The sequence below is a fragment of the Salarias fasciatus genome, chromosome 15 (genome assembly GCF_902148845.1).
Source record: "Salarias fasciatus chromosome 15, fSalaFa1.1, whole genome shotgun sequence".
NCBI lineage: Eukaryota > Metazoa > Chordata > Actinopteri > Blenniiformes > Blenniidae > Salarias > Salarias fasciatus.
Window position 1 is genome coordinate 8,159,969 of NC_043759.1, and position 72,089 is coordinate 8,232,057.

The 72,089-nt window shown below is 45.0% G+C and overlaps 2 protein-coding genes across 3 annotated transcripts in view; one reads left to right on the top strand and one right to left on the bottom strand.

The window, feature by feature from the left end:
* Positions 1 to 1,351: 1,351 nt before the first annotated feature.
* On the bottom strand, positions 1,352 to 31,261 carry LOC115401377 (steroid hormone receptor ERR2-like). Of its 2 annotated transcripts, none has more exons than XM_030109518.1 (7): positions 31,042 to 31,261; positions 22,631 to 23,055; positions 18,942 to 19,058; positions 10,906 to 11,016; positions 10,520 to 10,681; positions 5,591 to 5,860; positions 1,352 to 1,984 (listed from the first exon to the last, which is right to left on the bottom strand). In XM_030109518.1, exons 1-7 carry the CDS (start codon positions 31,089 to 31,091, stop codon positions 1,740 to 1,742), a joined length of 1,380 nt encoding a protein of 459 aa, XP_029965378.1. In that variant the 5' UTR covers positions 31,092 to 31,261; the 3' UTR covers positions 1,352 to 1,739. The 2 variants fall into 2 exon arrangements, with proteins under 2 accessions (XP_029965378.1, XP_029965380.1); XM_030109520.1 differs by having other exon boundaries at positions 31,038 to 31,261.
* Positions 31,262 to 69,598: 38,337 nt separating this feature from the next.
* Positions 69,599 to 72,089, top strand: part of LOC115401740 (transforming growth factor beta-3 proprotein-like) — an 8,116-nt gene continuing 5,625 nt past the window's right edge. Inside the window, exon 1 of the mRNA XM_030110041.1 lies at positions 69,599 to 70,307. Within this exon, the coding sequence (XP_029965901.1) occupies positions 69,962 to 70,307 (346 nt within the window). The 5' untranslated portion in view covers positions 69,599 to 69,961. The remainder of the gene's footprint in view (positions 70,308 to 72,089) is intronic.

Genomic DNA, 72,089 nt, shown 5'->3' on the forward strand with positions numbered 1-72,089 from the left:
GGGATTACGAGTCAGGAATACACCGTTTACTGTATCGTGTTACTCCGGTTGCTTTCCTAAGATCATTTGGCAACTGGTTTACCGCCGATAGATAATTCTGCCCTAAAAAGTTTACTATCACTTCTGGATTATACAGATTCGTTAACTTAGCTGGTCACAACATCCGTCCTCACGATTAGCACCTTTGATAAAGATGAGCTCCAAACCAGCAGTGAGCTGCTTCGTAAATTCTGTGAGTTTCAGTTTGGGGTGACTCAACTGATTCTCAGGAACACAAGTGTCAGCATAGTGTTGAATTTAAGGCCCAAATTGTAGCCCGTTGACACAAACGTCATTAAAAATAACACAACGTTTTCACCTTTCTCTGAATTTTCATATTTTACCCTGTTCGTCCACAAATCGAAGTGTTAAAAAATATGAAAGAAGAGATGCGAGCACACAGACTTTGGTATCACATTCGTGCCCTGGGTATCGTGACACTTGTTTTTCCAGAAGTTCAGCTGAAAGGAGGAGTGGAGGACACAGGAAAAAGCAACAACCTGCACAATGCAATCTAATACAAAGTCTTCTTGAAGCGCTGGAGATCTGGATCAGCCCCTCGCTCAACATTACAACCATCACCACGGTGCAGGTTTGTATTAGATTACACGGGATTTTACAGATTGAGCTGTTATTGTGCCCTTAATTAAATAAAAAACAACTTTTTGACCCACAGTCTGACATCTCGGGTCAAAAATGCCGAAATATAGCTTATTATTATCGAGTGCATGTTTCACAGTATGTGTGGATGTGTGTATGAAACCAGTGAGGAGGGTTGTTTTAGTCTCTTCCAGCAAAAAAAAAAAAAAAAAAAAATCCAAAAAAACCAAAACCCAAACACACCCAGCGAGACAGAGCGAGTCCGTTCGACACCCATTATTGCCGCGTTATTCATGGACGCTTAGTGCAAACTCTTTCGTTGAGCCGTGCTCGCCGGCCGACCGCCGTCCTTCCGTGAAGCACCAGGCTGACCGAGCCGCCGAGTCAGTGAAGCTGCTACGAGGTAAATACATCACCAGGAAGATGGAGGTTCCTACGCACCCGAGGCGGGCCGGGCGCCGCCGTATCTGATGATAGATAGAAGAATATGTCCGACATTCCCCACCCCCCACCCCCACCCCCCCCCCTCCCCCTGCGCCCAGTGCAATTTCACACAATATACAGTACACATATTATATGCAGACCAGTTAGAGACTATTGCTTCGACAACCGAGATTGGAAAATAATGGAGGGAACGAACGGAAACACGGAACGTGGCTACGTAGCTGTACACTTCTTTAGGACATTTATATTAACACACTTCAGTTTTTTTGAGATGAAAATTAGATAAGAAACAAATTCACAGAAGCTTCAGGTGATATAGAGCAATTGATCTCTGGTTATAACAAGACCCCGGCTGCCTGATTTCTGTACACAACATCTTTATTTACAATCGTCGTGATCCCACATCGAGTCGAGTCGGTCGTCGCCCCCTGTTAAAACTATTTGAAGTCCCTTTTCTCTTTTACATTTATTACCGTTTAAAAGTGTTAAAACGACTCTGTAGTCCGAGCTTCATCCTTTTTACCGTCAATTGGCACACCAGCGTTATTATTTTCTTTCTTTATTGTTGTTTTTTTTTCCCCCCCCCCTCCCGACCGGCCGTCCTTCGCCCGGGATCGGGGGTGATGCGGCTTCCTGGGCGACACCTGACGCAGGTGTCAAGCCTTGGCCTCCAGCATCTCCAGGAACAGTTTGTGCATGGGGACCTTGCCCTGCATTTTAATGCTGTAGAAGTGCTGCACGGCCTTGGTGGCGGTCTGACGCAGCAGCGGCAGGGTCATGAGCAGCTTGCCCGCCCGCCGCGGGTCCTCCGGGTGCTGGGAGCCCTCGAAGTCCTGCAGGGCCTCGTGTAGAGAATCCTGGAGCCTCTGGACGGCCTCGATGTTCTCTATGTGCATGGAGTCTGCAGGGGCGAAACGGACGTCACATCTTCAGTATGCATACTGAAAAACGAAACATTTGATCGTGAATATACAACTTTGCAAGCCTTGCTTTACACCCTCAAACGCGGCTTTGCAAACACAGACATTTGGAGTGTGGCTTTTCCTCTTGTTAGTGTCTAATGACGCTCCTTAAATAAATGCCTACGCGTGGCCAGGGCTCTGGGGAGGACAGCGGAGAGGCATACAGTGGGTCTGTATAAATATACAGTGGGACAGGAAGGGAAAAAAAAAAAAAGATTCATTTCTTTTGGTATCATGGACCACGTACATTCCCCTTGCTAATGAATTCAGATGGCTGCATTACTAGGATATCGTTGGGCTGAATGATGGTGGCAGATGGCCTTCATTTCCATAAGAAAGAGCAGTTGGCCCCCTTATGTATAGGCTCTAAAATAAAACCAGTTGAGACTTATTAAAAACTGCTCTCTATGTATGAGTCGAGATGTTGGGGGGGGGGGGGGGGGGGAGGAATACAGGCTCGTCCTCCAAAGGACAAGTTGACAGAGAGCGTTTTAATGGACAAGCAGTGGTTTGCTTTTCAAGCCAATTTCGCCGCCGCGCACACTCGCAGTGTCAAATCGCATCACATCCACAATTCATCGACGTGCAGACGAAATTGCGCAAAACAAAAAAAATAAAAAAATATGCGCCCGATACAGTGTGATAATCGAATCTAACAGAATAAGGCAGACCCGTCTCATCCGCGGCGCGCGGCGTTGCGGCGCGCGGCGCCAGCGAGGGCTGCTGATTGAAGTGTGAGTGAATTAGATCGGCTCGGCTGTGTGTCGGGGAGAAAAGTTGCGGAGTGAAGTAAGACCGTGTATGAACATGTAAATGAGGCAGAAAAAAAAGGAAAAGTACAAGGCTAATTATGTTCCTAACTGACTGATTAAGTCTCTTTTACCAGTTGCCTTCTGTGTAAATTGCATTTCTATCTTGGGAAATTAACTAGGCTATGTGGACCGCACATGTGTTCCAGCGCTCTTCATTTGAAACCTTCATGTTAATGCTGATCTGATCCTCGTTTGGCTGCACGTATAAGAGCCTGTGTGTGTGTGTGAGAGTGTATGTGTGAGAGAGAGAGCGGGTGAGTGTCTGCGTGTGAGAAAGGAAAAGAGAGTGTGTTTTAATATTATGTGTCCGTTGATGTGTTTTAATGCAAAAAATAAGTGTGGTGTGTTTGTGAGAGAGGGTCGGAGAGAGATGTTTTGAAATGTGTGTTAATGTGTGTTTTAGTACAAAAAAATAAATGTCTGTGTGTGTGTGAGAGACAGAGAAAGAGTGCAAGAGAGATATATGTTTGAATATATGTGTGTAAATATGTTTCCATGCATAAAATGAGTGTGTGAGTGAGTGTGAGAGGGAGAAAGGTTTTAATGTGTTTTAATGCATACAAGTATGTGTGTGAGTGAGAAGTGTGTGTGTGTGTATGTGTGTGTGTGTGAGAGAGAGAAGAATGTTTTAATATGTGTGTTAATGTGTGTTTTAATGCAGAAAATAAATGTGTGTGTGTGTGTGTGTGTGTGTGTGTGTGTGTGTGTGTGTGTGTGTGATTGAGTAATAGAGAGAGAGAGAGAGAGAGAGAGAGAGAGATGTTTTCATAAATGTGTTTGTATGTGTTTTAATATAATATACATAGAAATGTGTGTGTGTGTGTGTGTGTGTGTGTGTGTGTGTGTGTGTGTGTGTGTGATTGAGTAATAGAGAGAGAGAGAGAGAGAGAGAGATAGAGAGAGAGAGAGATGTTTTCATAAATGTGTTTGTATGTGTTTTAATATAATATACATAGAATTGTGTGTGTGTGTGTGTGTGTGTGTGTGTGTGTGTGTGTGTGTGTGTGTGTGTGTGTGTGTGTGCGTGGACGTGCGTGTGTGTGGGTTAGGGGCGGAATGCAAAACCAACTTTGAAGAAACAATTTCCATGTAATCCGTCAGCAGCCTGGCGTCAATCCCGTCGATACTTTGCTAATTACAAAATCAATGGCCATGAATTTCCACAGCTGTCACACCCACAGGACCACTGGAGCCGCCGCTCCCCGAGCCGGCGTTCAAACGAGCCGGCGGTGCCCCCGCGCCCTCCCTGAGCCTCCCTCTCAGCCCCTGCCTTCCTCTCTCACACTTCTCCCTTACCTTTGCAGCCCTCCCCCCCCCCCCTCCTCCCCCCTCCTCCCTCTCTCCCATGGAGTGTTTGTCATCAGAAGACTAAAGCTCTGGGCTCAGCATTTTTCATTTTTTTTCAGTCAGGCAGGAGAAAAGACTCCTAACAGACATTGATTAGTGGGGGGACAGGCCCGGCCTCATGAAAAGCAAACTGTCAATACGGGCGCAGCATCTTCACATTGGAACAAACGAGGCCCGTCGCTCCCCGACGCTCATTCCACTCCACTTAACACATTTTATTGACAGCCCCTGTTTTTCTAATGAAATGCTAAATATATCTCCCTCGGCTGCGGCGCGCTGGCAGCTACTGTTATGGAGATGGAGAGAATGAGAGCGCAATGTGACAGTCGCGCACACGCACGCACGCATCTGTGCACAAATTAAAATATAGCTGTGCACGCACACACATGCATGCAGTGGAGGAGGATGGCGCTGGGTGTTAAAATAAACAGGCAGTGCTGGTGACCTTAGCGTCCCCTCTTATCAGGGATCCTTCATTGTGGAATTGATGGTTCCTCCAGATCTAGATAACCACTTGACTGTGTGTTGTTTTTTTTTTTTTTTTTAATTTTATATTCTTTGTTTGTTTAATTAAATTCCAACTATCTTGATTTATTTCAGATTTATTGTAGAGATGAACCTTCCTGTCAAGCCTATTGCACCTTTGCTCTTGTGAAGGGAAAAAAAAAAGATATCAGACCGAATGGCTGCGATTACACACGATTACAGACGAAAACACAATCAAATGTGATCGACACCACCTCTGTAAGTAACAGTCTCAGAGGTCATACTGTATGGTATAGCTTGAAAAGTTAAATCAAAACTTCCTAAATGTGTCCGTCAATAATTGTTGAAGCTCAGTTTGAACATTTTAGCTGTACAAAGCCTCAATAACATTTATTTCATGTGGGTTTTCTGCTTAAATTCACATTCGCCATCAATATTGATCAGCTTGTTCTTGATAATCTCTGACGCTTACACTAAGAAGAAACATTTCTGGATAATTTATCCTTCAATACTTTTAAAAGTTTTCATTTTGGATTCGGTTTATATAAATTGTCACAAAGTGGCAACAAGTTATGAGCAACTGGAGGAGACCACACCGCAGGTTTATATAACTTGAATTAAAGAAACTGTTGATCCACAGGCGGGAAAAGGACAGTTTCAGAAAACTTCATATTCAAACCAACCAAATTGTAAAGTCTTGCTGGATTTTATTGCGAATCTTTCACCAAACTTCATCCTGGGCTGGTCCCGGCCTGTGGTCGGTGAAGCATGTGGTTCCATTCACACGCGTCAGACGACGCAGGCTTATCCGTTCACACACTCAATCAATGAGGGCGACGCCCCGGTCAGACCTCTGATCTAGGAGGGAGAAGGACTCGGGGCCGAAGAGAGAGAAGTTACCGGAGTTGGCGAGCGCGATGGCCTTGAGCGTGACGAACTCCTCCTTCTCCATGCGCAGCTTCTTGTAGCGCCGCACCAGCGGCAGGATGGCCACGTGGAGGTCCAGCAGGCCCGAGATCCTGGCCTGCTCCTCGTCCACCACGTAGTCCTCGGCGTACACGATCTCGTCCTCGCAGGGCAGCGAGCGGAACACGATGCTCAGCACCAGGATCTCCATCCAGGCGCTCTGGAGGAGGCTCATCTGGTCCGCCAGCGACAGCGTGGAGAATCCTGCGGGGAAGACGTTACGGTTTGAGTCGTTTTGGGGGGGGAATTTACCAACGCGACGCAGGCAGAGACCCCAGCTCATTAACCTCCCTCCTGCCTAATTGGCCACGCCGAGTCCCGAGTTTTATGGGCTATATGTAACAATTGCCGCAAAAAAAAAAAAAAAAAAAATCCCCAGAGAAGTCCGACTTGAAACGGAGACCGGCCGCCGCATGTGGCAGCTTAGGGGAGGAATATAAATCAGTCATGTGCGGAGGCCTTTGAAACATGAGCCCGAGCTGCTTCAGCCGTCGATCGTCAGTCCCTCTGCTGTGTGAAGCTCGTGAGACGCCGCCGACAGAGGACGGATACACGCCGAGCCCGGCACATCATGGAAAAACCACACGCCTGAAAACCGACTCTCCAACTCAGGCGCTGAAAGTGAAACTCAGATGTATTTTAGTTTTCTTTGAAAAGTGATTTTTTTTGTTTTTTTGTTTCAGTCATTATTATTTTAGCTTAAAAGTCACGTAAAATCAGAAAGAGTCTTTTAATCTTTTTTAACCTTGGGCCATTTTAACCACAATTAACAGTTAGCGTCTCGCTTTTTGCGGTTTTCACCACAGAAAGTTTGGCTGTAGTTTTTTTGTTTTTGTTTTTCATCGGTCGCCCTTCCTGCTGCGACGGGGATTTGAAACTGGGATTTAATGCAACGCAACATTATTTATTACAACTGAAAATTTAAGAAATTCCAGAAACCTGAAACCTTTTAGATGTCAGGAAAATAGAAATGAAGACTTTTCTCTTAGGTGGCTTCATTCCTCAGATCACAGAGGATTTTTATCACACAAAAACACATTTGGCCACATCTTCATATTACTGAATGGATGAATTAATACACTGCGATGCTGGAAAACAAAACCGTTCCCCTCCAGGATGAACCAGGAACTCAAGCAGTTTCAGGGCGGCGGTTCGTCCGGATCTCGAGGTCGACCCGCCAACTTTCTCCTCCACCGTTCAAACACTCCACATCAAACGGACGGACGCCTGAAAGGACCTCCTCTGCCGCCGCCGCCGCCATGCCTTTCACCGGTCGGCGGTGAATAGGAAGGTGACTGTGGGTATTGAGCAGGGCCTTGAACCCGCAGCGCCGCTTACTTAATTTTGAACTTGTATGGATCCGAGCCGGTCAGGTTGACTTAAAAAGAGGTTCTTATCAAGCAAACAGAGAAACGACGGAAAGAGAGAGAGAGAGAGAGAGAGAATGAGGCAGAGAGAAAAGAGTGCTGGGGGTGTCATTGATTAGTAGATTGTAATCAGTCCACCAAATGCGAAAGGGGGATCGATCCAAGCCTCAGATCTGACAAACAGACAGTTGATGGAGGACATCCGGTACATGTTTAGAGGGGGGAAGGGAGAGCTAATTCCAGATATCCCAGCTGTATCGGGATCTCGTGAGGTTACTCTTGAATCCTAAAAGGCGCCTCAGCAAGGAAATAAATGGCTTTCAGATTGTGAAGTTTAATCAGGATGGTAAGAGCATGAATGTAAAAAAAAAAAAAAAGTTGCATCAAAACTTTCCTGAAATAATCGCAAAAGAAACATTCAGACTAAAATAATGTTTCAGCTATTATGGAGTGTTTTCAGTGTCTCACACTCTTCCTCTTCCTCCATCGTTCCTCCCCTCTCCCCGCCCTCCGTTTCTCTTTTTCCGCTCAATTTGCCGAGGCGACGCTGCGACTTCCCGACTCCCCGGAGGTCAGCCCGGAGCGCCAGGTGCGTCGCCCGGAGGTGGCCGAGTTAAGTGTCACCGCCGAGGGTGAATCCCCCTGATGAAACGTCAATATTTCACCCTACTGATTTACTGCCGTTTGACCAAACATGACACAAATATTGAACAAAGCGGGGGGGGAGTCGATGTCTGTGGCCACACAAAGCGCCAGCGTGCCGGAGGTTTCCACACCGCTGTCATGTTTAAAGAGGCATAAAACGCAGCCTGTTAATGCAACATACATGTAAAACAAACGGTTTCCGAAAATGAAATGCTGGAATCTAAAATCTAACTTATTTAAATATAAGAAAAGGAAGTTAATGACACAAATGAATCTGTTTCCTGACACCTGTCATGTGATAAACTAATGAAAATTCCTGCTCAACTTCCACCAAGTTCTACATTTTGATTTAATTCTGCATTTCCTGTATTTCTAAAACAAAAGATACTGATGTCAGCAGCAGATCTCTGGATGGAGGAGGCGATTTTATATTCAAAAAATTATATCGGTACTCTAAATCCAAGCACCCAACCCTCCACACACCAGAGGATGTTAGTCAATGTTTGCTGAGAGGAAAAGTGCTCTGGCCGTGCAACAGTACAGTACAGCCGCAGATCAGATAACTAATTGAATCCCCGTTCGGCGCGGTGGAGAGACTGAGTGGTTCGCAGTGGAGCTTGAAGCTGTCACTGAGAGCCGAGGTCTAAAACAGACAGCAGTTCACTCTCTATTCATTTAGTATCATTACAGGCCTCCTATGAGCCCTAATGGGCCTAATAAAAAGACAGAGGTAATAATGAGACTAGAGGGCCCTATATGAGCAGGAGGAGGGGGAGGGGTGGGGGTGGGGGTGGGGGGGAGGCAGAGGAACGGGAAGAGAAGGAAGCCGGAGAGATAGCATGTGAAAGATACGGCAGAGGAAAAAAAGAGAGGAGGAGGAAAACACAGAAGGAGAAAGTCATGCTTTTGTGTGTTTAACATGGGCTTAAATGGGGTGAAAACTAGTGACTGGGTTATAGCGGCGCTGCAGTTCACTTTCCATTTCCACGACGCTGCAGTGAATTATCGTTATTACCGCGTCTTTTTAACTGATTTTAAATCACGAGTTTTCCAGGCACCCGGGTCCTGGTGGGGCGGGAACCAGACCTTTCATCTCCCCATCAATCTGTCCATCTTTTATCCCGCTTTATCCAACTCAGGGCTGCTGGAGCGGATTCTGACCGACTCACATGTACATAACAGATAAAACACACAGGAGAGCGACCACACCACTACCGCAGTGCTCCTGTGCTGAAAAGCAAACACTGAAATCTTGAAAATGAGGATGCGAGACAGTAAACGTCCTCGGTGCCGCGTGTTTTCCTCTCAACTCTCCACATCTGGCCGTGCAAGGACTTTTCCATCACTGGAGCGATCCGTGCTAATGACTCTTATTAGCTGGTGGTCAGGGCCATTTGTGCAGCGGGCGATGAGTGTAATGGTGGGAGTGGACGGTTAAACTGTAGGGACCCCTTTTGTCTTAATCGCTGCTCGGCGACACTCTGACCCGGTGGCCCCGGGTAAAGTGTCCCCGGGGTGTCACATGCCCCTTTAATAGCTCCGTCAGGTCCGGATTTAGAACGTCGCAGCACGCAAGATCAATAGTTATTCATGGAAAATGTGCAAAAAATATCACGGTAAAATTCATTTGTGGCTGATTTTAAACTGAAGACTAGAGGATGGACTCCAGTTGGAATGTTTCACCTTTTTTATTTTTTTTTTTAACACCTGAAATAGATTTTAAAAAAAAGACAAGTTGCTCTTGAGATGAGGAAAAGAGAAAAGTGTGCCTTTAGGTCAGGGATGCTGCTTTTGCTTTCCTTCAGATGAGACAGCGTCTTCACCTCCATCCCTCCACAGTCTGACCACTCAGCCGCAACACAGCTCAGACACAACACTCCTACGTCCAACTGCTGCGGGCTGCCGTTCGCCTGCAGGCCATAGTTTGGGCACCTCTTCTGCCATGTGAACTCTGACAAACGACAGTTTATTCCAGCACACCTGTGTCTTCATGTCTGGGGTAGCCGGTGTGTGTGTGTGTGTGTGTGTGTGTGTGTGTGCCAGCATGTGTGAAGATGATGAATTTGTGTTTGCAGCCTGAGCAGCGGCGTCCTGCTTCCAGCATAAATCTGATGATGAGTCAGTGATGAGGGGAAACCCTGCACAGAGGAGGCTAAGGACTGTGTCAGGAATAATTGATCCACCCGGAAATTTATGCATCTACTTACAGACATTCAGCACCAAGGAATGTACATTCTCCTTCTTTCAGGTAAACCTGAAAGATGTTTTATTTCGCTAAATTTTCATAATGGTGTCACCTCTGTATCAGCTGCTAAACAAGAGGAGAATTAAAAAAAAAAAGACTGGCAGGACAAGTCTTATTTAAGAATTCATCAGTGAGTAGAAGGGAAATCCGCCAGCATTTCCCTAAATAAATCAATTTCTCCACACGCTTGGTGTAGTCCCCTTAAGTAAGTAAGAGGATTGCTTTCTTTAAGTCTGGGATTGAAATGGAATACATTGACATGGGGGCGGATCCCAGCCCTCTGCCTCTCCCTCCCCACCCAGGCAAATCAAAGGTTTCAGCTGCTCTTTATTGATTAGATTTTAGAATATGGGACTGGCTTCTCCCTTAGGTGCAGATGAGTAGCAGATGTTAATTATCCTGTGTGCGTGTGTGTGTGTGTCTGTGTGTGTGTATGTGTGTGTGTGTGTGGGGGGGGTGTTATGTATAACAGTCAGTGAACTACTTAAGTAATCTTAATATTGCAACATGACAGCGAATCGAAGTGGGGTTTTTTTTGTTTTTTTTGTTTTGCATGATTTGCTTTGAAGTAGCACAAACAGTTTGAAACGCAAACGGCGGCCCTACCTGGGATGTGTTTGGCCCAGCCGATGATGACCACCAGCTCGCGGTCGGCCAGGTCGCACAGCGTGGTCAGGGCCTTGATGTCCCCGTCGGGCATGGTGGGGTCGGGCATGGCGTAGATCTTCTCCGGCTCCACCACCAGCAGGTGGGAGACGATCTTCGTCACTGACGGCGGAGAGCGTCGGAAACGAGGACGAGGACATTTAGAGGGGTGGGGGGAGGAATGTGAGGTTAACGTTTTATATATAACTGTCAATATTTCACAGTTTTTCTCAACATTACTTTGTGATTTTGACTGTTATTGTTCAAAATGTTTGACTTGATGCTTGACCCGCTGCCTAAACATTTCAACAGATTGAACTTAAAAGATAAAAGGAGGAGGAGCTCACGTGGTTTTTTGGCAGGAGGGGGGATGGTGAGGCCGAGATAAGAGCTGTTCTCCGCATCCAACCTCCGCTTGTACTTCTGCCGGCCCCCTCTGACCCGGTCCAGACGCACACCTGCGGAAAACCAAAACAGCCATTCTGGATGAATGTGCCTTAAAAATAAAGATCACCTCAATCTGAGCCCTGCTCTACAGTCATTAACGTCAATTTATTGTCTGTTCGAATGTTTCTGTTCTGTGCAATCATCAAATTTTCCATGGAAATACATTTGTTGCTGTGCAGGACTCACAATGTTGCGATGCACACCCTCCAGCCAGAACGAGTGTTTGTGATACCACACACAGCAGCGTCAGGATTTTTATTTGATCCAAGTATATTTATGATTCTCAATGTTCTGCTAAATAAACAAATAAAGCGTTTAGTTTCCCACTGCATTCCCATTCCGTGCATTTAAGTGCTCCATTGATTTATTCGCCACGATTTGACTATAAAGCAGGCCGGTCCGGTGTATGTAAGCATAGAAACGTGACACATGCGGGATTATCTTCAAAGCCACGGCAGAGGACACGGGCGAGGGTGCGTTGAATTTGCGCGCCTGCATTAAGAGCTGTTTGAGCACCGGGGTGGGGGGGGGGGAGAGAGCAAACAGATTTTACATGGTCAAGTGGAATTGAGTCGTGTGAGATTTTTCTAGTGACTCGTATAAATTCCTTTGATTCCCCTGGAAACAAAAGAATCCGATTAGGATGGTCTTTCAATTTCCTGACACCGACTATCCACTAACCTAATTACCCGGCGTGCCCAGAGGGAGCTCATTCTTCCCAGCAAACACAGTGAGATCATTTTATGCCTGGCAGATTGAAGCTAAATCGAGAGCCCCTCTCCTAACACAGCTTTCCATTTGTACGCCTTAAAGTAATCAATAAGGCTTGCAAATAGACTTCTTGTTCTTTGAACACATGTGGATGCGGTTTTAATTAGTCAGCCGGGCGGCCAGGAACCCGGGTTTGCGATAGATGGAGCTTGAGGAGCTGCTCCAACCATTACTCTTATTTAAGTTAAATTTAAAATTATAAATGGTGCTTGAGGAAAGTGTGTGAGCGCGGCGCAGACATTAAATCAGTTCAGGAGCCTCTCTCTGCTTAATGACACACACCGGCCCGACAAAGGGAGGCGTGTGAGGCTGAAACACATTGAGACGAATTCTTGTATGTGTGTGTCGGGCTAAAGTGACGCACACACACACACACTCACACACACTCTGCTGGGTCATGTGGCTGCAGCGAGCGACAAGTGACCAAACAGCCGGAGTCAGGATTCCAGGACCTGCGGGGGCCGTTTGAACTGGAACATCCAACTGGCCCATAATTAATAGACGCTGACAAGAATTAAGAGCTCAGTGCTAACCAGTTTCAGTTTACAGCTTAGCGGCGCCGCAAACAGCGCAGGCCCGAGGCGGGGGGGCAGGGAGCGCCGGACAAAACGGGGAGGAGAAAAAATGAAAAAAAGAAAAAGAAAGGAAGAGTAAGACGATGTGGAGGAACGGGAGAGAACAAGCCCGTTTCTCCCCCTCCCCCCTTCGCTTCTCCGTCCGCCTGTCTGTTCTTCACTTGGGGTGGGGGTCTCCTGCCCGTCCCGGCCAGCGCCTGATCTCACCAGACCGGGATTATCCGCCCCCCATGTGATACGGAACAGTACCGAGAATCTGACCACAACAAGACAGCTGGATGAGGCCCGGAGTGGAGCGGTGGTGGTGGTGGTGGGGGGGGTATTGAGTGAAAGCGGGGCTGTGTGTGTGTGTGTGTGTGTGTGTGTCATCCTTAGCACGTCATTCTACACCTCAGAAGCAAAACTGCGGTTGAAGATGAGGTGCGCCCGGCGAGGAGCGCACATGGAAATGGACGATCCACAAATCCACTCAGAAATATTCATATACGTTTATTTTATGGTTACAGGGTGAATATTAATGTGGACGAACAGGGGAAGGCTGGGTGTTAGATAAGAGTGTGAGACGGAGATAAAGAATAACTTTCCTGTGGTTTCATAAAGTATTTCTATTCTTTTCGATTAGGGGAATTTAATGGCATAACGGTATCAAAATGTTACAAAACCCCAAAAGTAAATTATGAAAAACCTTTTAACACCCGAAGTTAAAAATATTCAACTTAAAGATATTTCTGATAAAAAGGGTTAAATCAGGAGAGTCTGTGACTCCTGCTGTTGTCTGGGAGTGAGGATTTAGTTTAATAATTTATGAGTTTATATCTACACAGCGTAAAAAATGCATTTTAAACAGTCAAGTTACTAGTTTAAATAAAATACAAATACCTACATAAGAAAATACAGAAAAATCTAAATATATGAAGTGAAAAAGAAATTCTATATTACATTTGACATTATTATTGAAGAGAAAAATTGCATAAGATTTTTTTTTATAAAAAATTATTTAAACGTACTTAAAATATGTTCAATAATGATAATAAAAAAGATTTCAACTTATACTTGACTGAAAATTTAAAAGTCAACTTTATTAAACCAAACAAGTCTTTGTGTTTGTTAAAACCATCAACTTATCTGATGAAGCACCTGGAAAAAAAAATCCTCCTACAGCCCAAAACTAAAACTTCATAAATCAAAAATGAAAAAAAAAAGGAGAAATATAATTAGCCAAAACAAAAAAAAAAAGAAAAAAATCTGGACAATGTTAAACACTTCAGAGACGATAAACTCTCCGTACTTCATGCAGCAGAAGCTCTGCATTAAACAGATTCCGATAACGTGCACGAGGCTCGGACAGTGTATACTGAGCATGTGTGCAACTATAAGGACACGTGCGCGTGTGTGTGTGTGCGTGTGAATGTATCTCATGCAACTATTTTCGGCCGCTCACCTGTCAGAGGCGCTTCTTTCTAGAGAATGTGTCAGAATTGGCTGGCGGGCTCGCGCTGCCAGAGGGAGATTAGGCGCTACCTATTTTAGCTGGGAAAAATCACAGGGATGCAGTGTGTGTGTGTGTGTGTTTGTTTATGTTGTGTGTGCGCGTCTGTGTCTGTTGGTCTCCTACATGACTGTTCAACCCTCTAACAGAGCTGAAGGCCCGGTTTGGAGCCTGCGGAGCGGAGTGGAAAAGAAAAGGAGGGTTTATGGGAAAAGTTTCTCCACCGACGAGCCGAACAGACGAAGACAGGCGGGTCGGCACATGGAAACGTCCACCTCAAGGTCTGATTCAGTGTCACTTGTCAGTGGGGTGATATACATTTGACATGAATGTGTGAGTGTGTGTGTGTGTGTGTGTCGGAGGGTTGTAAAGAGGTCAGCGCGTCGCTAAATCCCCCCCCCGTCTTCAGAGGAACATGTGTTGGCCTCCGTGTCTGATCTATCACCTGCCAGACGGCGAAGACAGGCCGGCGAAGAGCCGCCGGGTGGGCTGCCCGCCCTCAGCTGCGGCCCGCCTGCCTCTCCGACACCCGAAAAAGCAAACAAGGCCTCCCGCGCATGTGGCGAAACATCGACAAGTTCGTGGCGGGGGGGGGGGGAGGTCAAGTGAGTCGTAGCTGAGACGGACGTACGAGAGCCACATGTGCCAGAGAAACCCAGGCGGCAGAGGCTTGGCGTATATCTTTATTTTGATGATGTAATCTCAGCGTATAGATTGGTTTCTGATCTAAGCCTATCGATCGGAAAGGGACCTGACGGTCTGTGATATTGGATACGGCTTTACTAATCTTTTGTGTATGTGGCCGGAGGAAAATAAGGCTGTAACATTACCCCGGTAGCCACGTTCGCTCAGGAAAGACTGCTGATCCCTATCTGCGGTCGGGCGCGGGCGAGACAGCGGCGCACGCTGCCAAAATAGTCTGGCAGCTTGTATTCGTCCACCGCGTTACGGCGGTGTCAGAAAATCCCCACGAGCGGAGAACAACGCCGCAGGACCACTGAACGGACAGCAGAACGCCAGGCGGGAGGGAACTCAAACTGCCGCGCCCTTCCGCTTTTCTAAACACGCTAAGCTGTTAACATGACGATGTGATACTTCTTCAAAGGCTTCAGAGCACAGAGTTTAACAAAAAAAATAAGCATTTCCTTAAGAAGAAATGAACAAAACCAACTCAAAACACACATTTCGAAAATGTTCAGATTCAGAACGACAACAATAAAAACTATCCCGCCTCGCTGAACGGCGTACAGTAATGCTAGCGGGGGTATTAGCGCCGCTATTAGCCGCGGGCTCTGACTCCTGGCAGGAGGGACTGACACCATACCTTCCGCGAGTTGTAATTACGTGAGACTTTTTCCACTGGACCTGTGACCTTTTATCAGCCTCAGCTGGACGTTTGAGGGGTCAGCGAGCCCGGCCGGTTCCCTGGAAGTGAGCGCCTGCTGCGAGCCGCTGCCGCTCACCCAACTCATCCAGGTGCTCAGCGGTGACAGAAGCCCCTTATCTACACTACTATCGATATCATTATAAATATTTACATTAATCTGTGACTTTTACTAATTTTCCTTTCCAGAAAATGAAAAAAATATTTTTATTTTACAAAATTTTACCATTAATTGTACAGGTGAATAAAAAAACAACCCTAAAATATAAATAACCTGAAGTTACATGGGCTGAAAAAAGAATATCATGAGAACTAAACTGAACAATATGTATGTATTGACTCTCGTTGGTTCCTGTACTTCACGTTTCAGTTCAAGGGGTCACAAACAGTCCAAACCCATTTTGAGAAGGCCCGACCGGTAAAATAAAGAAATAATACCCTTTAAATTTAAACGGCGGAGAGCATGCATGTTGAAAATGTCTCATGAAAATGACAATAACTCAAAGAAATTATCTCAAGTCTCAACAGAAAGCCAATTTTAATGAAACCTCCTGGTGCAAAATGCAGTGAAATATCCAAAAAACAACGAGGAGGCTAGTTTTCATGCCGATATCTCAGCTCGGGTCTCATTGTTGTTAAAATGTCCACGACTGTTAAGATATTTGTCAGAAAAATCAATGTTTTCTTTGAAATTTTCACATCCTGCTTGGTGGGCCGAATTGGAGCCTCTTGCTGGCCAGTTTTGGTCCACGTGCCTTACGTTTGACACTGATCAACTCTTGGTGTGAAAACACACCTGAAGCCACCAAAAGAGCAGCTTGAAAACCCAGACGTCCAGTGAGTGGCAGGTGGTCCGCCGGAGCGGGAGGAGCCGCTCTCCACACCCGGCGGCGGCGGTGAAAAACGCCGGCAGCTGGCACCATATAACTCAGGACGGCACGCCTGGCATGAGGCGCAGAAATATCCGTCACTTTTAGAACGACTCATCACGACGTCGGCGAGGCGTTTCTCGTGACGGCGCGGCACTGCCGCACCGCCGAGACCACGAGGAGGTTTGTGAAGTGAGCGGCAGAACAAATGAGGGAATGAAAAATAAAATGTTAACAGTTAAGGTAAAGATTCACACGCCGATATCTGGGGAACGGCATTTTCTGAACGTGGTGGTTCTGGATTACAGATACTGTATTATGAAACAAAACTTGGTCTAGAAGCTGGATTTTTTTTTTTTTTTTAACTCCTCGGAGTCCCTCAGGTGCTGTGTGGGATTTAGGTCAGCGCTTTAGGAAGGTAACTCTCCAAATTATTGCACACACTTTCAGCGCATGTTTCCCGCAAAGCCAGCGGAGCTCCTTTATTCTTCATTCTTAATCTTAATAAGCACAGAAGTGACACAGATGACACCTGACCTTTGACATTTTACAATATTTGCAGTTTTCCGACTCAGTGTCAAGATTGGAATGATGAGGATATTTTGAGGAATCTGTAAATTTCTTTTTCTTTGTTTACAAAAAGTCTTTTTCTGCATTCACATTGCACTGAAGGGGTTCGGTTTGTCTTTGACAAGCGGTTGGCCACTTGTGATACGCTGATCTCATTGCATGATGTAGGGCGAGCCACGGTCCCCCCACTGATCCAATGATCAAAGTCCCCCCTAAGTCTGCGCGAGGCCTCGCCGCGGCACTATGCCATGATTAAATGTCCTTTTTCCTTTTAATTGAATGCCATCACTTTGAGAGAATCACCTACTGTGCCACATACTGCGGAGGCTGTGACGCTGCATTTCACACACACACACACGCGCGCACACACACACACCGTCCTCATCGATGGCTTAAGGCCGGCTCTCCACACACAATACCCCGCTGTTTTTCCTTTAAGCATGCGCTAATAGCCGCAGCTTTGTTTCTGAAGCAGCCCTGCTTTCTCTGGACGGGAGTCAAACGGCCCGGTGCGACAAAAATTCGGGGCTCGGATGAAGACATCAAGAGCGGGGGCGCGCGTATAAATAGTGCCGCAGCACTCGCACGACGGATGACCCTTTGGAGCGAGACGAACAAACACGGCCACGTCAGTGTGTTCTGTGAAGCTGCATCAGTGGAAGTGGACCAAGAGCCCCACACACACGCACACACACACACGCACACACACACACTGGCTGCTATTATGAGACGTGTTCAGAGCAGAGCATGACAAAAGTGTGTGATCACGGTTTTACTTTAGCGCATCTTTAACTGCTTTGTTTCTAAGCGGAACTAATAAACAAAGTCTTTAAAGGCTCTTTTTTAATGTTAGGTTACATATCATGCAATCAAAGTGGACAGCAGCGGGAGGAACTCCAGAATTTTCCTCCATACAATTAGTTTGTTGCATTGGGGAGGGATGTCAGTGGTGTCTCTCACACACACAAGCGCACACACACACACACACACACACACACACACACACACACACACACACACACACACACACACACACACACCTGAAACCTCAATATTACATTACATCATTATCTATTTTACATGTGGTTTTAAACAGGGAATATCTTAATTCTAATCTAAAATGCTGTTCACATCTATTGAAAAAAAAAATCTTGTTATTCTGGTTTTACCTTCATTAAGGCGGCTCTGAATTTCACAGATTAAGATACTGTGAAGTCTTGAATGCAGTACAAGACGTTTAAAAAGATTTTCCACACCGTTCATATGAAGCACTTTTTCAAGTTACACCAGATAAATCAGTGTTTGAAAAAAGAAAAAAAAGAAAAAACTTCCTGGGAAAAACGAAAAAGAAAATCTATGGGCTAGATTTTCCCTCTGTGCTCCCAGAGGTCTCGCACCGGAGGAAAAACAACACGTGCAGGAAGTGGGGCGGGATGTTCGGAAAGCATTTAGCGGATCAATACGGCAGGCGAGGGGGAGAGGGGAAGGTAGGCAGACAGACACGGAGCGCAGGAGAGGGAGAGGCACCCCGGGCCCAGGGGAGGGAGGGCCGAGTCTTCAGGGAACAGCCTGTGCTTTTCAGGAGTACTGTTACACATCTCAGTCGGTCTCGGTAGGAACATCCAGCTCAGCAGCTTTTTGCAGCCATCCCAGTTAAACGCTCGCCGGCCGGCCGGCGCGGTGAACTGATGTCGTCACCGGTGTCTCCCCAAGGCCACGGCCGGCCATCCCGCCGCTGGCCGGACGTGCAGCTCTCAGTCCTCAACCCATCATGCGACTTTTTTGTTGTTGTTGTTTTAAATGTACAGATCTGCACAGCTTTCCAAACATGATGCAAAATGCAAACTTTTTTTTTGCATTTGGCGGTTTAACTTTTCTCAGATGGCAGAAAAAGAGTGAGGTAAGGCAGGGGAGCGTGGGAGCTTGAACCCCCACAGAGCTCGAAGCTGGAAATTTCACACCCTCAACTCCCCACACATTTTTTTTCTCTCATGATAAGATTTTTTGGAACAGCTGTAGCAAACAGAAAGCTTTTTTTAAAAAAAATTTTAATGTTATTTTAGAGTATTTCTCTAATATATTTTAATGCTTTAATGCTTTTAATTTCAAATGAAATAAAAAATGTCATGTGTGTAATCGTGTGTGTTACATTAAAGGTTTCTCTTTAATAATTCCTCTACATTACAGCTACGCTCAAGGTTTACTCTGCACTTGTTTTCTTCCTGTATTCCTATCGTCTCTTTTCTCACTACATTCGTCCAAACAGGCCGGGACTCACCTTCTTTCAACATGCCGACTTTAAGACACTTCATGAAGCGACAGGCCTGGCAGGACTTTCGTCTCCTCTTAGTGATCTCACATTCGTTGGTGGCTGGACAGCTGTACTCAATATTTCCTGTAGGGGATCAGAAACAGCGGAATCATTACAGCTGCAAGATACGGATCAAAAATCAGGAATAATTCGTTTTGAAATTATTGTGGAGGAAAAAGGAGATAAAACAGAAACAGTAAACAACGGTTTCAGTGTTACATTAAGCGACATGGCACGTGTGCGCGAGGCATGCACACACACACGCGCGCGCGCACGTTTGAACGCTCGCACACCTGTCCCAAGGTGACCCGGCGTGACTCTCCTGAAGGAGAGGAGGGTTTAGTGGCATTTTGATGGGACGTGTAAAAGCACCTCCCCGCCCCGGAGTCCTACTCCCATTTTGATTCACAGATAAATTAGCTTCATTAATGCAGAGCGTCCTCTCCGCAACGCTCGCCGCGACCCCTTCCAGCCCATCCTTCTTCACCTAAAGGATGATGGGAGAGCTGCCCTCCCTCAACAACACAAGGGCTCGGAGATGGACGCGCGGGCGAGCACTCTGCATAATGTTCCCCAGTAAAGACCAGGAGCTGCCGTGAGCCCGGATGATCTAAGGCTCCCATATCATGTAGCAAAGCTCGATGTATTATTCAAGTCCGTCTTGACGGTTGTTGGCTCGCTATGGAAATATTTCCCATGCAATTTAATCACTCAGCTCCAAAAAACAAGACAGGACGGCAGACACGCCGAGTCCGCCGCCCGTCTTCCCCGCCGGCGTCCCGTTAACAGTTTTCCTTTTTGGAATCGCTGCACGGTCGGGTCGCCTCGCCCCCCCTCCCCTGCAAAAAGTTGACACGACCCCGAGAATCCAATGACAAATCCTCTTTCCTCAGTATCCGTGTCCCATGATCGAGCGTTCAAACAATGTCCCGTAAGTCCAGAGGCTGTATTAATGGCACCTAAAAACAGCAAACCAGGTGTTGTGTGCAGCAGATCTAAGAGCGACCCCCCCCCATCCTCCACCACCCCCTTCACACACATAACCCCCCGCTGGTCAAGGAGAAGGTGCCAACATTTGTCAGGATCCCTGGCACGGACGGTGCCAGAAGGGTCACATGCACAGCGAGGGGCCCGCGGCGCCACGCCAGCACGCTGGCAGGAGCCGCGGCCGGATTCGGGGTAGGTAGAGTCCGTTAAACTGAGAGGCATTAGCGGAGGGAGGGGGGGGGGGGGGAGTGCACTGCAGAGCTCCAGTGTGTGTGTGTGTATATTAGATACAAACAGGCTGAACGGTAGAGGAATGCAGAGGAATGTGTGTGTACGAGACAAAAGATTTTAATTCAAAAAATAATATTCCGGTTAAATGACTTTTATGTTTATTTGCCTTTTCATGAACATACAGTACATTTTATATACTAAATATAATCGTGCATTATAACCTTTGTTGGATATTAACGAATTAGGCTAAAAACAAACCGACGACCCGCTTTTATATTACAGCACAGCGTGAACTATTAGCAGGCTCTGATGTTCCCTCAAATATTCCAACAGCGGGACACAAACAGCTATTTTACCCCCATAATGCATAAATCAGAACCGCGCGGCACCACCGTCCGTCCGGAAATCGATGATGTTGTACAGGCCCTGAAATATCAATTTGCGGATCACTACTAAATAAACCAGCGGGCGTGGGGATCATACGGTGAGTCACAGTGACTTCCGTACAGCTGGGAAATTTAAAAAAAATTGAAAAAAGACGGTTATAAATGTAATTTGAAATTATTGCTTTTGTTATTTAAATGGATGTAATACAGAAAGATACGGCGGCGAGGTCAACGGTAATCTGCTGCTGCGTCTTCTCTGTTTGTGTGTGTGGTTGTGGGGTTGCCGTGAGAGCGCATGTGTGTGTGTGTGTGTGTGTGTGAGAGTGTGTGTGGGTGGGGGTCCACAATAGGCCGAAATTGCCCGCCTCTAAAAGCTCACTGTCGGCGTCCCCTCTTAGTTAATCAGGTCTTGCGTCCACCTTTATTCCTCAAAGGACATTTCAACCACTCTAATATCCTTCCTTAACCTCTCTTATTTTCCCTCTAAATTTTGATATATTATTATGCCATGCTATTATCCACGCGCTCGTCTCCACTCAGGCCGGACCTCTCCTTGTCCTCCTCCTCTGCCGGGGCCGGGACCCCCCCCCACTCCCTGATTACCATTCCATTAAAGCGGCTTCTCCTTTCTGTGAATGACCACATCCCTCGTCCCACTGCCTTTATTTAGAGGACTCGTCAGTGCGTCTCTCTCTCTCTCTCTCTCTCTCTCTCTCCTTCCTCTGTTATTGCCCTGACAACACGTGCCTGAGCTTCTAATTGCCACCACACACACACACACACACACACACACACACACACACGCTGTCGTCGTCGTCTCTCTCTTGGGCTGGAGGGGCCCGGGGGCAACGTACAGATCCACACCTCCCACCCTCCTTCCTTGACTCTTTCCCAATGAAACGCCTGGCTCTTAATTACAGTCACCCAACACTGATTGTTATTGACTGAAACTCCCGTGGCTCAGGACGAATGACGGACAGATTAGGCTTATTACAGGCCTGTCCTCCAAAGCGGAGAGCGAAAGCAGGAAGAAGAAGAAGAAGAAGAAGAAGAAGAAGAAGAAGGAGAGGAGAAAGGATACAAGCAAGGCAACACAAAGTCACACATTCAGACCATGACTGACAGGGTTCCTTTAGTTTTCTATTAATTGTCAAAACTGATTAGTAACTTTTTCCATCGGACTCTTTTTCAGGATAACTTTCAACATCTGGCAGTTCTTTAAGTTGACTGTGTGTTTTTGAAACTCAGTGTCTCACTGAATCTTGTTTGCGTTTGACAGTCGTACTGCAAAAGAGCCATGATGACGAGAATATGAATACAAGGCGCTTTTTTTCCACTTTCTTTCTGAAATTATAGTTAAGATTAAAAAAAAATAAAAATGCCAAAGTCCTCTTAACACAGCAGCAACAGGAACAAGAATCAAAAAGATTATCTTTAAACTCACTAGATGCTCTTTTTTTCTATCAGTGGCATCACTCAGCAGACTACATGTATCCAGACCAAAAAAAAATATATAAATAAATAAAAAAGCAGCATCTAAAAGTTAAAAACCTTCATCTCCGTTTGGTGCACATTATCTCTGCCCTAGTGATTATTCTGGAGCAGATCCCACACATGGCAGAGCCTGAGCCAGATGTATGATTCACATGCAGAGACATCAAAAAATCACAACCCCGAGCAGATTTACAGTCTGGGCCTAATGCCTGCCGCAGACACTCGTAATCACTACATCGTATTAGTCCCATAAGAGCAGAGGGTTGGATTACAGCTCTGATAAACACATTGTGCACATAACAATGAATCCCTCATCTGGTCAATGTGCCTCACAGGCAGTTACAACTGTCATAATGAAGCTAATAAAGAAGGATTAACGAAATCACAGCGTGGAGATCGCTGGAAAAATGCAACGCGTGCGAAAAAAAAAAACGTGAAGAAAAATTAAAAACAGGAGTTTCCAAACTGGTTAAAAGGTGTGTTTTATCTGTGTGAGTGTTCAATTCTACACAAAAAAACCGTAGTTCTTCAGCCGTCATCGATCACAGATCCTCCTACCTTGTATCGTTCTTTTGAAGAAGGCCTTGCAGGCCTCGCAGGAGGCCACGCCGTAGTGGTACCCCGAGGCGATGTCGCCGCACACCAGGCACAGCCTCTTGGGGATGGCGTTGAGCATGTACTCGCACTTGATGGGCGAGTCGTCCACCAGGCCGCCGGAGCACTCCTCGTAGCGGCGCAGGCAGGCGCTGCCGCCGCCCAGCATTCCCGGGTTGAACATGGGCGGGGAGTCCAGGGCGTGCGAGCGCCCGCCGCCGCCGCCGCCGCCGTTGATGTAGCCGCCGCTGGCGTCGGAGTTGCCGCTGGGGCTGTGGTGGCTGCCGGTGTCCACGAGGGAGGAGGACGGACTGGAGGGCTCAGTTTTGACGTAGGAACCACAGCTGGAGGACAGGTGCCGGTCCTCAGAGGGCATTCTGGTCAGCAACCTGCACGGAACAGGGGGTTCGGGTTCGGTCAGTACAAACGTATACGCAAATCAGATGTAGGAAGAAAACACATCAGCAGACTCCAACATCCCTGAACCTCTAATGCACCAAATGTTGCTTTCCGCCACCGTCTCCTGATCGTCCTGTGAGAAATTCATCAGCCGGCTCATCTGAGTTTGATAGATTATGTTACAGACACAACCATTAATGTGCCGGAATGCCAAGTGATATACTGCGCCGGCTTATTCCTCTCAGGCAAAATGGTAACTAACGACCATGTCAACAGATGCACCATACATCTTGCAAACAATGCCTACAGTTGGTCGGCTGCCAGAAGTAAATGAATGAATGAAACTTCAGAAGGCTGTTAATGGACAAAGAGAGGTGTTACACTCAGCATATGGAGGATCATGGGTAATACATGACCCAATCAATAGTCCCGGTTATTTTGCCAGTGGTCGGTGCCGGGTTACAGTTGGCTGACTGAAGAGGCACCGGTCTGGGATTAAATTCCTTCTTCCAAAAAGATTCGGAGGGGAGGAAATTACAGAAAAGGACTCAAAGTACAAAATAAACCCTGCATTCTCCCAGGTTTTAAAGACAAAAATATCCAAGGTGAAGATTTTAATACATTTTGCTTCAACTCGGTGGAATATCCGAGCAAAACTGGCACCAGTGGTGAACACTCGTTCCTCCTTGAGACAGTAGAGTCCGTGTTTGTTGCTGCACTGGCAGAACGTCCCAGAACATTGTCTGAAACAAGGCGTGAAATGAGGTCTGGGTCTGCCTGAAACCCGCTGCCTCTGTCTGTCACAGTCGGCGTCGGTCTTGCACAACTTCAGCTCGGCGCCCGTACGACACGGTGGAAGTGCTGGGGAAAAACTGTCTGGCATTTCAGAAACTCTAGTAGAATTAACGCTGGTTTTGTTTTTCTATTCTTTTTGTAATTCATTAGCTTTGTTTTTCATAACTTTTCAAGAAGCATTTGGATGAAGTCAGGAAGTCATCTGGCCCCGATGACATGAAACCTCTCTTTTAACTGCTAACGGGAGGAAGGAGGGAGGCGGAGGAGGAGGAGGAGGAGGAGGAGGAGGAGGAGATAGCCTCTACCCCTGGGCCCAGATCAGATCTATTGATCCTCTGCTTCCTTCCTGTTCCAGATGAGGCATGAAAAAATAAACCCTCTTCTTACGGGTCCCAGACATTCCTTATGCATTTTTAATCAGTCAGGACTGTTAACATAGTGCAAGATGGAGAGATACAACATCATGTTAGTCTTCATTCTGAGGCCATTGTGGTTTATAAAAGATTCACGGGGCTCGCGGTAAATCTTGTTAGCAATCAGCATGCAGCTATAGTCAATTGGTAGGTATATTTCCTCCCATCTGAGGGAATTGGAGAGAGCGGCGTGGTAACAGTTAATACATCATCGCAGCTAGATAGGGGGATTCCCTGTGGGATAGTACATTGTGGCATATGTAAAAAGTAGTTCATTCCACACTTAGCACACAGCAACGCTGGGGAGATGTTTTTTGTTAGGTTTAATGGAAATTTCTAATGGGTCCTTTCAAATCTGTCGAAATGAAATAATGGCACGAGCCGCCAATTCGCGCAGACAGAAATAGCCTCATAGTTTCATAATTTGGTTTTCCCCTCTTATTATAGAGAGACGGGGTTTTCTGAGCACCACCTGACTCTCCTCAACCTGTCCCGCTCCCTTGGCAACACACACACACACACATACACACAAACGCACTGCGCCGAACATCTAAAGGGGTAGTGTTTGCTTCGCCGCGCAGAAAAATGGTACAAACCGAGCAGACAAGCAAGACTCATCAGACAAGACGTGAAGGTCACCTGCCTTCCGTGTCTCTTGCGCTGCTCCGAGAGGCCCAGACGGTCCCACGATGGACGCCTCGGAGCGGCAGGCGGACAGGCTTCAGCGCCTGGGCCGAACGCTCCACACGGCGGCAACGCGGCCGGCGAGGCCCGAGAAAAAAAACGCTCCAGCCGAGCAGCTTAAAATCTCAAATGTTTGCGTGTGCGTGTGTGTTCTGGCACGCCCTCCTCATTGCTGGCAGTGCCGCAGATCCCCAGCTTCCTCAAGCAAATCCCGAATCCATCCACCTCTTCCCCATGAAGGATGTTTTCCAGCCCCTGTGTGTGTCTATCAGCAAATAAATAAATAATGAAATAAATGAAACAGAATATATATTCACAGCAATTCTGCACAATGACCTTGATTCCCTATATTTTACTATGTATTTTCCCACAGAGGGGAAATATTATTGTTAAGCTTGAGGTTAAGCTTGTAGCGGGGAACCCGGCGTAAATCATGGCGCTGAACACACAGCGGCGAACACGGAAGCACAGAAGGACAGAGGCAAGGAGCCATGCATGAAATTAGTTCATTAATCTTTCTATGATAGGCTGTCCTTGTTTGGGGCAAACTCTATCAGCTTTAAACTGAGTGGCCCTTCCCGCCTGACACATAGATTACACTGTTAGTCCGCCGCCACGCCGCCTGAGAAATGAACGGTCACGCCAGCGCGGAAATGGGCGAGCGCGTGTCGTCCAAGTGTTAAGTAGTAACAACAACATGTGCCGGCGCAAACGAAGGTCATCAAAAAAAAAACGTGTGCGCGTGCTTAAAATCAAATGCATATTATTAATACGCTTTGGCAAATAAAGTGTTTTTTTTTCTTTATTTACAAGTAGACGGTTAAAATACAGTTAAATTGTTCATGTATGTGGCAGCAAAATGGTTGTGTGTTTTAAATTTGTTAGAAAACACACACATATTTAAATAGTACATCTAAAATCTAGGTAAGTGAGTTATTTAATAGCAAATAAATGTTATTTTATTGGTTTTCTCTGTGGACCGCAGAGAAAGAATCATGTTTTTCTAAGAGGCATACGACAATAAATCTGAATTGAAAACATAATTTTGCTCTTTGCATGTTTAAGATGGAAACGTCTTTGTTGGGCAAATTTGGATGTGACTGAACTGAACATTTCCAGCGAGGATTCACATGTTTTGAGGTTATCACGTTATTTTACGCATCTTTTTTTTGTGTGTGTGTGATTTCTTTGTTTCGCCTAGATCTAAAACCACTTTTCCAAAACACACCATTTTAAGGTGCCTAAAACCTTCAGGAGTTTTCTGACTTATTCAGTCGCCCAATTATTTACAAAACCACAGATCTGTCATGTTAAGGTTTCTTTTCACTCTAAAATCTAAGTTTCTTTTCCTGAAAAAGTCAGTCCAAATGATAGATTTACACCCCGCTGATGCACTTCTACAGCCTCTATATGCACACACGCGCACGCGCGCACACACACGCGCAGTAACGCAGAACTTCCAGCATATGGCCTCTTCAATGTCACTGCCACGAGGAGAGATTGCATAGATTTCCCACATGGATGATGTCTCCTTACCTGGAGTATCAACCCCCATCTACATACACATCCACCGCCACCTCTAGGAAATTGCTCTCTGCAAAGTCAAACACACCCCTAACTGCCTTTTAAAAAGAGACAGAAGAAGGAGGTTATGGGGGAGAAGGAGAATAAACGAGCGGAGACTTTAAGCCGTCATTGGGAATCAGAGGAGGACTCATGAGGGACAGTTACGATATTGATTTCATAAATAAACAGAGATGGCCATCGATCCTAATGTTATTTTGCATTTCAATTACTGCCCAGAAACATAACCTTCAAACGTCTGCTTCTCCACAGTAATAACATCCACTGATAATCACAAGCGAGACTTGTTCGGCACAAATTGGCTTTTCTCTCTCTCTCACCCCCCCTCACTCCACCCCATCCACTTTTTTTTTCCTCTCTCTCTCTCTCTCTCTCTCTCTCTCTCCCAAATGTGTAAATGACACAACTTTGCATTTGCCTAATGGTATTAGGGCATGGGCTGAATTTCAAGCGAGACTCAGGCTGATACAGTATAAGCGCTCCGGTCAATTGACACAATGCAAATTAACGCGGTGAAGAGGAATTAAGTTCACAATGTGAGACCTGGTGAAGCCGCGATGAGGGCCATTAAATTAAACATGCCGGGCTGACCCACACTCCCTGATTAGACCCGCTGCTTCTTCTCCTCCTCGCGGGTGTGTGTGTGTGTGTGTGTGTGTTAATTTTATTTGATCAATAAAACAAACTCCTTGTAAGAAGTCCCCTCTGCCGCACATGAAAGGCACATTCACGTTCTGATTGAACAGCGGCTGGAAGAAGGCGTCCATCTACATCCTGATGTATTCAGAGTCCTTGACAGGCCGGCCAAAGGATATATCTATATCAAGGAAGAAGGAGGGGGGGGGGGGGGGGTCACGACATGTAATGAAGTTATTCCTCCACTGCTGCCGTCGCGCGCCAGCGACAGAGCCAGGTCGGACCATCGGCCATTAATAATGACGGTCAGGAGAAAACGCGGCAGTGAGTTTTAAAGATGTTGACAATTGTTTTTGATCTGCAGCCATTTCTTTTTCTGTTTTGTTTTTTTTTTTTCCCCCCAAACTTCATGAAAGCTGAAAGCTGCCGGTGGTGAAAGGAAAGTCACACAGCACCAGCGAATCGCAGGAGTTTCCCACCACCTGCCGCCTCCATCCGTCAGTGGACCCTGCGCTCTGGCTCCCTCATCACTGCCTCTGCTTCCAAACAGGCCAACAACCAACAGAGCTGGGAAAGATTTTACAGTCGTGATGGGAACTTTTCATCGTTTCCATGTGTGGAAAAGTGGCCGGAAGCTGCAGTTTTGCTGATTTAATTATTATTTAATGCTTATTAACTAATCACGCTTCACTTTCCACTGATGTTATCGACACACAAACATCCGAATTCAATTTATTATTAATGAGATAAATGAAAACGCTTTGGCAGAGCAGCGAGGAGGTGGAGAGATCCCCGTTTATGATCAGGAATAACTTTAATATGATTCTACAGAGCCAGATTCAACACTGCTGCGTGTTGCTTTTACCAGTGTTATCATTTTGTTTTTTTTCCACATGTATTTACCTCACCGACGCCCAATCAACATGAAAAAACAATATTTTTTTTTTGTTCAAGCTCAAACAACTTTGTTTCCTGGTGTATTTGGGCTAGCTGCTAAATAAAGAATAGCACGGGTTTCTCTTCGTTTTCTCATATCACAAATGAAAACACATCAAAGACAGTTGATACTGACCGTGCACGTGCGCGTGCACGTGGCGAATGCAGATGCATCCTATGATAACAGACACAGCCAGGTGTTTCCATGTATGGCGCGGCCAAAATTAGATCTCAGGTCAGTGTGTGATTCTTTGGTCTAATCTGTACGTGGGCGCACATGCGTGCACGTGCGCATGCATGTACACATTTGCGCGCTTATGCATTCCCGATTGCTTGTTTGTGAAGGACACGTATGGAAACAGCAGGTGGGAGGAGGAAAAAAAATGTAGATATGATTTAACTGAAAATTCAAACTTTTAAATGACAGTTTGAAAAAGTGTCTTTTTAAAAGCGGAGAGGAACGAGGGATTTAAAAGCAGATAATTCAGTTTACTGAACTCACATTAAACAGTGTGCATTTTGATAAAACTCTGCAGTGTTTTCATATCAATTACAATAATGTTCAAGAGAAACGGAAACGCTCTTGCGGTGGGGTTTTTTTTTTTTTTTAAACGATCATATGTGACGCATTCTACAGCTGTTTCTGTCACGGGAATTAGCTTTTACACGACAACTGTCAACCTCACCCCAATCAAGCAGGTCAGACGTCGACGAAGGGTTAATAGCATTCCCCAAAGCCAAACCTAACTAACTTACAGGATAGGAACGTTCCAGTTTAACAGATGGCAAATGTAGAAGAAACTCCTAAAGCGTTTTACTTCCAGGAGGTAAAACATGAGACATCCAGCAGATATATGACATGTGGTGTGTGATCTGCTGTTTTTCTAAACAGAGGTCACACTTTAGCTTCAGTTCATGGAGATGAAATGTGACGAAAACATTATCAGAAGCTGAAGCAGTAACCGCAGGCGGACCTTCGTTACCGACCTTTGCGAATATGCATGAGTGCAGCATGTGTGTGTGTGTGTGTGTGTGTGTGTGTGAAGATTTGTGGTTTTCTCCAGTAATGCTGGGTAATGATGGCGTGCCATAAAAAGTGCTGCCTCAATCAGACCTGACCTCAGAGACGATTCCAGAGATTTATATCAACACACACACACACACACACACACACACACACACACACACACACACACACACACACACACACCGTGGCATCTGTGTGTACAGGTGTGTGTAGCCAGCGGCTGATATAATATACAGAAAGGTGCAGTCACATTAACATACCATCACACACACAGACACACAGACACACACACAGACACACACACAGACACACACACAGACACACACACACACACACACACACACACACACACACACACACACACACACACACACAGTGTACGTATGAAGATCTGATCTGGGGTCAGGACAGGTTAATTGCATTGTACAGCTGGATTTACCTTTTTAATATTCCAGATTGGCTCAAGACATTTTCTTCATTTTATTTTATTTCACAATTCAGGTAATTCGTTAAATGTTTTTAATCAATTGGTGTGTGCAGACAGAAACACCTATTGCTGTTTTTTTTAATTACCTACATAAGAATATGTACAGCAACAATGATATTAACGTCAAAGATTCAAAAGACAATTTTTGATTTACCAATATTTTCTTTCAAAACATTTTTTTAAAAAATCTGCTCCAGTTCCAGCAGCACGTGCAAAACTACTCCTGTTATTTTCTGCAGAATTCCCTAAAAAATATGCAGTTTACATCAGAGGTTGACTGCATGACCAAAACATTTAGAGATATCTTTCTTGTTGTCAATCACGTGAGTGAAATCTAACATATATGACATTACACTGCATAATAAGATTACTACTGTGACTCCGAGTAAATGAGGGTTTCTTTAAGAAGTAAATGATTTAATCTTTTCTGAGGCTAAACAAAGACAGGCTGATGGGATTCCACACTTTCAGGCCATTCCCAGGTTCCTGCAGTGGCGGTTTTGACGCCGTTCCAGTATAAACGCGATCCGGCGTGATCACACGATTACACGACTGGCAGACGAGTCTTTTACTTTTAGTCTTGTAAAGTTTGAAACATATCTGCTTGCAGTCCTGTAAAAAGTGCTAAGCAGGTTAAACCATTCCAATCCCATCTACAGCTTAACAATAAGAGGATCCCTGCTCCAGTCATATTTGGTTAGAAGAAGAGCGTGTTTCTAGACATGCAAGGAGTGGAGCCGGCTGCTCCTCACATCTCACACTGTCCTTCAGTTCTCATTTTGTGACTTACTTTCATTTATTTGCTTTAAATCTTCAAAGATCTGTGAAAAGTTTAACCATTTCAACCTTTTTTTAAATGGAATAAACACAATTTTCTTCACATTTAATAACATTTTGAAGATTATTGAGCCTGTTTTAACCAAAACAATTTCACCAAGATGTCAAGAGTGCAGAGAAATAAGAGAAATTCGATGCTGCTGCCCTCAGATTCAGTCCTCCTGCCGCTGGGCAGCCTCGGCCGCCGTCACACTTTACTTTCTGTGGGACAGCGGCTGCAGCGGGGGCAGCGGCCGTCTGGATATCGTCCGCACAAATCTGCCCCTGGCTCTTATTGTGGGTGAGGTTAATCCCTGGATCCTGATGTGGGACCAGACAGCTGGAAGGCGAGCGTCTGCCCTGCTCTGGTCTCCCACTGCTCAGCCCCACCGTCCCGAACGCCGGGCAGGACAGAGAGCCCCCCCCCCCCCCCACCCACCCCGTCTCCTCAAACTTCATGCACGTCAGTGTTTTACACTTCAAACGTGGATGAAATACTTTTTTTTCTCTTTTTTTCTAATAATAACTACATAAATAAATCAGATATTCCGACGCCTAAAACAGAATTTCGGGTTACGAGGAGGAGAGAAGCACCTACTGGTTGTGGTAGCAGAGCGGGTCGGGGATGCACAGTTCGGAAACATCCATCAGTCCACGTTAAGCATTCCAGATGTTGCAGCAATTAAAAAAAATAAAAAAACAAAAAACAAAAAACAAAAAACAAAACTGAGTGACAAACAGCTGGGGTAGGAGATCAGTTCCTGAGTCTCCACATATCTTCACAAAACGTTGCTCAGGTGTTCCCGGGTGTCGTCTCCCCTCCCTCCTCTGCTCAAGCACACACACAAAATATATCTACACATATATGTTTTAGGAAAAGAAAAGAAGAAGAAGAAAAAAAACAATCTTCTCCCCCCCCCCCCCCGGCCCAACAAACTCCAGTCTGCACAGGTGCTGCACGCTCAGACTCGGGATGGGGAGAAACAAGAGAAAGAACAGGAGCAGAAAGACAGAAAAAGAGGGGAGAAAAGGAAGCCCGAGGAGGAGAAGACAAGAGGAAGTGAGTGTGGCGTGAGAGCGGAGAGGAAAGAAGGGGATGGAGGTGACGGACGCACGGAAAGAGAGAATAAAAGATGAAGAGACAGATAGATGGAGAGAGGCAGCGGTGGGAGCGCGCTCAGGCTGAGGCGGTCAGAGAGGGGATGGAGTCTCCATTGAGGACGAGGGGCTCTTTAAGAGGAAGTGGGAGTGTCTGGCTGCGCTTTCCAGCCGCGCCACTGGCTCCGGGCTTCCGGAGGGCCGTCCTGGGAGTGGCCAATGGGGAGGAGGGATTATGGGAGAGGAGCTGGAGGGGGAGTCGGGGGGGGGGGGGGGGGGGGGGGGGGGGGGGGGGGCGGCTTGTGTCCATTCACAAGGGAGACTCCTCAGACCCCACAAAAAGACAGAGGTGAAGACAGAAAGAGTGACAAATGGATCCAACACGCAGATCAGCCCAAGCGAACACAACAAAACACAAAGAAGACGAAGCAATAGACGGATATCTGGAGTCACAGCTGTGTTCACAAACTGCTGAAGCAAAGAAAAAGTCAAGAGCAGCAACTGATAAGCAGCAGAAGCCCAGCTGAGGGCGACTGCAGCCGGTTTGTTTACGGTGCTTTAAAGGGCTCAGTGCCAGGCTTACCGAGCTAAACTGTTCCCTTTAGTCTTTTATCCTCTCCGCCGCGGATCTGGCTTTCCACCGCCTGCCCTCCTTTAAAGTAATGACAGCTGCTTCCCACAGCATTTCACCAATCACACGGCGCGGAGAGGGGATCTGCCAATGGCGGCGGGAGAGTCGGAGGGCGATAATGACCACGGCGGGAACGATAACGACCACGGCAGCCACCGGGTCGGAGTGGCTCTTCACCGAGTGGCATCAGGCCCACGGCCCCCGCCGCCCGCCCTCCAACCCACTTCATCAACCCACATTTTCCTGATCGATGCAAAACCCATCACACGCGCTTATTGATTACAGCGCTGCCGTGTCGCCAGAAGCCTCGGGACAGACTCTGTTTTCCCCACCGTCTTTTAAATAAAAAGGAATTAGAAATTTGAACGTTTTTCTTTTCATGTCAGTCCGTATCAGAGTCACGGGAGCAAAGGCCGACGGCTTTAATAAAGGAGCTGTGCATTCTCAATTACATTTTTGATCAATATTTTGGCATTTGACGTACTTTCCTGTGGAGGAAAAACCAGGGTTTTCCAGCTGATCTGATTAAGACATCCAGACATAATCAATAGAGGAGATATGTTTATGTTTTTAATGAGGCGCAGAGGAAAGTCAGGAAAAGAACCGACGCTCGGACGACATGTATGATTCCACATTAATGCCGAGCAGACGGTAATCCAATAAATAAGCATGTCTCCTTTTTTCAAGATTAAATTATATGCAAACTTAGGCCTGGTTTTAAACAGAAACATTTCTTAATGGAGTTCACTTGGCTAATTAAACATATTTTTAAACTAATAAAGTTAGATACATTTAATTTTTCGGTATATGTGAGGATTCGCTTGAGCTCTTTGATTTTGTTTGTATTCCTGAGGTTGTTGGTACGAAGCCGAGTCTTGTCTGCCTCCCTCCTTCCGAGCAAGCCAGCTCACACATGGTGGGGACGCCGGGCTTCGTGGCGTCTGACAGGAAATCTATTGAGCGCCCAGTCTGTAATCCCACCATCACGCTATCGCCAAACCAAGAAACAGTAATCCAATCATTAAGTCTGCATTTAAGGAAAAGCAGATTTTCAGTTCCATGACCAACACTCTGGCCTCTGTAAGGAGATCACAGCGGCCCGGGACTGGACTGCTCTTCATCTGGAAGGAGTGTATCACACTAATGTATTTCCTGTTATCAGCGTCTCTGATTTGATTTAACAGAAAACACCTGATCTGTAAAAAGGTTTGTTTAGATCTCAATAAAGCAAAAAAATGTGCACAGAAACATTGATAACCTATAATATCGAACTGTGTGTGACTTGTTACTTGTTAAACTCTGCACTTATAAAACTCATCATTTAAATCTGACCCTACAACCTCTGAAACTGTTTTTTTCTCCTAAATGTGTGTTGGAAAACTCAACCTCTCCATGGAAGTTTCCAGCGACAAACGGCTTTCTGCTCTGAGGGACAGTGGGAACAACGGCACTCATCCAAATGAAGGATAAATGCAGGTTTTAGATGAAACCAAGGGCTGTAAATATGCACAATAACTGTTTCTTCATAACAATAAGGGGTAATTCCCTTCTGTTCACGACTGCTAAATCAATGACAGCTTATTGACCGCAGATTGAACTTAACATTATCACTCCCGCTTGATTGAACAATATAATGTTATAACCACTTTGAAGTCATACAGCAACTGAAAATACCAATTATCAGCTCCGATTTTCTTTATTGGCAACACTTTTTTAAATTTACCTTTAATAAACAGATTATTTACTTGAAATGATTGTGCATCTGTAGTTGGAAAGATTTATTCCACTCATTTTATCAAACACCACTGAAAGAGCTTTGATCGACTAACATAAACTTCAGTCAACATCTGTTTTAATCCAATTACTAACAGTTGATGAAAATCATAATCAAAATGCATTTCATAGGGAGTGAAATCAACAATCTGTGAATTTAAAGGAGGAACTGTGATTGTTTTGATCGCATTAAGAAGAAGCTAAAGCTGTGTGGCGTCCTTTAGCTTAAACATGCTACTTTTAAAGTGATGCCATTGGAACTGATAATTTCGGAGTTAATTTTGAAATCAGATGTAAAATCAAATTTGTTTTGATTTATCCAAACAGGGGTGGACTTCAAACATTATACCAAACGTTCTGCAAGAGAACAAAACGCTAAGAGTGTCAGCCAAAAGTCTCCAGTTTTTCAACAGTCAACAACAAACCAGTGTCTTCCTCTATCCTGACCGAACACGACTCCATCGTCTGCGCACGTTTTCACTCTCGCCGCCACACTACTTGTTTGGCCGCTCCGCTGGAGGAGTGTGGAGAGGGATAATTACTATAGCCACGGGGCTGCATTAATCAGCTGGGTGCATTTGTTGGGTTTTATTATGTTCCACCGGCCTCTCCGGGCCGCGCTGCCTGAGACGCCGGGACCAGACAGCACCGGCCGAGCGCCGCCGCCGCCGCCCCGCCGCCCGCTCACGCTGGGTTAATAAACGCTATTAGCCTCTATCTCTTGCCTCTTAATTTCTCATTTGGCCGCGGACAGTTAAAATCAAAACTGCACGAGCTGCGGCGTTAATCAGAGACTTATAGCAGGACTCCGATGTCTTGATTGGAAGCGGCGGGCTGGAGCACTTTGTGAAATGTCCATGTGATTAGTTCACAATAAACAGGAAACAACAGGCTGCGTTCATATGTTGCTGTTTGAGAGCAACTATATTTTTGATTTTCCTCATATTTGGTGCAAAGTTGCCTCAATTAATAATAATCTCATGGACTCACAAGTGTTTGCCACATAGCACCAACACTAGCAGAGTTGTTTTTGCTGCCGTGTCCATTATTAAAATGTTTTCCCTCACGAGGAGTCACTTTGGCTAAAGGCAATCACCAAATGGCATATATTATCCTGAGGACATTTCTCTAACCTGCACTGCATCTCTGCTGAAGCAGGAGTCACGATTGTGATTCCAGCAACAAGCCGAGGGTCCCCACCACGTTTAATCACATCAAATATACCCAAAATCAATTGTACCCCTCATGCTCCAATTTTAAATAGCTCCTTGACACCTCTCGAACCCTCGGCGGCTGGAGTACGTCAGCTGCATAACGCAGGAGGGTCTGGACGGAGTCACCTTTAAAACAAAGCCGGGTTGTGTCATTGCCGTCCAGGATCAATACATTCATCTCAAGTTCATTCCAATATGGCAGCTGGCAAAAAAAAAAAAAAAAAAATAGCCCTCGTGGCGTCAGCTCTTTACAGCTTGGTGACGCCGGCGCGTACGTAGCGGGCCTGCTGCGTCGACAGCCCGGGGAGGAAGCAGCTCCCCGAGACGAGAGGGGAAACTTTAGACAGTCGGAAAGTGGTTTGGAAAAGCTACAGACAGCATCTCAGAAACACAATGCAAACAAACATCAGCCAGATAAACATCCATCCATCCATCCGTCACGGTTTAAAAACTTTTAACTGTTTGCAGTGTGGAGCGGGAGAAAAAATGGCGGCCGAGCGTGTATCAGCAGCATTACATCCTGGAGCATCCAGACATCCAGTAACACACATTCAAACCCAAAGCAACGTTAAGACACGCCAAAAAACTGACTCACACACACACACACAAGGAGAGAAAACTGGGAATATTTTCACTACTGTGCAGCCCCAATAAAGAAAAAAAAAGAAAAGAAAACATGCTCTTCGAAAACCTGAGGAAGGATTCCCGTCACGCAGGAGCCGGCCGGGTTTGTACCGACTTCAACATCTCATTACACCCACAGGGCACTAGTAACTCTTCAATAACCAGCCTCACTCTGAGGAACGGTTAACTCCGCTACAAAACTCTTTCAGATGATTCAGAGCGGCTTTGATGGGGAATTATCCTCTCGGTTTGTCCTGAATCCACATTAAAAGAGGCGGTGCGGGTGCGGATCGCTCCGCGGGCGGGCGGGGGATCCGGACGCCTGCCGCCCCCGAACAGTGTTTTACAGGCTGGGAACTCATCGAATTAAAAAATAATTGTTTATGCAAAAGCGGCGGAATCTCATTGTGACGAGAGGCTCGGTGTTCCACCCTAAGATCCAGGGATGACTTTCATTTAGTCTCACCTCTCCATCCAACCGGGGTCACCCCTGTTGGTATAGCAAGCACAGCAGTCACATTGCTCCACCATGCGCACAGATTGCTTACTAGACCCGCCTGGAACCTTTCATATTTCCCAGTCAGCATTTTTACAGGATAATTTTGGCAGCCTTTAAGGATATCGCTGCCTTAATAGAGGATAAAAATAAACGGGTGGTGGAAGGGCTATATCAGGCTGGTATAATCTTGTATTCTACACTGTGTGGAGCTAAACGTCTGGCTTTGGCTCCATTCAATGAGATTAAACTTCTCCCCAGCTGATTCCAAAAGACCATTTGTCCTATTTTTGAAACTAGAAAGAGCGTTCGGAGCCAAGTATATCTAAAGAGGGCTGGTTAAATTGATTAAAATACTGTGGTGTAAATGGCATTACTGAGCAGATCCTGAGACGGTCTATATCCCACCCAGCGATTCTGGTCAGCAGATTTCCGCAGATGGTTTCTCAGATTCGGTTTGTATTTATACACGCCTTGATGTGCATATCTGGATACGTGCATGCATATACGAGCGCGGGTGCTGCGTGTGCACATTGCAGGTCTGCGCGGCGGCGGCAGCGTCAACTGATTTTTTAGCACATGAAAGCGAGTCAAAATGTCTCAAAGAAGGAAACAGCTTAATTCAATCAATGCTCCCACTTTCAAGACCACAAGGGAGCCGGCTAATGGTGTTAGAAACTTAAAAAGTCAGAAAAATAAGCTTGAGGAAGTTCTAACTACCTGGGAAAGGAGTCTGTTCCTCGAGGCTTTCCTATACTGTATGATAGTAAAAGCTCCACTCTTCTGGGCCTTGTTGCTTCTCTGTGAGCTCAAATGCCGGATTTTAGTTTGTGCTCCTCCCATGAGGGGCAAAGCTTTTGCAAGAAGTTAGAGGAGGGTTATATGAAGTTCAGTGGAAATGTTTTTCCAGTCCTCAGCCAACTTTTCTAATAAAAGAAAGAGAATATGGATCGAGATGTTCTGCACAAGCATGTTTGGAAGTGAAGTGGAGTGGATGGGGAGTTGGGGAAACACGGAGGTAACCCTTCTTCTAAATAGGCGTCCTGTGGGCATTACCATTACAGAATTATGAGAAAGAGACAAATGTTATGCCAGAATGTGGTGAAAACATGACAGCGTCTGTGTCTGCGGCGGCGGCGGCGGCTCTACGAGGCGCGCCCTTCCCCCCTTCCCCGACATTCACCCACATTAATTCCCTGATTGTGTCTTCCTCTCATTTTCTCCCTCGTTATGCATTTAATGTTTCCAATTTGCCATCATCACAGAAAAACGCCACAAGAAGCTATAAATTCCTTTCTAATTCAAAATAATTAGGATTACACGGACCGGTGGTTTTCAATCAGCGAGATCATCTCGGTGATAGATGGCAGGATAACTGGTCATTGCCGAGACATAAATATTGTGTCGTTCAATTAATCTGGTCTAATGAGGTGTCAAAGCTGCCACTCATCCATCAAATACAATTAGGAATAAACACATATGCATGGAGATGGGTAATTAATAATTAGCAAAGCAAAGAAAACAGTATTGGTTTCAGCAGATACGTTCACAGAGCAATTTGCCACAGCTCTTTCTTCATCTGATTCTTCAACTGACTGAGACAATGGCGCATCAAAGGAATTTGAATCAGTTTTTTTTTTTTTTTTCTATCTGGTTTCGTGTCTCTTGTTTGGTGCAGTCAGTGATTCTGCCAGGACGGGTGTCAGAAAACAAGCTTTAAAGAGGCAGCTTCCAATCAAATTAAAGGACAATATCAACTTTTAGATTTAAAAAAAATAAAAATAAGGGAGACAATGGATGTACTTTTAATGCAAAAAAGGCAGAAACGCTTATTAAAGATCAACATTTGTCTTCATCTCACTCCAAAACCCTCAAGGCTCATTGTCCTAAAAAAGACATTTCACAGCGAGCGCCCAATGCCTCCCGTTTCCAGAGGGCAGTCAAGCGTCGTGCCGTCTGAGGACCGGACCGCGGCCGGGGAAAATAATCGTTTAGCCTTTTGGGCTTTAAAACACAGTGTCAAACACTCCCCTCAGCGCCGGTGACACAAAGGTAGAAGGATGAGTGAACTGAGAGTGTGGCCTCTCAGGGGAGGGTCGAGGTTATTAAAGCTGTTTGTGGGACCGAAGCTGACGTCTGTCAAACCGGAGACGCTGCTTCTTCTTCTTCTGCTTTTTTTTTTATTTTTTGGTTTTCAAGCGACACAATTATGAGGCTTCACACCCAGACTGGAGCTAAAAACCAGACACAGAGGACTCAAAGTATCACTTACTTGACTGTAAATATAGTAAAAAGAAACTGTTATTCAAGGTTTTTAAATAATCTATTTATTCATTAGAAATCCAGAAACTTTTTAAAAAACGGACGTCGAGCAAAGAAACCGATGAAGTTTTTCACACAGCTCTTGTCTTCTACACGTTCCTGTAATTCCTGTTTAAATATACAAGTAATGACTGTAAAATGAATAATGAATTAAATGAATTAAATTTAATTAAAATGAAATACAATTTATAACTAATCCATCATTACGGAGCAGATTTGACTCATTTTTGAGAAAAGGAGGCTGAGTGCAGTGTGTGTGTGTGTGTGTGTGTGTGTGTGTGTGTGTGTGTGTGTGTGTGTGTGTGTGTGTGTGTGTGCTTGTCCACATGATACACCCCAGAAAGATATGAAAGCACTTTATCTGAACTGACTGTAATGAAGTTTAAAGTGTCGTTTTCATTTTTCTATCGTCTGTTTTCCGAACATTCAAAGCAATATTTGTGAAAAGAAAGAGTTTTTTGAGATGCTAAACAAAATGTGTCAGTTTGGAGTAAACTGTCACTTTTCTCACGGACTCTTGAGACAATAAAACCTACGTAGTTCCAATCGAATAAATGAAACTTAATGAAAATTAAGTTTATCCACAAAGCACCTTGGCAAACAGAAGTAAAAAAGCGGCGTTGTAAGAGCAGAAGTCTTGCAGCGGCAGTTTGAAACATGCGTCCGCAAAGACAGTTTAATCATAGATCGAAACAACAGCGTGTAAAGATACTGAAAGACAACAGATCTCAGCTTAGTAATGTTAACCTGACTGAAATCCATTTATTCCCACATTGTGTTTTTTAAAAACACTGAGAGGAAACACTTTTACAAACAAATCGACCGACCGAAGTGTCCATCTCCTTTTCATTGTGTATTAATAGAAGCAATAATAATAATTCTCAGTAGGTTTTCAATATACAGACTCTTTTTAAATAAAAGAACTTTAAAAAAAAAAAGCTTCTCCATAGCAAAACCTCTTCAAAGCGATCAGTGGCCTCTAGCAGGGGTGTCAAACATAAGGACCGTGGACCAAGAGTGTCTGGCAAGATGCTGCAGTCTGGTCCGTGAAACCACCAAACAAATAGTTTTTAAAAACGTGCATAATCCAACAACAGCTTTTGGACATTTTGCTGTTTTTTGCACCAGAAGGTTTCATTAAAATCGACTTTATATTGAAACTGTTGTAATTTTGTACCGTAATTATTAGATTTTGTGAAAATATGTAAATTTTCATCCCCTACACACTGACCCACAAAAAAAAGCTTTAGGTTTTAAACTCAAATCGAACCCTGTTCCACACCCCTGGACTAGGAACAGGGATTGAAGTTGCTGGTTCAAATCCACTGTGTGCCTTCAACCCCTAACTGCTCAGGCTGTCTGGAAAAGTATCTGGAATAAAAAAAGATGCTGGATGACCTGTGGCGACCCCTGCAGTAGGCAGCTGAAACACATTTTCTCTCCCATGAACTGAGAATATTTATTCATTTAATGTTAAATTGATAAACAAGTTGTTTATTTTTTAAAGTGCATTGGTCTAAATAATGAATTTTAGTTTGTTTTTTTTAAGATCCAAATAACATTACTGACAGCATGATTTCTTAGTTTTTCCATTTTCGTGTTTTACTCTCTTACTATAATGATTTTTCACTTGAAGTTCACTGCAGGTCTCTGATGTCCCAGACGGTTTCTGCAGACGCGTAATGCTACATGAAGTCACGGGGTCCGGCTTTTGGGAGCTTAGATAGCAGGCCGGAGACACCGAGACACCGAGACACCCGGATGCTTCAGTTCAGCTGTAACAGCAGCAAAGAGGCAATTATCCAGAGGCATCGGGGCGAAAGACGGAAGGAAAATCAATACATAATTTCAGCATTTCAGAGGGTGTTTCCTTCAACTGGATCAATGTCTCTATTCACCACCGTCAGTTAGTTGTTTTTTGTTTTTTTTTCCCCAGTTAATCTCTTTCTGTTTTTGATGCCGTACAACGTTAATAAATAACGATTCACCTATAATTCCTGCTGCGGGTTACATAAGACGGTTTCAAGCGGTTTCAATGCAAATGCAGCTGGAATTTGAATGTACAGAACGCCGGGTCTGGCATTAATAGGAACTGACAGCGTACCGCCGTGAATTTTGAGTCTGGAAAAGCTGATTTTAAATTCACACACACAGAGAGAGAGAGAGAGAGAGAAAAAAAAGGTTAGGCAGACACCTCTGAGCATCCTGTGAGTGGCATACGGAGGCATTCACTTCCCCTGACCCCGGGTTAAGTGTTTGAGAGGATTTTCCTCCACATCCTAATGGCATGAGGACGCGGCGCAGGTTCACGCAAAGTTTACGGCTCCCGCACAAAAAAACCAGCCCTGTGCCCCGCCGCACGCCGTTACGGCGGCGGGCGTGATGGGCAACCCCTTGCCCGACGACCGCGCCGAGGCCGCCGCGGCCAAGTGACAGCAGCCAGACGACGTGGAACGAAACAGATGAATAGTGGCGTCTCTCGTGAAGGAGACCAAAACCGCGGCGCAACACGATAATGACCACAAAATGCACTCAAGCGTTGAGGCTGAACCCCAGAGAGGCGCCGCTTTAAATGAATGTAGGTTAGCATGATTGACTAATCGCCGGCTAAATTAGAGAAGACAATATCATACAGCTCGGCGCCGCTTCTGAGGGCTTGGATGGGAGCACCTGTGGCCCGCCATGACTGCTAAACACGCCGCTACACCTTCCTCCATAACCTGGTAATTATACCTCCTGCGAAAAAAGAAAAAAAAACCAAAAACTTCAGGCGTTATCTCCTTACAAACCTGTAAAAGACCCATTTTTTAGGATTAGATATGGCTAACTTTTATGTTGTGGATTTGAATATGAAAAGCGGGAATGGCGGGGAGCTCGGGCGGCCCAGGGGACCCAAACACAGACTTCCTCTAAAATGTTAATCGTTTGGCTAATTGAAGGTATGTTCTTTGTCGGCGCGGCGTTTTGGAGGGTCCCTTCTATGGACCGAGCCGGCACAAGGTAACAGCGCTGTTAGATGTTATTGTATTTGACTGCTGCGGCGCAGGGGTGCCGGCGGATTTAGGTGCTTTTAAGATAAGTTACTGGGGGGGAAAAAAAAAAAAAAAAAAAAACGCCCACAGATGTGCACGGAGACACACACACACACAAACACTCCTGAATGTGCGCGCACGCACTCGCCACACACGCACAGGCATGCTCACACATGTACATGTCAGCATTAGCATTTGAAAAGAGCATAATTGCCCCGGGCGGCGGCAGGGGGAGCGTGGCCTCAGGATTCCCCGAGAGTGCCTGTGAAGTTAACGAATCATGAGTCGAGACTCAGCCGAAGCGCCGCTTTTCACGCCGGCAAATTCACACCGGCGTCCCCCCGAGTAAAAGGCAGGTAGAGTCGTCACTCACTGTTGCACAGATAATCCATTTACCGCTTTTTTTTTTTTTTTTTTTTTTTTTTTTGCAATTCAGGCAAAAAAAAACAACAAAAAACCTTAAAATGATCATTTTTGGCAAAAAGAAAAAGAAAGACTTCTCTTCTTGTACAGAGATCGTTCCACTTGTCTAAGTTGTCGAGCTCACTTTACATTTCAGTCAACCAGCACAATGTCTACTGTAATCAGATTACTGCTAAACTCACACTCATGAGCAGCATTAGAATTCTGAAATCGGGACTTTCACACCTCGGCCGGCGTCCAGAGCAGAAATATAACTATTCAGACTCGTTCAATTATTCAGTTCCGGTCACATCTGGATGGCTCCAGCTGTGAGCGATGGCGCTCCGTTTCACTGCTCAACACCGCCGTCGCACCGCCACTTTTTATGCTGCGTCAAGACGATTTACGTCTTTTAACACAGTGGCACAAGTTAAACAGCAGGATTTGCAATGTACGATAAAGCCAGTGGAGAAAAGCTCGTTTTTTCAGAAAAAATGACTTTTTTTGACATTTCTTTTGCTGATATTTCTTTTACCTGTTTTGATAGATAGTTTGAACTAAACCAAATACAAACACACCAAACACACACTTTTTAGGTTCTTCTAACAGACTTAAACAATCAAAAGAATCAAATCTTTACAGCACATTAAAGGATATTTCGCTCAACTTTACACACACACACACACACACACACACACACACACACACACACACACACACACACACACACACACACACACACACACACACACAAAATTTGATTTTAGTTGTTTTCCTTCCAAAACTAGAGGATTTTTATTTTTCATGCAGATCGTTTTAATTAAATGTGACCGTCTAACTGAATAATTTCACGTACATGAGTGTGTTTTAAATGTGTGTCTGCATGTTTACTCTCACATTATGTGCAGGAGGGAAATCTTTCCACTTCTATTGTTTCATCAATAATTACTGTGGCACTTTGAGTCGCCTTCTATTTCCTGGAAGGTCCTATGCAAATCAAGACCGATTTTCATCTGTTTCCTGAAAACACACATATGATTTGAATTTGATAAACTTTAGGAAACCACCGCCTCTCTTATCTCGACAGTTGCCACGGTGAAAGGTGACATATTTATTTATCGCACACCCGCTGAAAACAACGCTGTTTCTGCTCTCGTGATGTGTTCAGGATCATTCTGCCGTGAGGAGACGGCGTCACGATGTTAAAATACACACTGGCCCAAAAGAGACGACTTCTGCATCTGCTGGTGGAAACCGTGTCAAACAGCAAACACCCTTTTTTTCCCAGTGTTATACACAATATTGAGCGCATGTTTTATTATCAAAATGTGATTCAGCATCAAGACAACGTGTTCAAGCGAATACAGCCCTAGACAACATGCGTCGGCGCCCGATGTGAGAACGCCATCGCTTTTCGTCTATCCACAGGCACACCCAGAGACGATCGCACACACTCACTAAGATTCACCACAACTTTAGAGTGTGTGGACTCATATAAACAGATCGTAGTGAGAAAACTAGCATTAGCCTCCAAACCAGGTTCAGCTTGTAAAAACATGCTTTTTTGACATTTCACTGTATTTTGCATTAGAAGGTTAAATGAAAAATGGCTTTATGATGAGATTGTAGTCATTTTTGATAGTTTTTTTTTTTTTGTGTGAAATTTTCAGTGCCTATACTCGGAGACACAACAAAGAAAATCTTTAAAGTTTAAGTTCAAAAGTTATTAAGGTGTCATTTTAGCAGTTTGCATGGCCTGCATGGTCGCACCGTGATGTTTCTGAAACACCGGACGTCCCAGAGCAGGAAACGGAGGAGGACGCAGCGGCGACGCCGAGCGCGATCCTGCACGGACCGCGGCGGAGTGAAAGGAAAGCCGCCTGGTTGCTGGAAAGAGTGATGGCCTGGCAGAAGTGTTATTTGTCTTGCATTGCCGGGTGAGCCCTCACGTCCACTCAGGAAGAGATGAAAAAGGGACGGACAGTCTGTCTGGGAGAAGTGCTAGCGATGTGGCGGAGGACAATCTGTCATCGGCAGTCATCACTTAGCCGAGCCCGGAGCCGCACCACTCACTCAATGAGAGCCTCACCAGACTGGAATGGGAACGCTGGGCACCGGCACAAAGAAATATGATTAAAAATATGCATGAAATAAAATGCAAATCCTCTGACTTTAGTATTGGCCTCAAAAAATATGAATATGAGATGAAAGACGGAGAAAAGGAAGCAGGAGTGAACGGAATTAGAACATTAACATTGAGGAATATCTAATTCGATTCATAAACAGCCAAGTTTGTCATCCCATGTTGACACCCGTGTTTCACTAAATTACACACACACACACACACTCATATAAGTTAGCAGCTAATAGGAGCTGGCATTGTGCGCGGAGGTGAAGGACGTGCTGCGGGGCCGCCCTGTCTTATGACACAATAAATGACTGTGATCCAGGTTCCAGCAAAAACAAGGACTGCTTTTCAATTCCACCTCTTTTACCCGGATGAGTGATGAACCCCGGGTAAGAGGTGCAGTGTTGTGGTATTAATATACATCAGGGGCCAGAGCGCCACACTAAATCAGGAGCCTCGCTGCATTTGTTATTCTAATGACAAGCAATAGCCATGTTCGAGCTGTCTGGAAGTTGGGAGAACTTCAACAACAGAAAAAAAAAATCTGATAGACCAAAAAAAAACTTTTTTAAGTCGATTTCAGCTATATGACGGCGTATCGACACAGCGGACTGAAAATAAAACTGACCACGGAGATGACTACGACTACGCTCCGTGGAATTCAGAGATCCACACCGCCACGTTTCCAGCGAGGCGACGCCACTTTTAAAACCGCATCAAACTCTCTTCATGACGCCTTGATTCATCTCGGAGGTGTTTCAACCAACAGCTGCTCGTTTGACCCGGCGGTTCATAAATCAGCTCCCTGAAGAAGATCGAGTGAAAAGCGGGGCAGAAGACGGACGATTGCGCTGAACTCTCCGGATTGAATAATCAATACCGACAAAAATAAATCGCCTCTCTATTTGTCAAAGTCTGCGGTCAGCGCCGTGGCAGAATTCTGGGAATGTACATTTCATATACTTTTATACTCATTGATTACTTTCCCTGTAGTTTGTAAATTACATATATATTGATCTCTTTATCACACAATAGAAACTTTTACTGTCAGTCATTTTAGCTATTGATAAAGAGACGGAGATTGATAAATATCTGACTGTGGGATGGCTGCTGGCGTTACTGAATCATGGTGAAAAGTCACTGTTTGGGGGCCGTTCTGTGGGGGTTTTGCATGTTTTATCCATGTGTTTCCTCTGACGGTGCTGCTCCAGGATAATCGATCACTCTCAGGAGTCGCTTACGCTACGTTTTCAAGTGAAAACGGAAAACTTCTGTTTCGTTTTGGGCGTCTGTACACAACAAAAGGAGAAACTGGAAATGCAAATTTTCGAGAACGGCTCCCAATGTGGAACTTTTTGAAAACGAATTCAGTCCGTGTCCATGGAAACGGGGATAAACACAAAACACTCCATACAAATTGCTGTGTGCCGACATGGCCAACTACAATATTTTCAGCATTTCCGCCGTTTCCGTGTGAATGGACATTGTTTTAAAAACATCTCGTCGTATCAGTGCGAAAGTTTTCTGAAAGCAAAACGCCACATCATGATAATTCCTCCTCTGAATTGAAAAATATCGATTAGAGGTGATTAATCAAACAAGAGAAGAAGTGGCAAAACCGGTGAGGAGGGTCATTTATTATCGTTATGCGAACTTATGTGTATATTCCACCGAGAGACCGGAGTGAACAGACGTCCTCACGCCTCCCGGCAGATTACAGGGAGGCAGAGCGCTGGGGCCGGGAGGGAGAGGGGGCTGGCTTCGGATCGATGGCGCCAGATCAATGATCAATAGGCCGCTCACACCAATACACTTCCTGCTGACGCTCAGAGCTCTGGTTACACAGATGAAAATGGGTGGGCCGGCCCGGGTGTGATGATGATTTATGTCAGCGGGGCAGATGTGTCATTTTGGAGGGAGGCTGCCTGATGGAGATGCCTGAATGTCACCGCCTGGACTTCTGGGGAGCGAGCGAGCGGCGGAGCATTCATACCGATGGACTGTTGACAGTGATGTCCGCCGGTCGGCTGGACGCACAAACACTCCGCTTTCCAGAAAGTGGAGGAACTTACAAGGACACGAAGGAGCAGTATTCTAGCAGCCAGTGAGAAATGGCTTTAGAGCAGAAGCAGGGAAACGGTTTATTTAAGCCACTTTGACTCACAGTTTGGTTCAAACCTTGGTCTTTACACATATATTTCCTGTTAGTTTTAACTTGATTACTGATATCTTGTGATTGTTTGACGGGTGGCAGTTCAACCCACCATCTTGACATGTCAGTGGGTCAAAGTGTCATTACAAGTCCTGTAATAAGTGCAACACGTAATACTGAAACACATTAAGAACTGAGGCCTCATTTACACAGAGTTTAAGTGAACATGTGACATTTTAAATACGTCATTTTCAGCATTTCTCCCATTTCAGTGGGAGACGCTGAGTTTTAACATGAAACGTTGTGTAAGCTGGGCCTCATCGAAAGCGGTTTTGGTTTCCTTTGTCAATTTTAAACGAAAATCATCGCAGACATCGTACCAAATCTCATTTGCTGACACTTGGCAAAAATCAAAGAGTCGTGTGTTTACCCAAACTGGAACTAAGTGTTCAGGCAAAACAGTTCTGCTGCAGTGAGTTCAGTAAAAATTCATTGTGATATTAGGTCCCGTGTTGCTTATCTGCTTATCGAACCTCACTGCCTCTTTACAGTAAGTTTTTATTTTTGTTTTATGAAGGTAAAGAGATAACCAACATTTACAAAAGTGGGAATTTACAGAACTTCCTTTACCTTCAATAACACACACACACACACACACACACACACACACACACACACACACACACACACACACACACACACACACACACACACACAGACACACACACACACCCCGACCTGTCACTCACCCATGCCTCTCACCACCAAGGTCTAGTGACAAGTGTTAAATCGGAGCGTGCCTTAATCCATACTGTGGCTAATGACGTTAGCTGCAGCGCAGCATCTCGGCGAACATCCCGGGTATCTCTAATTACCCTCAGATGAAGCCTTTGCCCCTCCCTCCTCGCCCACATGGTGCCCGGTTCCACATCGCCACGCGGGGAGAAGAGACCATGAAGAAGAAGCAGCTTCTGCTTCACGTCGTCACAAAAACTGCGGAACTCTCCACCGAGAGCTTGAGGCGCCATCGCCGTCGCTAACCCTCCACCACCCCCCTCTAATTCCAGACCTCACCTCGAGTTACCCCGACCGACTGCGTCCACCCGGCTCTCCGTCGTGGTAAATTGGGTTAACGTGCACTAAGTGTCCCATCGTTAGCGTTGTTAATTGACTACTGCGTGTGATAATTAACAGGGAGCGGACTGCCTACCTCGCTAATCTTATTTAGGTCATTTGCATTTAAAATGGTTTTGGTCTCTCTAGCAAGTTGGCAGGGGAAAAAAAAAAAAATGAAAGAAATCTCGCTCCTGGAAATCATGCTTGATGGGCGAGTCGGACTGTACGGCCACTCAACATAAAAGCCTGTGAAATTGGGGTTGATGCATTTTGCGCGAGACGTCGGCGGCTGAGGCTTCGCTTTCTGAACTCCGTAACACAGAGAAACAGAAGAAAGAGAAAACGGGAATCACACAAAAAAAAAAAAACTAAATCATCTTTCCCATAAAAGTTGGCCCCCTCTCTCCTGTTCCCCTTGATTTGCGAGCTCCTGATGGGCCGCGGTTGATTTTGTTGCTCTGATACCTCCAGATGAACGTTGCCTTTGTTGAAAGCACCTTCTGTCCTATTTTGGCAATGACACGAGCGCCCGGTAGCTACGGGGGAGACGCGCGGCCGAGCACTCCTCCTGATTCACACAAGCATTAACACAGCACATTAGCTCGGCCGAGGAGTGGGAATGAAAGATGGGCTCACACCGCTGCCCCAGGCAAAGTGAAGACGTACACTAAAGCCAGCTGCCATCTATTATGGATAGCCGGCGCCGACCCCCGCTGTTAGTGTTACGGGGGTGACAGCGCTGTCCTTGCCGAGGCGGTGACCTTCGTTGGCGGGGGGAGAGGGCGGCGGGCAGATTAAAAGTGGACTGGCTCACCGTGCAGTCCAGGCGTACCCCTGATGTTCTGCCCAGATGGTAACCACACACACCCGTGAACACACACACACACACACGCACGCACGCACACACACAAGTAAACACGCGTGTTCTGCTGCATCCTGGGAGGGCAGATGTGGGGTAAGAACGCAGGCGCTCCTCGGGGCGCTCGGCTCTGCAGAGTCTATACACTCCGAGTCTACGCTTTTTCACACACACACACACACACACACACACACACACACACACACACACGGAGTCCTCAGAGGTCTAACCAACCCTCACCTCCTCCACTCTCCTTCTGAGTGTTTCTCCATCACTTAATTCCATCTGTATGTATGTGAATCATCCATCACTCACTCAATCAGTCCATTGAATTTCATTTAGTGCGGTGTTACACAGGGCATGTGATTGATTCACTGGTACCTTTTCACTGAAGCTTGAATGACACACAACGCTGGTCTGTAGACGCACACACACACACGCACACACACACATATCACTTACTTATATGCTACTGCACTGGGCCTCCTTTGCCGGGGGGGGGGGGGGGGGGGGGAGTCGGTGCCCATGCTGCCAAAGAAGACCCCTCTGAGAATTCCTCAAGGTCGCCATGTCCAGCTGGCTGTGCCAACATCTGTTCAGAATGGCCTCAAGACTGGCATGAGAGAGGCCTGTCTATACGGCTTGACCTTGCATCGATGGCCACGTTTGGGAAAAAAAAAAAAAAAAAGGTCTCACTGCAACGAACTAGCTGTGTTTATACAGAGTCAGCAATCAAAGGACGACTCGTCCATACAACACGTTCTTGTGCTATCAGAGTTGACCATTTTGAAACTAAATGAAGGGAATGATTTTCTTAGTGAGACACAATCATTTCATAATAACAGTTTTCTGAAATATTGTTAAATATTTCAGAGTCAAATAGCATGCAGGTTGATGACAAACTGATAAACTATGGACAATTTAACTCAGTAAAGATAGACCACAATTAGGGGTGTCAAACATAAGGCGAGTGGGCCAAAAACAGCCTCCAAGCAAATCACCACTGAGCAAATGACAGCAATAACCTTTTTTTTTTAATTTAAATAACAAATGGCTTTAGAGTCGCGGACACAACACGCCACTGAGACGTGAGCTGAGATATTGGTGGCGCTGCCATGAAAACGGTCACAACCAGACTCAAAAACATGAATAACGCAACCGCTACAAGAGAAGTTTTTGGACATTTAGCTGTTTTTTGCACCAGGAGGTTTCATTAAAATGAGCTCTATGTTGAGATTGCACTCATTTTCAGTAGTAATAGTTTGAACTTGTGAAAATATAGACGTCTTCATCAAATATACTCTGTACCTCAATAACAACGAAATTAAAAGTTTAAATTTAAAATGTAAAATATAAGCTGACCATAAAATGTAATACATCTTTTCCATATCTTGAAAAGCTTTGATTAAGAAACTTCAGAAAGAGAGTCAACAAGTATCAACCAGTGGCCTAGTGCACTAATAAACCATCTGTATCAAAACACAATCAATTTGCTGCCAGAGCTCCATACGAGAAGCGATCCCAAAGCAGCAGAGATGCAACAGACGCATTGTCACAGTTTCTAGTCCGGAAAAAGACGGGTTCAAATGAAAATTCAGGCAGAGAAACATCAGCTCAGTGTTTTTGACAAGGGCCAGCTTTAAAGATGCTATCGATTTGTCTTGAGCACTAAATAGAAGATAATATGAAGACTGGTGAATGATTTAAATTTCTACATTTGAGATGTGGAATATGCATGTTTTTTCTTGCTGATGGTTGTAAAACTGAAAACTTAATGAATCTGAGTGAATTTGAAGGAAAAGAAGGTCAGAGCTTTCTTTTCATTTACCTGTTTTATCTCATCTTTATGTTGCTGAACTGGTTGTTTTCAAAAATAAATGTTTTTTTCTCGCAACAATAGAAGACAATGCTTGTTTTTGCCATTATATTAGCAAATTTTATGCTAATGAATTGTATTCTAGGTGTATCTATTTGGTTCTTGGTATTAAACTTAAAGAGAATGTTTTTTTACCCAAGTATGATCAAACTACACACTGATGATATAAAACAACATGAGAAAAATTATTGGAACTGTTCTGCCAAATGGCCCAGGTGTACTGTCTACTTTACTTTTATTACTGAGTTTTAATGTAAAATGTCTCAGTTTATGGGCACGTATATTGAATTACAAGGATAAGTTTTGAAGTTTGTTTTTCCTCACACTCCTTTCCAAATATGTTTGGATGGTTTACGCGTCAAGGTATTTGTATTTTATGTTATATACATCAAAAATAAATAAAGATCCAACAGGGACAAAGAGACATGAAAAAAGCTGTGAAGTGAACCTGCTCTCTCTGATTAACCCCCAAAAGAGACATCAGCCACGTCAACACCATCCTTAGTTTAAAAAAAAAGAAGATTCAGAAGTTTCATCCCGCTGTTGACGCTGCCATTTTCTGGCACAGCAGACACTGGTTTCCTTTTCAAGACATCTCAGCATCAAAACGCAGACAGACACAGTCAGAAACTGGCCAGCGACGAAGACACGGTTTCATTTGGCAGCACAGCCGCCTTGTTTCTCACTCAGAATTCATTGGAAACCAAAATAAGAGCAAAGGACGAGGAAGCTGGACATGTGCCTCCGTCTACCTGAAGAGTGAAAGTGACGGATCTCTGGAAGAACCACGACTGTCAGGAGTGCAAAGGTTTAACGACTCAAATCCCACATGAACATCAGAGTGTCATCAGCGAAGCAAGAAAGCCTCCTGAAAACACATGCAGTGTGACGATGCAGAAAGGAAGCATGCTTGGAGAATTTAATTGAAAATAGAAAGCAGGTTATGAGACTTTAGTGTTATTTGCTCTATTAAGAATATTGTGAGGAATGTTATATTTCTACAGAAACTTCAATTACACGATGACGGTCAGTTTCAGGGAGGTGGGAGGCATTTATTCGGGGCTGCATGGCTGAGTTTGGCGTTAGTGGAAAGAGAAATGACGGCTGCAACCAACACTTTTCTTGTTTTAATTCTTCATGGAGGTTGTTCTCTGCCAGTAAGCCTATCGATTTTTCTATCAAATACGAAAACAGGCAATGTGGAGAGGCCACAGAGGTCAGTGTGAATTAGAACAGAGGTGTGTGTGTGTGTGTGTTTGTGTGTACGAGGGCGTCCCCTCCTCCTCCCCTACATCCCCATTGTCACTCCCCAAAGGCCTCTCTGTTAAATTGGCTGACAGATAATAAGATCATACAGGAGAGTACAGACACGGAGACCTTTGTCCCACAATCCAACAGTCCTGCTTCTGCCGAAGCTCCCGTTCTTCGCCACAAACGATGATTCAGAAACACTCCAGAAGCAACCTGATCTCTCGGAGCGCTGAGAGACACACACTCCAAAATGTTTCATTTGAATGTAAGAGGAGCTCGGCGGCTGTCTCATGTCTGCCATGACTTCCTCTTTATGACCTTTCTACGATGTTTGACCTTGTGCATGTTTATGCGATCGTGTGAATTGATATGCACTGTACGAAATAGAAAGTAAGAATGAATAACAAATTTAATTTGAAGTTTATGTAATTGGTAAACAGTCGATTCGTTTCAATCATGTTTCCCCAAATATATTTTCATCCAATTTTTTTAATAGAGCTATAAATTATCTGATGAATCACAGTATCACGCTGCTGCTTTATGTTAAACAAAACAAGCACAACAAAGTTGTTGTTATATCGTGAGAGTTAAATATATTCAAAAGTGAACTGCAGTGGGCTCCCATACGTCCAAAACAAAAAATAAAAATCAATCAATAGCCAACTATTTGAGATGCAGTATAATATAAGAAAACAAACGCACCATTTCCTTCATCAGTTAGATCTAAATTCTTAATATTATTAATAATAATTAATAAAAGGCATTGCTATTTTCTCTAAGATCTGGTGTATGACCCTTCCTATCTATTCTTTCTAATGGTAAGGTCCATAATTTTCACTTTTCTTGTTGAGATTATACTCAGAAAATCCTACTTACAATAAAAATACAAAAACACTTATAGATCTGATCAATGCAGTTTCATTTGTTTCACTCAAAATGGCATGTGTAATATGGTTTTGATTAACTTCTAAAATTAAAGGAGCATTAAAAGATTTATCATTTTCATTAGTGAAACGTTGTGTCTCCTTTGCAGCCTCATGTTATAGAAATTTAAAAGTGAGTCTGACACATAAACAGCGCCGTCAGACTCCAAACCTCCTCCGCCTCGGCGCGCCTTGCTCGTGTGTTTGTGGCCTGAACGTTCGCGCCGCCGCCGTCGCCGCGCTCGCTTGTTCGCGTCATCTTAAAATCTCTTTGCTAAAATCCCAAACGGGCTGATTCCATTCAACCGCTATCTGCTTTACATTTATCTATAGCATTCGCGCCGAGATGCGCAGCCCTCCTTATTCCCCTCAATACATCCCCATAGCGTGTCCTCGGGCCTTCTTGCCCCAAGGGCTCATGGGATACGACTGCTCCCTGGGGCTGCTGTTTTCGCAGCCTGTGAGAGAAGCACTCGGGAGAGAAGGAGAGAGGCGGCAGCAGCGTTCCTCTGCATGCTTGATGTCACTATAATGGAAATATGCATAAGTGAGAAAAGGAATCGTGGGCCTTTGGGGCCCAAAAAGTACAAATATTTTAATAACAAACACTTTCAGTGTTTGCCTCCTGTAACGGCACCTGGGTATTATTTCACTATGAATGCAGTCAGCCGCGCCGGATTGTGTATGCATAAAGATATAGATGTTTTCTTCTTTCACTGGAAGTGATTTTTTTTCTCTTCTTTTTCTTTTTCTTTTTTTTTTTTTTTTGTGGTGTGTGTGTGCGCTGTGGAAAGTTTTTCTGGTGATATGTCCTTTGGAGAACTGTCATTAATCAAAAGTCAAAGTCACCTCAGATCTCACATTAGAAAAGACCAGTTTAGCTACAGCTGAAATTGCAGCTGACCCCTCTTGCCCTGAGCACTTATTCAAAATCAGCAACACGGCCATAGGGGGCTAAAACAACTAAATTGAGTGAGGCTGCAAGAAGCTAGTAAGAGTACTGGGGGAAAATACCCAATAAAGCACTGCCAAGCGGCAATCTCCAGGGTTCCTCTGAGCTTTCTAATGTCCTGATGGGTGACTTACAGCGCTGCATATGCTATAAATGTAAATGACAAGGGGGCTACACGCTGCAGAGAATAAAAGAGAACAAAAATGGAAGAGTTCATGCCGGAAACTGTAACCTGTGTCCCGTGTGTGTGTGTGTGGTCAAAGACGGACCAAAGAAAACTTTCAGCAAGTCCAGTCGAGCTGTTCCTGATGCTTAACCGTGAAGTACAACATAACGATTACATTTATGATTACGCTATGAAGTTCAGTCACACAGACGGACGATTCAAGGCCTGGATCGTAACGTCGAACGTCTCTCTGTACACATTGCGTCTCATATTGAGACGAGCAAAGGAAATAAAGAAAAAGGTGTGGCAGAACGAGTTGGGCTCCCTTCATAACGAGCTGTCAGTCATTTCTCACTGCCCAACAACTTTCATCTGCCCTGATTCCTCCCAACCTCCCCCATTCATCACTCCTTTCTCTCCTCCGCCACGCACTCCTCCGACGCCCCGCGTCGTTTATCACGTCCGGCGGAATAGAGTTTCTCCAGCTGTCAATTTAGGAAATGGAGTGACGAGTGAGACCCCGGGGACCCCGCACTAATCTCGCACTGCAATGTTACAGAAAATGATGCACATCTCTCGTCGCCGGTTACATCGGCGGGAGCGCATGCGGACATCAATTACCCCCGCTCCCCCTAAAACTCACCCTGTCAGGAAACAAACGCCTGATCAAACACTCCGGTGGGACTGAACTGTGACAATGAAGTCACTATAAAATCCAGAAATTATTCACAAAAAAAAACGTAAAAAAACAAACTCGACTCTACTTCACTCACCTTGATGAACTGCGGTCTCCGCGGTGCGGCGAGGAGAGCTGCGATCGCACACGTCTCATGGGGAAGAGGTATCACAGTCTGTTACATGACGGCAGTGAATAAGAACCTCTGCTCGTCACTCTGTTGACCCATCAGACGACATGTGATGCTCGCTGCCTCCCGTCTCCAAGCAGAAACGCTTCAGATCCGCCGGCATCGGAGACGGGAAATCTGAGGTGGAAAAAAACAACGACAGGCCTGTAAATCTGTGAGTGACAGTACCTCTTAGTTATTTCTAATCATTTCAGACAAAAAAAAAAAACTTGCTTCAGTGGAATAAATTCGATAATTTCTATGGCCTCAGCTTGGAGTGATTACATCTGGGCCCACAGGGCGACTGTGTGTGAAACAGGCTTCTGATGACCATAGCACAGCAGTTATTCCACTGGCCGGCCACTTGTAATCACCCTTGTGGTTTAAAAGGTCGAGGGGTGAGGGGTTATGGGAGATAAGGACCCTAGGGAGCGTCATAAAACACTTGCAACACTTGGGCCCTCGTTTGTCATGCCAGAGCTCGATACCACTCATTCATCTTGGTTAGGAAAGTCTTTTCCTTCAATAGACGTCTTACACCATAATCCTGCTCTGCTGCCGCCGCTCCACACACTATTTCTGTTCTCAGATTTTCATCCCTTGTTTAGGAAGCGGAGAGTTAAACCTCCACTAAACAGGAAGATCATATTCAAATCGGCGGAGGATTTGTTGAAAACGTCTGCCAGGACGGCGCGTTCGCAGGGTTTCAAAGTCAAAACGCACTTTGCTGGGATTGGGTGGTAACAGCAGCCGCTCGCCCTCACCCACATCTGCATTCGCCGCCGCGGAAAGCCACAATCAAACAGCCGGCAAAAACAAATGAGATTCCCTTACATTAGGCCGGCGTGTAATCACATTTCCTGTGTTGTCTCTTTTCCCTATATGCCGCGTCCCGTTGAAATTGGAGCCAGAAAGTAGCGGCGGCACGAGGCGGGTCACGGCGCGGGCCTCCAACCCCCCCAACCGGTTAGCTCTGCATACACAGACGTCTGCTCCTGCTGAGACGTCTCATTTACTGCATCTGCAAACAACATTACAGGTAGAGACGCTTTAGGAGATGTCTTGCAAACATTAATCCAATTTGTGTCCAAACCCATTTCGAATGTGTGCTCGGCTGCACTCATGAAATGAGAGGGACGCCGCCATGGCCATCGGAGGGATGCGGCACAAACATCTCCAAGGACTTTGGTGGCCACACAAAGGATATGTCATCACTAAGAGGATCTGCATTCAGCAGAAAGAAAGAAAAAAAAATCGCATTGAAAATGCTGATTTAATAAAACATGCATGTAGAAACTGGACGTGGCAACAAATTCTGAAGGAGCAAGACGCAAAAATCAGGCTCGTTCTTTTATCTCCTCGAGTAAAAAGACATGTTAAAAGTTCCCCGAAACGCAGCCGACGTCACGTCCAGCAATGAAACGGTAACAGCAGCAGGTGGTGACACTGACAGCCGGATCAGGCCTCGTGAAACACTTGATCGCTGTTCCTATTTAGATAAATCTTCATTTCAGATGCGTCTTCCGAATGTAGACGATTCATTTGTAGAGATTGAAATTCAGCATCATTCATAGTTCTCTCATTTTTTAATGTTCATGAAGGAGAGTTAATAAAAAAAAGAAGTTCATTCAATAACGCATGATCCAGCGTGATCTGATAGAGCCGCAGGATTTACAGACAATGAAGAAATCACAATGATCCTGAGATGGAAAAGTCTGATGTGACGATTACTATGAATTAACTCCTAAAAGTCCAGCTTGCCTCGTGAAAACAATAAGCTTAGTCTGGAGCTGAATACTTTGACTTTGAGAAAACAAATCGTAATGAACCAAAAGTGTAAAAACAGACGTAGGAGCAGTGGAAACAGTTTGTGAAAGCAGAAACCATGAATGGATGTTAAATGCAGCCTGTAGTTAAATACTACCCTCTAGTGGAGGGCTCGTCATGACCCAGCTGAGGGGAGCAGCGGCTGCTTTTCATCAATAAAACACATTTATTTCATTCTTAGTCAAAAGCTGAATATAGTTCAGACAAAAAATGAATTGTAAGAGCATGTGAAGATTCCAATGGACTCAAACACAGACAACATCAGGAGATTCAGGTGACCTGCAGCACCCAGCTGACTGTTTTCATATCCCGGCCGTCCAGCTGAAGCAGATTTGCACAGAGAAACAGTTTCTCAACCCGACCTCAAGATCCTGACAGTAAACTAAACATCTTAAAGCTTTATGGAAACTGATCGCAGGCATCTGTGCCGTAATGTTTTATAGTCTGAACAAGCCATCAACAAATTGACACGATGATGAAGAGAAGCCATCAGGAAGCCCTCACACGTCTCCACTCTCCTCCTCCGCCACTTTTTTGACTTCCTCGCGGCGAGCTAAACTCCCTGTCAGCCGAATGACGGACGCCGCCCCGTCCCCATCTCGGCCCGCTCTCAGCATTCTCCTCCTTGGTCACGTTCAATTAGCTATCCCCTAAACACTCTTTCTCATTAGGCTACCCATAATCCACTCATCGTGTCTTGATTTGGCGAATAAATCACACTCTGAGTTTTTTCAGACTCTTCCTGTCTTCCTGTCTGAGCCTCCCCCGCCGCCGCCGCCCCCACCGCCGGCATCGTTACCCTGTCCTGAGTTTCTACGGTGACAGTCTCTGCCAGGCCTCCTCATTGGACATGGCAGCCGGCAATTTGCATGCCAGACTATTTCTCTTCATCATTGGGCCTCTTCTTGCAGCTCTCTCGCCCCCCCTCCGCCGCCCCCCACCTCTCTCTTTTCCTATGCTAGAAGAATAGAGAATAACTCAGCAACTGACGGCAGACGGCATGCACGTCCTTGTCCTACAAGGTTACGAATCCATTTCATCTGTGCAAGAGGGGAGTGAATTAAAATAAATGATGGCCGGACATTTATTGCATTCTGGGGGTGAAGGAGGGATTGGGGAGGAGAGGCACAAGTTGCCGAGCGAGACTTGTGTCAAACCCCGAGCCAGACTGGCAGACACTCTGATATCGACTGGCGTACGGCGTTGGCACGAAACAATGAAGACAATAGGAGGACAATAAAATTATCGGGGTTTGAATCGGTTTGTCTCCGAGCAGACTTCGCTCCGGGCGCTCATCGTATGCGGCGCCACGCTCCACGCGGCCATCCAGTAACGGGACGGGTCCAACACGGCCTGTGCTTCACATACAGAAACGCCATCAGGCTCCGGTGGAACTTCAGCATTCACAGCCTGGAAACTCAGTTTATTCGTCTCACACGGTACATACGGTTCACAGACAGAAAAGCTGAATAGGACTAGAATGAAAAATGTAGTTGAATTTCAAATAATTCCAAAAAAATGTGAATATTTATGTGATTTTAACAAAAATGTGTTTGAATAAAGACTATTACATTCAAGCAAGCTTGTTGAAATAGTATTTGAGTTAAAAATGATCGAGAAAAGAAAAAGCAGACATAAATAATCGTGTCAACAAGCTCTCTCTCTGCTGTAAGTTGTCGACATGCCTGTCGGGTTCTGCGCTTCGTTTAACGATGGTGAAAAGAGTGCTAAACTAATGTTGCTTTGCTGAAACTGCACTGAGTTAAAATGGCTACTGTTAAGATGTACTCAAGTGTAAAGATAGTTCTCTAAAACTACTCAAAGTATTATCAATTTGAAGGACATTCATTAGATTTGCTTTGAATTAACAGTGTTTAACGAACACTGAAGTACATTAACACAGACTGCAACAACTGATTTTGTAAATACATGGAAAATCTTTCAACATTTGGAATATTGCTAGTTTGCCCTTTAAATGGTGTTATACTTTTAAGGAACATGAATCTGTGTGTTGAGCATCAGGATCTAAAACATCAACTTTTGGTTAAAGGGATACTTCAGCATTTTGGCATATTGGCCCATTTAGCGCAATTCCTTAGTCATTTCGAACAGCATACTTACTTTTTTTGTGAGGGGTTGTTTATTCAGAGGTGAGTCGCAGATGGTTTTCGGGATGGACACAATGGAAGTGGATGGTATTTTTGTTCCCCCTCGTCAAACTCATCAAATACACAATCCAACAACCCCAAAACACTTTGGTGGACACGTTATAATCGGCACATTCAATAAGCTGTGAAATATTAATGCAAAATTACAAGTTTGAGTTGTTTATGCGACGATTGCTAAGACGGAACTACTTACTAAACATGGCGTCTGGGCGTAGTGATTTCAAAAGAAAAAGTAGTTCCCAGTATTTGCTTCAGTGTCGTAACGCTACAATATTATTTGTTGGTGTTCCACAGCGTAGTGAATGTGCGGATTATTACCAAAGTGCTTTAGCGTTGTTGGATTGTGTATTTGATGAGTTTGATGAGGAGGAACAAAAATACCATCCACTTCCATTGTGTCCGTCCCGAAAACCTTCCCCGACTCGCCTCTGAGTAAACAACAGCTCGCCCTCACAAAAAAAGTAAGTATGCTGTTCGAAATGACTAAGGAATTGCGCTAAATGGGCCAATTTGCCAAAATGTTGAAGTATCCCTTTAAAGCATAACGCTGTGGGCTGATAAATGTCGAGCAAAAGATAGAATATACATTTAAACTGTGGCAGCAAAACTGAGCCCTCTTTTTTTTTTAAAAAACTTGGGTAATTATTTTACTGACAATGAACTTACTCATGACATTACAGATACCAAAAAAAAAAAAGACTTCTTAACGAAACAGTATTTGTATGTTTTTTTAAATTTCACCTTTTCTTGATATGAGGTTTATCACCTGACCTGATGGTGACGTAAATCGACAGCTGGGATCCTCCTGTTTTCTCCCCATTGCTGACTTGTCTGTAATATTTATATCCAGGACGGCCTGAGTCTATTTTTGCCACATTTAGTTTCTTACACTGATAGAATGATTCAACGTTCGGAGTCACCCTGTCATCAGGCGCTCGGTCCCCTGCTGGGGTAAAAGACAGAGTCGGTGTTTCTGGATGTCACTGGAGAACCGCATGCATCACTCCAAACCGCTCCTGATCTCAGACTGCAGGTTCCACAAATACGCCCTCGGACCCAGAGGACCTCCTGCTAAGTGACTTTTTTTTTTCCCCTCCCTCCACCCAGCTCTGGATACGTCTGCCTCCTGACACTGCCCCACCTCTCCCCGGACACGGAGGCCGGACTCTGAGTGCTGACGGCTGCTCGCCGCCGCACAGCGCTCCTGGACCTCTTCCAGGACACTCCATTGTAATACAGTTATTTTTAGACAAGTCGGCACAAATAAATATTTATAGTTGTTTGCAGGTCAGGGGTCTCCACGAACCGCAGGGCGGATGGCAGTGAATAAACTACAGCACAAGTTCAATAAAGCAGAGCGGGAAATAATACGCTTGGAAGTGACATCTCTATACTTCACACTTAAAACTGAAAAAAAAAAAAAAGAAAAACAGATATAAGTGCTTTAATCGAATACTGGTTATCTTCAAAATGGCATAAGTGGAGAGCTTCCCAGAGCCTGATGGGGTTATTCATTGCGCTGTAGTGGTAGATTTTTGCTCACACTTTCCCTAAATGCGGCTTTCTCATTTTCCCGGACATCTGGATGCTTGATAATCGCCCCGGCACTGATCACTTTTACATTAAACCTCGGTCTGAATGGAGATGTGTGTCACTGGAAATTATTACACTTGTCACTTTAGTCCACTTGCAATCAAATTTATACTTTGGAGAGGATATTTCTATGCAGGGAGAATGGAATGGCCTGGACGAGGCTTCGGCTTGGGCGATGAAGGAAGTGGGGAAACTCAAGGTTCACGGAAAAAAGAAGAAACGCTGAAGAAGCCAAAATAGTGATTGAATGGTAACATTTTCTTGTGGTCTCCCCTGTGACCGGTGCTTGGCAGGAAAACTGGGAAATATTGTGTTCCTGTCAATGTTCATCAAGCACAGCTCGGAGTCTAAATATAGGTTATGTAAGAAATACGCACAGACAGAAACACACAGTGAGTCACGGTTTGGTTTGAAGAACCTTCAAGAACAGTCCTGCTACATAATAAAACACCTCAGCTGTTGTATCGACATGCTTCCTTCTATTTTCAGGACTTATTTGAATGAAAAAATGTTGATAGCAGTCTTTTCGATGCGAGTTACGGCTCTCTGACTCCTGATGGAAGTGTCATCCAAACATACAATCGAGTCATTTTTAACTTAAACTGTTTGATATCAACGGGCTTCCAGGGAAACACGATTGTAGGAGTCTGTGCCCATGCGGAACTCACAAATGTCACAGTGGAAAGCATTATGGGACTGATCCACTGAAATTAATCGGGTCACGTCTTGGTATTTATAAACTGGTACAATATTCCGATTACTTTGTTCAGCGTTCATGTAAACCGGCCAATCTGATCCTCTAGCTGGGAATAATTCAGTCTGACTGACGTAAACACGACCATGTAAACACGGCGACTGATTCCCTGAGATCTGGCCAGATGGAAATGTGGAGGAAAAAAAAATCACAATCTTGATTAACGAGCACTAATAAGCAGATATTTGAGGAAAAGGTTCCATTGAGCAGATCAGTCTGAAAGCCGAATGATTTCCTGGTCAAAATATTAACGTCCAATCGTCTTTTCTACACCACTTGGCGTTCACTAGCCTCCTCAACCTCCACTCCTCAACCTCGTGTCATCATTCCTCATCGGCATCTTCATCGCTGAGGAGGACAGATCAGAGGAAACGTCCACATACATCCCGCGGCCTCTGATATGACAGCAAGGGTTTATGGGACGGCAGAGGTGCGAGCCCCGCTCGCGTCACCTTGACCCGGCCGCCCCGTCTCCGCCGCCGCCGCCGCTCCGCCCGTCCCGGGTTCTCTCGCCTGACCTCGTCACACCGCGGGCCTCTGGCCTCGCCTCTGACGGCTGAGTTATTACCATAATTACCCAGGAGGCATTGCTGGGAGCGGCCGCACGGCAGAGGCCGCCCATGTTTAACAGAATATTTGGGTGTTTTATCGGCTTTAGCGCGGCCCCCGGGGGCAGGCCGGAGGGGGCCGGGATGATAAGAAAACCACTCATGTGGGAAATGAAGAGCACCGTTTCGCAGACGGAACCAAGAAGGGGGTGAAATATACCGTTAATGCGGCGGTGACCAGCACACATATGTCATATATCCTCCAGGACAAGGTGTAAATACGCTCGTATATTCAGGGTTAGAGTGAGGACATTTTATCTAAAAATAGAAGTTCTTCATCCGGTTTGTTTTGCGGCAAACATCAAAAGCATTTTGTTTATTTTTCCACCTCAAGGTTGTTCTGATTAAAAACTGTGAAAAAGGTTGAATTTGAGGCAATATATATATATATATATATATATTTTTTTTTTTCTTGTTACAGTTTTTCTTCTTACTTGCTTGGCATCAAACAACTTTTAGACACAATTTTAAGGCCTAAGTCATCTCGTTTACGTCGCTTCACTAAAGTCGGGATAAAAAAGCAGCTTCCTTTAAAAACAGCGGCGGAAACGCACCTTCAAGCTGAACACAGCGTCTGGGAAAAACAACACAACTCACCCTGAAGTGAACTGCTCCTGACAGTTTTTGGAAGTTTTTCATTTAGCTTCACAAAAAAAAAGAAGAAGAAGCAGAAACTTTCAGCTATACGTAGGCTCTCTTTCAGAAAATCTCTTTGTGAGCCTGCGCCTATACCGCCACGCCTAATGAGCCAGGAGGCCATGCATATTCATACAGCTGGGATGAAGAGCGCAGCCCATCCTGCCACACACCGGGCTCAGAGGTCATTGGCCTCAGGCCAACCACGCACACAGAGACAAAGATTATCTACAGTAAAGCGCGCTTCTATCGGAATTTGTATTTACTCCTAAAAGGGAAATATAGAAACACGTCCGAGCGAGCCCTCGCCGCCTCGGAGAGGTCAGCGCATTAGCATTCCGGATCGTACTGTATTTATACTTTTCCGGTCTGACACAGCCACCCATCAAACATGTCCGAGATGGCACTTAGCCGTGTGTGCCCGTGTCTTATTATGCAGACCCATCTGTGTGGGGTCAGAGGTCACGCCCGGGCCTGGCAGGGGCTACAGGTGAGCAGATGAGAACAGTGGGGGCTCGGTTTAATTTAGCTAAGCGCTACAGGACGCGGCGTGCCCCTGTACCTCGGAAGGACGAGTTGAACTTTTCACACTGCGCCTCAGACTCATCATCTGAATGGGCGGAAAGTCGAGGAGAAATGAGTAATAGAGCTAAAAAAAAAAAAAAAAAAGAAAGAAAAAGAAAAAAAAAAAAGCTTTTGACATGGAATCTGCCTTTTCTTCGGAGCCGAGTTGTTTTATATTTTGTGCGAGAGTTGTTCAAACAAAGACAGACAAGCACACAAACACACAAATCTGCGCGCACACAGGCCTCCGTCACCACGTCTGGTTTTACCTCCCGTTCTTTCTCCTTCCCTCGCTTGACACACATCCAAGTCCACAGCACACACAGACATATTGAAAGAAGACGACTGTCAGCAGTAGAACTGTGTGTGTGTGTGCGCGCGTGTGTGTGTGTATGTATGTGTGTGTCGTACTGCGAGGGTGTGAGGGAGAAAATCCCTAATCTGGCATGGACCAGCTTCCTGTCTAGACTCTGCATGAGGAGGCCAGCAGCACTAACCTGGCCAGTGCTGTGAGTGTGAGTGTGTGTTTGTATGTGTGTGTGATGCATACACACACACACACACACACACACACACACACACACACACACACACACACACACACACACACACACACACACTGCCACTGTGTTTGTGAGCGCGCCGCTAATATATGTGTGTCCGCAGACCAGCATCATGTCTGCGTATGAGAGAGAATATTTGCACACTATCATTGTTCTTGTCCGAAGCAGGGAACGGGCATTAACCTTTGACCTCCGCCATCCACCGTCCAACGCTTGTTTTTAACTGGAGGATTTCCAGTAAATCTCCTTTTTGTTTTCTCTTTTATTCTGACACTTTCTCTGCCAGGCGTGCCAGCGCCGCCGCCGTTCCAAAGACCAATTTCCTCATTATCCAACTTGCAGCGCTTACGGGAAAACAGGAGCGGGGGTGTGGAGGGTTAAAGTTGGAGGGGAATGGAAAAAGGCCCGATGTGGTTTTCTCTGGAATTCCACAGGAATAGCAAGGATCGTCTCAGAAAGTGCTCAAATATTCCCTCTCCTTCCTTATTCTTTGGCCTTTACTCCTGTTGCTCATCGCAGCAGTATTGAAATTTTGATTTTTCGAGTACAAACAGCATTTTATAAAAAAAAAAAAACAACAACAACAACAACGCTGAGGCTCAGAAAAGTGAAGCCGATGAAAAAGAATCCCTCATGGTTTGGTAACATGATTAAAAGGAGTTGAATCATAAATGGAGATGCTGACAGCCGCTCCCATCCATCACTGCTGCCATTAGTAATCACAACAAACATCACTGAGCGCAGCAGCTTCCTGCTGCCACCTGACTCACACAGGGTGCTAATCCACAAATGCTAAGTGTGTTTAGCCTTAGCTTTGACAGTATTTGTCTGGAGTGTGAATCAACATCCCGAGTCGTGCTTATTTCATATTCATGCAGGCGCCCAATGACACCTTGTCCTCTGCTCTGCAAAAGGCCTTAACTCAGCAGATTGACACCCCCTTTAGACCCAGATGTAAAGTGAACAGTCTTCACCTCTGTGACTTCAGACCAGCACAATATGCTGTCTTATGGAAGCAAGCTTTCACAAAGTGCTGCCAAAAAAAAAAAAAAAAAAAAATCAGGGATGCAACCAGGGTCACCAAAGAGCCGAGAATAAAAACTGACACAGGTTATTTAAACCTGCAAAATGGGACAATTCAATGTAAACATGTTGGGGAAATTCAGCACTTCCTTCTCCACTGCATTGAAACTATCAAATAAAGGTGAATATTGGGAAGTGGTGTGGATGTTCCAGCTCTTTAAAGCCTCATTAGAATTAGAATAAGTTCTCATGTTACAGCAGACATGCTCACTGTCATTTCTCGTTCCTGCTCAACACTATTTGATGAAACTAAGACAGGAATACTGAGATCCGGCTGCGATCCAGGAACCGCTAAAAACAAAAACAAAAAAAAAATAATAATAAAACAGACGATAAGATGAAACTGCAGTGAATGAAGGACTCACGTTCACCAGGTACAGGATGAAGGGTGTTTCGGGTTGGAAGGAGACTTCAGCCAAGTTGATGGTGTCCAGGATGGAAGCCTGCTTCAGCCGCACTGACAGTCTTCTGCCCCCTGGTGGCCAAAAGCTGCACAGAAAAAAATCAGATGGTGCACTTTTTCAATAAAATATTTCTATTGAAACTCTTCTGTGAGAGTCTCTGATTCTAGTCACATGACAGTGCACAAGAATTAAGTTATTAAATGTTATATTTCATTTTGTTTCGAGTCTGCATTTCATTGTGCTGCTTTAGAGCATCAGACAAACAATGTCTGAAACACTGGTTGTAGGTCAGCGTCTGTTTTACAGTCATACTAAAATCTTTTTGTCATTTCATACTGTCGCCTTGAGGAACTGTTGTTCTTGGAGATATGAATCTGCCAGCTTTATTTTACTGAACTGACCTCCGCCAGGTCAGTCAATGCAGAGGTGAAAACTGAGCAGGGATCCTGGGATCTTAGATTTATCTTACTATTTCTTTTTCTTCTAGTATTTGAGAAACTATAAAGTTAAAAAAGAGAGAGAGAGAAAATATTATGCTTGCTTGTAGACTGAAATAATTTGTTTTTACTGATAAACATTTACAATTATCATCATTTATAGGTCATGCAAATTGGAACTGTGATGAAGACAGAAAAAACAAAGAAGCAGCAGGGCGAGTTTACTGCTGCGTTCACTGTACAGCTGGTTTTCTGCCGTAAACAGCTGTTGCTCTAATGCAGGGGTGTCAAACACAGTTTAGTTCAGGAGCCACACGCTGCCCAGTTTCATCCTGAGTGGGCCAGATCGGTAAAATGGTGCCACAGTAACCTTTAAAGTTCAACTTTAAAGTTTTTATTTGTTGTGCCCCAGAGTTTACATGATTGAAATGTTGATATTTATGTGAAACCAAACAATTATTACTGGAAATGACTACAATCTTAACATAAGAGTCCATTTCAATGACAGACTCTGACACAAATTACATAAAAATGTCCAAAAACCATCTCCTGTAGCTGCTGCAGTGTGCATGTTTTTGTTAAACTCCTCCTGACAGTTTGCCGTCTTTCATGACAGATATCTCCACTCAGGTCTCAGGCCTGCATTGTGTCCGTTGGCAGGCTGGATTGGAGCCTCTTATGGTCCACGACCTCTATGTTTGACACCGCTGCTCTAACAGGTCAGTAATGGTTGATTTATAAGCAATATAAAAGTCTCTCATTGAAGTGGTGATAGGAAGGGTTAGAATTTATGCCTGTGAATACAAGCAAAACTATGAAGAAATATTTTCCCTAACTTTCTCCAAAGCTTCAACTTAACTCAGTTTGGAGTTAAAGTAAAATTCATGGAAAGAAGTGGAGTCAGATGTTTTCCAAAGATAAAGCGACATTAACTTTCCGTATTGTATTAAAATTTGTTTGTGAGGATGTTCAAGGTTTCCACCACAATAACAATGACTTAAGCCTGATCATATTCAGTAACTAAAGTAATGACAATGTGGCAGAAAACTCCCCATCATCCCACATTGGTCACCGAGAGGTCAAATACGGTGGCCCAGAAGGGCCAATGCCACAACGCAGCAGCAAAAAGCCACGACACACAGCTTTTGCTCTTATATTTTGACCTTCCAATTAGAAAATAATAATAATTTGATATTATGGCCACTGTGTTCTGTGTTCTGTTGTGGCGTTTTGCTGTTGGTTTGTGACGACGACCCTTCCATACTTCTGCTATGTACATGCATCGGAGTGATGACTAACAGACGGTGTTAGAACCTCATGATTCATCTGGGTCGTACAGGCATCATTGTCTCGGCCGCTGTGGGTTTTCGGGTTCTGCTGTTAGTATTCCTGCCCGACTCTCCGAGCGTGATTCATGGATCTGTAACCCCCAGACGGAGCGGGCCTGCCGGGGGGAAAGCTGGCAGGAGATTTGGGGTTTGTCTGACTCCGTCTCGCCGGCAGTCTGTGTCTGTGTCTGAGGTCACAACAGCCTCTCTGCTCTCTCGAAAGTCCTTTTTTTTTTTAAAAAAAAAAAAAACTGATCTGTTTAATGTTTCGTAAGCTCCAACGTCACGCTTTTCTGCTCCGTCGGAGGAGGTCAACCTCTCCGGCTGCAGGAACGGCCCCGAGCAGTACAGTCAGCAGGAATCTCACCTACATTACAGAGAAACGGGGGCACATTTCTCTGTGTGGCTCCCGGCATGTGTTTTTGTTTTCATCCCTCTCCGGCCTGTAGCTGCATTCCTTTTCCGTGTGTCGTGCGAGACGGAGAGATTGCCGGAGAGTGACTCACTCAGACCTGACCCAGCTGTGAGGTAACCACTGGAGTAAAACTGAACCCTGATGCTGATGTCTGGGATCATGTCTAGGAATCCCCAGACGGCTGGAATACTACGATGTGTATGTGGACGCGTGTTGGATCATGGAAGGACATTACGACGTCTACTCGGTTCTTTCCTTCTCCGTCCTCCGCTGCTCGTCCTCCCTTGGTAGTAATTTCTGTGCACTAGACAGAAAATTCTTGCGCTGATGAGCGTCTGGCCTTCCGACCCCAAAACCCATTACACAACCTCTCCAGACAAACTTGATAAGACAAAATAGGAACCCGGACTCAATCCTCAAAGGACAGCTTATAGGTTAAAAATAATCTCTTATATAGATTTACTAAGTGCAAAGCGTTTTACCCCTGTACCCAGCAAAGAGGTCACTCAATGGATGATCTCATCTTTAAATAAAGATTCTGGCTAGTATTGCTCTTCTGTGTATCCATTCCTACAAACTGTCTGTTTTATAAACTGTGAAGTTATGTGGTTTACTCAATTTCAGTGGTATTTTAGGAAATGGATAATCCAACTGCTGGGTTTCTTCCTTCGCCGCCACTGACAGCAGATATTGTTAGTTATGCAGCATCACCTGCTGGTTCAATGGAGAACTGCCAAATATCAGGCCAGACAACACCAACAGAAACACAGATGAGCCCCAGATGAGCTATCAAGCCACTAAAATAAACAAAAAACGCATTTTCTTGATGTTTTTGCAACCAGAGGAAAAAAAAAGGAAACCCAAACTAATCTTGGTGACAGATGTTTTCATTGATATTCACCGGAAAATGGTCTTTTCTACGATAATTGACTTAAAAAGCCAGGATTACAAATCAATGTCAGGAATCACAAATATCCAAATACCTTCCGTCAAACTTTTGGAGATAATCAGCAACACATGGCGGCACAGAGTGCAGGGAGTGTGGGAAAGTGGCTGAAGGAAACCAGGGACCTGCTGCTGCTCTTAAAATAGTCCCACAATGGCTCTGAAGACATCTCATTCACCACTCATTCTTGGGTCGTGCTATAATGCCAGAAACACCCATTTTTAGAACACGCACACACACAATGAAGCTATGAATGAATGAATGAAGTTACAATGAAGACACAAGTCTGGAGTAAAGTAAAAAAAAAAAAAGATATTTCTAACAGGTCCCAGATACAACATGCACATAATGTAATTCCACATGGTGAGGAGCCAGTCCTGGGTAACTATAGGCTAAGATGGGATACACCCAGGACAGGACACCAAACGTATCCTGATGTACTCAATGCATAAATCAGAAATGTGATTTATAGTGCACAGTGCTCAGATGACTTTATTGTCAAATCATGTGTCTTATAACAAAAAAAAAAAAAAAAACATATTAAACATCCTTTCTGGTGGCATATGAAGTTGGGTCGTAACAGGAATGTCATTTAGCAGAAAAGAATGTCAATTCTGAGGTGAAGCTTCAGTGAGTTGCTGTGGTGATCCCTTTAAAGAAATTGATAAAAATTATAAATGTGCTTGAAATATCTTTTAATGTATAAAAAAAAGGTGAGGATGATTACAAAAAAAGGTGAGGATGATTAAATCTGCTGTGACAAAAAACATTTGAAGATATAAGGAAATTTAATTTGTCGCCATGTTAACCCACCAAGCAGAGTCAAACAAGAAATCTTATGACATTCTTATGCATAAATATTTACCAAGTTTGGACATTCTATGAAATCTTTCTCGCTATGCAATCTGGTGGGCAAAAGAAACATGAGTGAAATACCAGACCCCATGTTTGGGTATGGGCCCTTCAGTGCCCGACTGAGCTTTGACCTAAAATAGGTCTGAGAAATGTGGATATGCTCTATGAATAGAGATAAAACAGACTGCCGAGGAAAACAAAACTGAAAAGATAAAATAACTCAGGGGTCTGCAAATAAACCCGCAGACATCAGTGCAGAAAAATGAATTTGGTGTGGATGTGGCGGTTTGCAGAGGGCATGGGAAAATGTGCACTGACAGAGAGGAAACTTTGCCTCTTTTGAACAGTAATGTAATCACGTCGCCAGCATGTGAAGTTTGAAAGGATTTCTGTAACTGGAGGCCGACCTCAGACAAAAGAATGTGTCCCCGGCTCTTTGTAAGAAGAGTCTCCCATAAGGACAGAAGACAAAGACACAATATGACAAAATATCTGAGTGGAATTTTCATGCTTGAGCACTGTGAACTCTTTTGTTGGCTCTTCTTTTTATTCCAATCTTGGCTGAAAAGAGCGGAGAAAGGACTGATTATTTCACGGGGAAAATATATTTCCTAAACCTATAAAAGAAATGTCAATTATTGGAACGACCTGAGAGCACTGTACATGAAAAAAAAAAATACTAAGTTTTTCTTCATGACAGCAGGGAATTTAGCTGTGATGACCACAGCTTTCCAGTAGAGGGCGCGCAAGCCGGCCATTTCCACGTGCAGTAAATAGAGACAATCTGACCTGGAATAATTGAAAACACACAAACGTGACGCTGAATCACATCTGGCCATTAAACGGAATCGATTGTTTATATCGCCACAGACGGGCTCTCCTGTGTGTCACTGATCAGACATTTAGATTTTTCCCACATGTTTGTTGCGTCCGGGTTGATGATGACTGACTGGTGCGTCGCCGCGCGCGCTGGCGCGCCCGGTGCCCGCGCGGTCCCTCCTCCGTTTCAAAACGTCAGAAAGCGGAGGTATAAAACTCCGATCAGGCCGCTCACAGTCGCATATACCTCGTAAACGTGCCGCCTGTGGTCCGCCCCCTCAGAGACAGTAAAAAGGTTCGAGACTTTAATGAGACAGAAAAGAGGAGGAATAAGCCAAGAAGGGGGACGACTTGAATCCGCCGCACTGAGGACAAGTATGCAAGAGAGAAGCGCGCCTGTCTCCACAAAGCAGGATCAATGTCATATATTCGGGACTTTGAAGTGAGTCATGTCTAATGGGAGAACTCGAACTCGGATTTCTGCTCATAACAAGAGGAGCCGCCAGCAGAGAGCGAACTGAGAGACGAGTTTTTCATCAGTAGTTGCGAAGGAAAGTTTTATAAAGAAGCATCAGCCTGATCCGGACTTTGTTGACACGGACCTTGACAGTCCTCGCTGCAAAATCTGCACATTTCCTCACCAGATGCGGACAGAAAGATGCATCTGGGTAAGGCTTTGCTGTTTGTCCTCCTCCTCAACTGCGCAACTTTGAGCTCGTCCCTGTCAACTTGTGCCACCGTGGATATCGACCATGTGAAGAGGAAGAGGGTCGAGGCGATCCGAGGTCAGATCCTGAGCAAGCTCCGGCTGACGAGTCCCCCGCACTCCCTGGGACCCAATAAAATCCCTTATCAGATCCAAGCATTGTATAACAGCACCAAGGAGCTACTGGAGGAGCTGGGGAGGGATCGGCAGCAGAGCTGCGGTCAGGACAACACAGAGACTGAGTACTATGCCAAAGAGATATACAAATTCAACATGGTCTACGGACCGCCGGAGAGCAGTAAGTATTTCACTATTTTTTAATGCTTCACTAGGTTTTTAAACAAACCTTTAAGTCAACTTCTCCACCGTGCGTAATTACGCACCAAAACCTGCGCCTGTCAGACACGTCAAGCTCAGAAGATTTACAGACACACGAAATGATAAGTGCTATTTATGGGTTACAGAAACATATTGCACAGACTGTATTCAAAACAATCTGTAGACACGTGTTGTTTATTCTCTCTATAAAAAGCCACTCAATAACAGGTGTTAGTACCAGATCCAGATGTTCAAACACGTGTTTAACTAAGTAAAAGAAGAAAAAGAATCATCTCAGGTATGTGAAGCTATGATGTAGAACTCAGATTCAGATTAAATGTTTGAATAAAGACGGAAGCGACACTCAGATGACCAGGGCAGAGGTAGGTATTCATTTTCACACTCCTATTCTTGGGGCCTGCTACCTGTGTCCAAGTTCTTTGAAGCAGGTAAAACTGAGAGGTGAACTTGTGGTGCACTTGGAGCATGTGCTCTATTTCTGTCCAGCTTGCCAACCTGTTTTCGGCTTCTACCCGTGTTCCAGGAAAGTCGCTCTCCTCCTTCAAACCGACTCCACTCTTCTCATTTTCACTTTTTTCCCCCCATTCTGTGGACCATGTCCCCATTCCCAGATGTTCCTATTTCCTTTCCAGTCCATCCAAATGAGAGGGACATCTGCCCAGGCGGATGGGGATGCCTTGAGAGGAAGCAGTAGGAAAATTAACGGTGGTCGACAGGGAAAGTCAGATGGCGGAGTGACCTCCGGATCAGCCCGGATCGAGGGGATTTCTCTCTGTTAAGGAAGCATACTTTATTAATCCCCTTGGGGAAGTTCCTTTTTTCCAGTATTTGATGTGGTGGGGCTGCCGCATTGCACCGCTCTTGCTCAGGGAGCCCAGAAAGTCGGCTTCTCTCACCTCCGCGCCGCCACTGCTCCCTCGGTAGTCTGTCTGTGTGGGAGGAGTGAAGTTTCATAAAGGCCGAGGCGGACACACTGCCACCACCCACTTCTGTGTGGAGATGGAGGTCAGAATGGTCCCGCTGCCTGTTCTGAGCACTTAATCACACACACACGCACATACACACACACACACACACGGGTGGCCCATGAGAATGAGATCACTTATTACAGTACTCAGGTTTAACTTTGTTAAATTGAGTGTGAACCCGAGCTTTAAACCTGAATGACTTCACTGTGCCAACATTTTATTGCGAGTAGGTAACACTAGGTAGCGTTTTATTGCGGGCATTATAATGAGGGTTATTTTGCATGTGAAATATTTGGTAAATTAATCAGTAAAGGATGGTTAGGCTCAACGTCTGTTTCCCCATGGTGCTTTATGCCAAAACTACATTCGAAACCAATATTTTCCATAGAATTAAAAGCTGTAAAGTGAACGTGGAAAACCTCTGGTCCTGAAGGGAGATTCAAAGCAGCATGTGGCCCGGCTGAATTTGGATTACTGGGAGGGCAGAGGAGGATAAACGCTGTGCGTGTGTGAGAGTGGAATCAGGAATCACGGTCCAGAGCAGAGCCAAGACCATTGCATCACAGTCTCTTTGAAATCAACAGGTGTTCCTCAAAAAGACCTCCTTTCCCTCAGCGGAGTTCTGTTTCAAATCCCACAAAACGCTTCTGACAAGATCGCCGGGCAGTAGGTGCCTTGAGACGGTGTGCCGGCTGATTAGGAGCCACGGAGAGCTCCAGGCACGAAGACGGAAGACAGACTGACAGGCTTGTACTTTTTAGCAACTTTGTGAA

What these genes read in the sequence shown, in the direction of transcription:
- LOC115401377 (XM_030109518.1), bottom strand. Translation starts at nt 31,091, where the DNA reads ATGGATGTTTCCGAACTGTGCATCCCCGACCCGCTCTGCTACCACAAC. An exon ending in CCGCTCTGCTACCACAACCA is followed by an intron (nt 23,056 to 31,041) that starts GTAGGTGCTTCT and finishes TGTTCCGTGCAG; the next exon opens with GTTGCTGACCAGAATGCCCT. An exon ending in AGTCGGCATGTTGAAAGAAG is followed by an intron (nt 11,017 to 18,941) that starts GTGAGTCCCGGC and finishes GGTTTTCCGCAG; the next exon opens with GTGTGCGTCTGGACCGGGTC.